Source organism: Physcomitrium patens, chromosome 16 (assembly GCF_059467195.1).
Source record: "Physcomitrium patens ecotype Gransden chromosome 16, ASM5946719v1, whole genome shotgun sequence".
NCBI lineage: Eukaryota > Viridiplantae > Streptophyta > Bryopsida > Funariales > Funariaceae > Physcomitrium > Physcomitrium patens.
In genome coordinates, this window is record NC_143425.1 from 2979309 (window position 1) to 3051397 (window position 72089).

Sequence of the window (72089 nt, forward strand, 5' to 3'; positions counted from 1 at the left end):
TCACGTGTCTTTGTTGGAACCTTATCGAGAGTCAGCTTTTTCCCAAAGAGTACAAAGTCCGCCACCAAGTATCGAAATTGAAAACCATGAGGAATACGAGGTGGAAAAGGTACTAGATTCACGGTGTAATAGGAGAAAATTGGAGTATTTAGTGCATTGGAGTGGATACGACATCAATGAACGAATGTGGGAGCGTGCCAAAAATCTTGCCAATGCGCCAAAAAAGGTACAAGAATTTCATCAACGATATCCTCATAAACCTAAGCCGATTCAACGATAGCTTCTTGCTGAAGCTTGCTCATCAAGTAGCATAAAAAGGGGGGAGGGCACCTCCAAAACCCATAGTTCGATAGTGTAGAACTTTGTTAGCAACTATAGTTTGCTCTCATCATTTTAGCCTTTGGACATGGATAGTCAAGATACTACACTTGTTATGTCATCTCAAGCGACTAGCTCACGAAGATGACCGCGAGATGAAGAACCGCCTGTCCCACGACGACGTCGGAGGATACCGAGCAACAGATCGCTAGTAATTGTAGTTGAGATCGAGCCTGCCTACGACGGTCAGCCAGAAGGTGTGTTTCGAGGACAGTTTCACAATGAAGACACAGAAGTCCACGCTTGGTCAGAGGTTGAAGGTGTTGGTCACTACCGTTGGTTCCAAGGGCCGATGAATCATTTGCCTCGCGAACAACAATTGGAATTCATAGCGGATGTGATGCGACAAATTTTCATTTTCTTGCGTTGGTATTGACTGATAACAACATTGCTTCTCGGAGACCTTGAAGCTAGAAGAGGAGGTGATGTCATGGACATACATTGGAAGATTCTTTGAATATTCTTTTAGAATATTCTCTAAAGATTCTCTAAAGATTCCTTTAGAAGGTTCTAGAAGATTCTTAGAATATTCCCTAAAGATTCTCTTAGAAGGTTCTAAAATATTCTTAGAAGATTCTAGAATATTCTGATAGATTATAAGAAGTTGCTTGAGAAGTTTCCTAATTAGTAGAAGTTGTTGGAGAAGCGTCCTAGTTAGCGGAAGTAGCTCGAGAAGCTTCCTATTCAGTAGTATATATAGGAGTCGAGGCTGAAGGATTCTTCAGTCTCGACAACACATCTCTTGGAGTTCTACCTCACCTTTCTGGTGTTGTTCTTGTACTCATCTGTTTAATCTAGTTTTGCCACTTCTTCTTGAACTTCTTGTTAGATTTCAAGTCTGTATTTTGTGTCCGTGACACTTATCCAATATGAAACCTGCATTGGTCGGGCAACCCAATGCAGTCTCATTACGGAAAAATCCGGGTCTTACTACTAGACTCTTATCCAATATGAGACCTGAATTGGTCGGGCGACTCAATGTGGTCCCGATTACGAGGTTCGATTCTGTTTCAGGCTGTCCTATTTTATGTTTCAGGGAACGTTGTTTTCGGTAAATGGATCTCTTAAAGGTAAAAACAGAGGAGAAAGCTTTGATGGCGAGAGCCAATTTCGGATCTAAGCTCTGACGGCGGGAGCCAATTCCGGATCCAAGACGGAAGATTAAAGAAATTCAGAGGATAAGGTTAAGGGGGGATCAGAGGGAGAAGGTTTTTTTTTTGAGATCAGGGGGGGGGGGGGGGGGGGTTTGGATCGAAGAGCTAGCTTCAAGTTTTTTTTTTCAAGGTTACTAGTTCGGTTTCATTGAAGGTTTTTTTTTTTGAAGATCAAGGGGATTGGAGAGGAGCTTCATGCTTCGGGGTCGAGGAAGAAAAGACAAAGAATTGGATTTTTCTTCTTCATAGAGTTTTGGGAAGACAAAGGCAATCGTTGCTGAAGTCAGTGTTGTAATGGTGAATCGGGATTTTTAATGAAGTGGGTTTGATTACTCTGACGGTTTTGTGAAATCGAGTTACGTCTGTGATTGAAGGATTAAAAAGGTGTCTATAGGATTGAGTATGTGGAGTGAATGAAATTTATTGGATTAATCTAACAAGACAGTCAGTGGATACAAGATCGTAAGTACAAAGCGATATCGGAGATTAGCAGATTGGGTTGTTCGGGGTTCTCTGTAACGTCTAGAGACCTACCAGCTGGGGCAAAAAGGACTTCGACAAGCAGTCGAAGGACATCCGTATAGATTTACGATGTATTCTTGCAGTCATTTATATTCCAGCAGTCAAAAACTGATAGACTGCTTAACTATAGGCAAATCTCCATACTACCTTCTACAGCCAGACGCTCGTCGCGTTCTCGAGCAGGAAAGCACGTAATACGGCAAAAGAAGTGAACCCGACATGAAAGCTTGAAGTGGAAGGTATTGGATTTCGGTTGATTTTATCTTTATTTTATGGAAAACGAAAATAAAAATTTTGAAGGATTTTTGGAAGGAGTTTCTGGTGGAGAGTCTTCTAAAGGACAAGATATGCACATGGATCCGTCTATTGCTAGTATGTTTCAAGCCTTCTCATTGTCAATGCAGCAACAGCAAAGCAATGATCGAAAGGAAGCTTTGGAAACCAAAGCATTGCAAGCAGTGGTCAATAAAATTGATCAATTTGATGGGAGGAATATTTCAAGGTATTTAAGATGTTATGTTCGTGAAATGGAATTAAATCGGGTTTCTGAGAAGAAAATGGTTGCACTATTTGGACTTGCCACGATACCGGAGATAAGGGACCACATTACATCGATTACGGATCGTTGTGGGAATTCATGGGAGGATTTTTCACATGCATTGAAAGACGAATATTTCTTGGAAGATGCTGATCGCGTTACTAAGAAGTTGTTTCTAGGATGGATTGAACGGCCCAATAAGAATTTGCAAGCAACAGAGCTACTAAGGGAATTTGAGAGGCAGTACTCTCAATTATCGAAGGTAGAAAAATTGACATTGGAGCCGAACAAAGTTGATCTATTTCTTCAAGCTGCTGATGGAGAATTGCAAGAGAAATTAGAACCCCTTCTTGAAGACAAAAAAGAAGATGAAGGATTGACAACGAAGTGGAAGAACGTTGAAGATGCGGTGGGATTGCTTACAAAAAAAGAAAGGAGGAAGGATAGGAGCAATATTCCGAAAACAGTACAAGCACCCAAAGCTCTAGTTACCTACAACACCATCGACAATGCCTACAGTTCAACCTTCGACATCCTTGTCAAAGAAAGCAGATATGGGGATGGAAGAAATTATACAAGGAATGCGAGATCTTCAAATCAAATTGGCAAGACTTGAAGAGAATACTTCTATAAACAATTCGAAGAATGTTTCAAAACAAGGATATGTACAAAGATGCATTTGATGTGATCATGCTTCACACACTAGAAAAGATTGTAATGAATTTAATAATATGATACGGCAGGGAAATATTTGCTGGAAAGATGGGAAGATAGCATTGAAAAATAGAGAGGATCTTCTTCAAACCAATTTTGGCAAGGGAGGAATGAGAGCATTGGTTCAAGATTACCTAAAAGAGCATGAAACAGCAGCACGAGAAAGTGCAAGTTATGGTACTAGAGTAGATGATGAAATTGGTGGAAGTACGGAAACTAGTGAGTTTTGGGCTTCTGCCGTTTCTACAATGCAAGAAGGGAAATTACCTCGAGAAGCGTTATTGAGGACTGCAGCTACAATACGAGGTAGAACAGGTTGGGAGGATCCTGTTGAATCTCTTTCAGTTCATGCATATATTGCTAAGAGCCAACATGAAGCTTTGATGGAAGAAAAGAGACGAGGAAATTTTGATGATACTAGAGAAGGAAATTCTTCTAAGAGGCAAACTCGAGGAGACAAGGCTCGGGAGGCAGCTTCATAAGAATTGCCTGTAAAGGATACTTCAGCATCATTGCGAGAAAAAACAAAGGAGACAAAAGATATGGGCAAATCAATTGCTTATAAGCTACTTTCTGACATTGAAGCGGCAACAAATTTGAAAGGGGTGTTAGAAGAACGTATATTAAACGCTAAGGTGGAATTCACATTGAAAGAAGTCTTGGAAATTGCAAAGAAGGAATTTCATGATGTCATCATTGACAGCATTAAGCGAAAGAGGAAATCAATGGGCGAAACTGGAATGAGCCATACTATTGATGCAAAAATATATAAAGATGAAGAAGAGGTTGATATTGCTTACAAGCAACCAACAAATGAAAGAAATGGGTATAATCAACGAGTACGTTTTGAAGATTCTAGTGACAAGGAAATGGAAACTTTGAGCCATTATACTCGAAAGCATTGGGCAAGGGCAACTACTGAGGTATTGGTGAAAGTAGGAGATATAGAAGAACCAATTGTTGCTTTAGTCGACCATGGTTCTGAAATAAATCTCATGTCTAAAGATCTTTATAAGAAGCAAAAATGGCCGATTGATATGGAACATGGATGGGCAATTCGAGCAGCTAATAACACACGAGGCGAATTATATGGAGCTTGTCCAGATGTCAAAATTCGGATTGGGGATGTTGCGAAGGAGCAACATTTCTTTGTTCAAGATACAACGTCTTATCCGTTGATTTTAGGACAACCTTATATTACGGCAACACAGATGGAAACAAAAGTACTTGACGATGGTTCTGCTTATGCAAGGGTACGGAGCGAAGATGGGAGGAAAGCTGTACAATTTCTAACAATACTTCCTAACCATGAACGGAATCGAGATAGGTTGAGGGAGAAACCATTGCCAAAGATTGTTGAAGGATTTAAGGATTTTGGGGAGGTACCACTGTAAAGCGAGATTATGGAGGTATAAAAGAGGAGGTACTCTCGCGAGATGAAGGTGCCTTTGATGCGAGTTTTATTGGTATATTGGAGAATGGAAATATTATGTATAAGAAAGTTGATGATTTTAAAAGAAAAGAAAGAAAAAGATTATATGATATTGAAGGACAATTACGCAAGTTAGGTACATTGCAAGATGATGAGAGGATTTTGGGTGTTTATGAAGAAAATGGACTGGAAGATTCATTGGAATTGATTACATCTATTGGGTTAGGGGAATATGATAAGATTGTTGAGATTCATTCAAGAGAGGTTTATACCATGCTTGAATCTTTTCAAGCACCAGAAGTCACTGTAGAGACGAGATATAAAACGGCAGATAAGAAGGTAAAGCCTGTTGCCGGACCATTACCAGAAGATTCTAAAGAACAAATGGGAGAAGCATCAAAAGAAGCAAGTTTAAGAGATCCAATGAGTATTGGACATCAGTTTACTAAAGAGACTTTTGAAGAATTGAAGATTGGTTCTGATGGTTCTTTATTGCCGGAGGAAATTACTTGCTTCAAAAAGATGTTGGCTAAACAAGGTAGATCGTTTGCCTTCGAATCTCATGAAATTGGGTGTGTGGATCCAAATATTATAACACCTATGGTTATCTTCACTGTACCACATGTACCTTGGAATCTAAGACCGATTCCAGTACCGAGGGCACATTTACATAAATTGGTTGAATTATTAAAAGAAAAGATAAAGATGAAAATATTGGAACCCTCATTTGTGCCGTATTCTAGTCGATGGTTTACGGTACCTAAGAAGAATGGGTCACTACGATTTATTCAAGATATGTAACCGGTGAATGCAGTAACTGTCAAGAATGCAGGAATTGGGCCTATTGTGGATGAATTTACTGAGGCGTTTGCTGGAAGGGCGATCTATTCAATGGATGATTTGTATTCAGGTTATGATCAATTTCAACTTGCCGAAGGAAGTAGAGATATGACAACGATGAAGACACCGCTTGGATTGGTTAGAATGTACACTCTTCCTCAAGGCGCGACCAACTCAGTTGCGTATATGATGAATGGGATGAATAAGGTATTGAGAGATTTTATTCCAGAAAAGACTATGCCTTTTCTGGATGATGTTCCTATAAAAGGATGCAGAGAAGGAGACAAGGATGAAACTTTAGATATGAAGGGGTGTCGCAGATATGTTGTTGATCATATACAAGATTGTGAAAAGATTTTAACTCGGCTTGGACAAATTCATCTTACATTATCGGGTGTGAAGTCCGTATTTGGAGTACGAGAGGTTGTAATTGTTGGACATTTATGTGGATCTTACGGAGGAAAACCAGATCCGACTAAAGTTGATGCAATTGGAAGGATAAAAGAGGATTGTGATTCTTTAACAGAGGTTCGCAGGTTTTTGGATGCATGTGTATTTTATCGAATCTGGATCCCTCATTTTGCTCACATAGCGGATCCATTATATGAACTGTTACGCAAGGGTTACCGATTTAAATGGGAAGAAAGGCATATTCAGGCAATGCAAAGATTGAAGAAATTATTGATATCACCTCCAATATTGAGGAAGGTTGATTATAAGTGCAATAGACCAGTGATTCTTACTGTAGACGCTAGTCCAATTGCCATTGGATGGGCTGTGGGTCAAGATGATTCGAATGGGAGTAGATTTGTAGTTCGATTTGGGGCTAAAGTTTTAAGTATTCGTCAGCGTGCATATTCGCAAGTCAAAAGAGAACTTTGGAGAGTCGTTTCGGCTATGAAAGCTGAAAAGGACTATTTGATTGGGGCAATAGTAGTAATTGAAACAGATTGCTTGCCATTTCTTGGAATGATTATTAACTGTTCAATGCCAGATATTGCAATGTTGAGATGGATTGCTTATATTAAGTCACTAAATCCAGAATTTAAGCATATCACTGGAAAGGACAATTTAGTAGCAGACATGCTATCTCGAGCAAGATACGAGAGGGAAGACGAAATGGTTGAAGACATTGATGATGTCGGATTGAAATTCTATTCAATATCAAATCTCAACAGAGAAGACAAGCTATTTCTTGAAGAAGCTTATGAAGGAGAATTATTGGATATTGGTCATTACTTGAATATCTTGACTAAGCAGGGGAATTGGTCTATAGAAAAATTCAAACAAATAAGAAAAAAAGCATATGGATTTTTACTTCGAGATGGATTCTTATGGAAGAGACCGAAGAAAGGAATTGGGATGCCACAACGAGTGATAGGCAAAAAAGATGAAAAACTAAAATTATTAAAGGAGTTTCATGATAGTTTATGGGTAGGGCATAGAGGAATCTGGGCTACTTTTGTTAAACTCAAGGAACGACATTGGTGGAAAAATATGTATCGAGATGTGCTCTCATTTGTAGAGTCATGTGAAATCTATCAATCGTATTCTAATATCCGACATCGAGATGGTCTTCATCCTACGTATCCTCTGGCTATTCATTTTAAATGGGTTGTTGATTTGGTTATTATGCCGGTTGGATTATGGCAGATGAGATATTTGGTTTTAGCTCGAGAAGATTTATCAAATCAAGTAGAAGGAAGAGCATTGAGGACAAAATCTACGGAGAAGATTTGTAGGTTTTTGCTTGAAGATGTCATTTGCTGTTACGGGTGCGTAGGAAAAATCACTGCAGATCGTGGAGAATTAAATGCACAAGAAGCTCGTAAGTTCTTTGAAAGATGTGGAATTAAACTATCACTGACTATTGCTTATAATCCGAAAGGGAATACAAAAAGCGAACGTGGTTACCCACCGATTGTGAAAGCATTGGTTAAAGCTTGTAATGGGAAAGTTAAAGAGTGGCCACGGCTTTTGTCATTTGCATTATGGGCTGATCGAACAACACATAGTTTGGTGACAGGATATATGCCAGTAGAACTTATGACAGGTCAAATACCAATTATGCCGATTGAAGAAAAGGTACTTACTTGGAGTATGCTACCATGGGAAGATGGATTGACAAGAGAAGAACTTCTGGCTATTAGGATTCGACAATTGGAGCAAAGAACGGAAAATGTCCAGATAGCTATGGGAAGGTTAAAAAGAGCAAGGTTACAAAACAAGGCGTGATTTGATAAGCAACATCGATTGAGACCAAAAGTAATCAAGGAAGGTGACTGGGTACTTGTTTATGACAATAGTCTGGATAATCAATATAGTACTTTGCGGAAATTTTTAAAACGTTGGTTTGGACCATATGTGGTAACAACTGTTCATGATAATGCGACTTACTCATTACGAGAATTACATGGTACAAAATTAAAAATACCAATTGCAAGAAAGTGAATAAAAATATTTAAACGAAGACACCCGAAGATGAATATGGAAGACCTTAATGAAGGTATAGAGATTCCGCAGCAAGAAGATGAAAGTGATTTGGATAATGAAGGTGACGAAGACGAACTGGACAAAGACGTAGAGGATATATTCTGAATCAAACAGCAATTGGGTAAATTGGTGCATACCGGAGGATGCACAGGTTCAGAGGGGGTAGATGTCATGTTGTAACACGAGTATACCGTGAAAATAAAAAGAAAGGGGAATTTTATTAATGTTCAGTTACCTCGAATATTGGGAGCAACGACCAACTCCAGTGCAAATACTGAGTGGCCAGGTTCAGTCACCCCATTACAGTCAGCCGGGGCATACTGAAATGCTCCGTTCGATTCCAATAACGGGAGTCAGCAAGAAGGGAAAGGACCAATTCATGCGACGGGTGAGCCTGGTTCGAAGAGCCAATTGGATCTAATTTCAAGAATCCAACTTACTACGAGTCCTCTTATCCAATATGAGACCTGAATTGGTCGGCGACCCAATGCAGTCTAATTACGGGAACATCCAGGTTATTACGGGCATCTTACCCAATATGAGACCTGCATTGGTCGGGCGACCCAATGTAGTCTAATTACGGGAACATCCAGGTTACTACGGGCATCTTACCCAATATGAGACCTGTATTGGTCGGGCAACCCAATGCAGAGTAATTACGGGAACATCCAGGTTATTACGGGCATCTTACCCAATATGAAACCTGCATTGGTCGGGCAACCCAATGCAGTCTCATTACGGAAAAATCCGGGTCTTACTACTAGACTCTTATCCAATATGAGACCTGAATTGGTCGGGCGACTCAATGTGGTCCCGATTACGAGGTTCGATTCTGTTTCAGGCTGTCCTATTCTCTGTTTCAGGGAACGTTGTTTTCGGTAAATGGATCTCTTAAAGGTAAAAACAGAGGAGAAAGCTTTGATGGCGAGAGCCAATTTCGGATCTAAGCTCTGACGGCGGGAGCCAATTCCGGATCCAAGACGGAAGATTAAAGAAATTCAGAGGATAAGGTTAAGGGGGGATCAGAGGGAGAAGGTTTTTTTTTTGAGATCAGGGGGGGGGGGGGGGGGGTTTGGATCGAAGAGCTAGCTTCAAGTTTTTTTTTTCAAGGTTACTAGTTCGGTTTCATTGAAGGTTTTTTTTTTTGAAGATCAAGGGGATTGGAGAGGAGCTTCATGCTTCGGGGTCGAGGAAGAAAAGACAAAGAATTGGATTTTTCTTCTTCATAGAGTTTTGGGAAGACAAAGGCAATCGTTGCTGAAGTCAGTGTTGTAATGGTGAATCGGGATTTTTAATGAAGTGGGTTTGATTACTCTGACGGTTTTGTGAAATCGAGTTACGTCTGTGATTGAAGGATTAAAAAGGTGTCTATAGGATTGAGTATGTGGAGTGAATGAAATTTATTGGATTAATCTAACAAGACAGTCAGTGGATACAAGATCGTAAGTACAAAGCGATATCGGAGATTAGCAGATTGGGTTGTTCGGGGTTCTCTGTAACGTCTAGAGACCTACCAGCTGGGGCAAAAAGGACTTCGACAAGCAGTCGAAGGACATCCGTATAGATTTACGGTGTATTCTTGCAGTCATTTATATTCCAGCAGTCAAAAACTGATAGACTGCTTGACTATTGGCGAATCTCCATACTACCTTCTACAGCGAGACGTCCAACGTGTTCTCGAGCAGGAAAGCACGTAATACGACACCGTTCTCTTGAATTTCCTATTATATGGACTATTAATATATTTTACCAATATCTTTCAAAAACAAATTAATATCTATTCTACAATACGACATTAGAAATCACTGTACTAATGTGGAAAGATTCAAGCCATCAAAGTGCTAGTTTATAGATTTGATTTGATGTAACATGTAACAAGTTGGCATTGGAGAGTAACACCTAATCATCCTCTGAAAAGGTCTTATATTGTCGATGGTTATTCATGTATTATTTTTGTCAATTTTGTGTAGTAAAAAAGTGGTATTGTGTTTCTTATAAAGTCGTTATAAGTCATTGTATAAATTCTTCTATTATCAAGTTGTTGGTATCAGTAGGACAATGAAGAGTTGTTGGCATAGTTAGATGTTGATTGATATTCAAAAAAAATAATAAATGATTGGAACTCGCTTGAATACTATCATTATAAGCAAACTCCAAAGGCGTCAAGTATTCATCCCAATCATTATGATGAATTCCCATAAATATGTACAATATATTCTCTAAGGTCTGATTTGCATACTTTGTTTACCCATTTCTTTACAAATAGAAGGCTGTAGATATGGCAAATTATATACCTAATAGCTTAAACAAAACTTGCCAAAAACTTTCTCTGAAGCATGGATCTCGATCTAAAACAATGTCATGAAGCAATCCATAGAAACAAAAGATGGTATCAAAGAAGACTTATGCAAGCATTGGGGCATCAATATCCGAGTGAACTACAACCAAGTAAAGGTTCTTCAAGAATCAATCTACAAAGACAGTAGCCATGGTATGATTATGAGATGTCTGCAACAAATATGTAATAAGATCTATAGTCACTTACTCCCAACATGTTGTTGTCGTATTACATGCTATCTTATTTGAAATGCACCGGGCGTCTGTATGTGGAAGATAAAACGATGTTTTGCAAGTATCCAAGTAGGCTAGTAGATTTCAACCATCTAAATATAAATTATTTTGGATTTTAATGTAAAAGCTTAATCCCAATACAAAGTGCTTAGAAACATAATTTTAAATAACTTCAAGATATTATAAGTATAAAGTTTTTTATTATTTGTGAGTTTTATTTTATTTTATTTTATCTTATTTTTTATTTTTATTTTTTTAAACCCTAATCCTATATAGTGAGCTTCGATAAGCTGTAATTCTCAATGTGACCATCCGATTGTTGTAAACTTCTACCACTACTGTCTCTGCAAGCCTTCTAAATGCTCAAGAAGTTTCAATTCAATCTAACTTACAGATTGCAAGAAAATGCCATAAATCCACACTGATGTATCTTGACTGCCGTCTAAAAGTCTTCAACTTACGATGCCAAAAGTCACCTTGTTCCAGCTGGTAGATCTCCAGATATTACAGAAATCCTAAACAATCCCAATCTGCTAACTTTCGATACCTCTTTATACTAATGGTCAAATATCCTCTATCTGTTCCATCAAATTAATACAAACTTTTGCATGCACTCAGCATATTCAACCCTTTAGATACCTCTAAATTTCAACCACAAAAAATTTTTCAATTTCACAAAACAGTCAAGAGTATCAAGCTTAACTTTATTGCGAAAAAAAATCCAAATCACCAATACAAACACTAACTTTCAGCAACAATTGCAAAATTCCTCCCAAATCCTATGAAAATCCAATTCTATACCTTTTGGAGGAGCTTGAAGCTAGTTCTTCGACCCCAAAATCCTAATCTCTAAATGTCTCTTTCCTTATCTTCTCCTCTCTTTTAACTCCGTGTGGTCCCCATTTTCTCCCACTCTAGACATCGAATTGGAACAACCGACGGTGCTTCTCCGAAATTCTTGTCTCTCAGAGGATCTTTCCACAAAAATGACGTTTCTCCCAAAATGGTATAGAGAACGAAACAGCTTGAAATAGAACCGAAGCCTCTATATTCGGGACCTCATTGGATTGCCCAACCAAGTCAGGTCTCATACTGGGTAAGAGGCCCATATCAAGACCTAGATTAGATGTCCCCGTAATTGGGTCAAATTGGCCCTTCACATCAGACTCACCTGAATATTGAATTGGTCCTTTTTTCCTTTTTCCGTCTCTTCATAAAAATGGCTCGGACTCATTCCACCCGATTTACCAGAGAATCTTGAGGACCTTGATTTATCTCCTCAATTTTTCCTTTGCATTGGATCTGTTGATCTCGTTTATTGAAATTGGATGGAGCATTATATTGCTGATAAGTATGCCTCGAATACTTGCAATTCCTGCACACTGGCGCGTAATTATCAGTGGCTTTGGGATTAGAACATTCATTGGCATAATGACCAACATGTCTGCAACAAAAATGACGAAGTAGTCTTTCTGTACCTCCATCATGTATATTGGGTGTCTCCACCAATATATACCTACTAGGCTTGTTCCATGTAGGGTTGGAAAATGATCTTGGTTGTCCCGTTGGTATGGAAGGTACTTGGTTGGATGACGCCGGTGGGGTGATATTAATTGATTCTAAATATTGGCACTGGAATTGGCCACTGTTTCTAACATCTAAGATGACTAAATATTAATAAATCTTTTTCATTTATATTTTCATCATATAGTCATATTGCCACACGACACCGTAGGTAGAGAAATTGGCTATAGTAATCAAAGACAAGCTGCATTGCATGCTTTATTACGTTGACATGAATCGCAAGATTATACAAAGGCTCAAACATCAAGATCCAAACTTGCACAAAATTATATCCTTGAAATCTATTCTAGAGTCTTCTCTCATCTCGAATGTCTAAATATTAGGATGTCATGTCCCTCTTAAAGTATGTGCATCCTAAGTTTCACATTATTCAGTACACAAACTTGCTTCTTAAAATAGAATAAGCCATCATTAAGAATATTTTCTTGATATTATATATTATCCACCTTCAACTGATTACTAACCATCTTAAAATAAGCAACTTGTTGCATAGCTTCCTTCCATTCTACCTCTTTGATTAGATCGGAAATGATACTACTAATGGTAGCAACTTCTATTTTATCTTCTGATTCATCTTTAAAATCTGGTGTTCATGATAAATTATCTAATATAATATGTTGTCGTCCTTGCTTGTACTCAAGTTAGATATCAAAAAGTTACAACTGTTCTTTTCAACAATGATGTGATGATTTCATATTTTTGAGATGCAAATCATATAGCAAGGGTCGTTAGTGAGTCTGAACAACCATTGGTTTTTTCAATAGAAAGTGTCGCCATACCTTTGTGGTATGTACAATCGCTAATTGCTTTCAATCACGTGTAGAGTAATTGTGCTCTATCCTTCTGAGCTTGCGTGATTTATACACCACAAGTTAAAGGTCCCTATGGAAGTCTTGTTGAAGGACTTGTCTAATAAGAAAGTCAAAAGCATCAATTTCAAGCATACAAAGATGATTAAGATCATACTTTTGTAATATTGGAACAATAATGAGTGTCTCCTTCAACTTATCAAAGGCATTTTGCTGCTCTAGTTTCTATTCAAATGGAGCCACCCTTCTCCAATAGATTTATTAATGAAGCAGCAATGTGAGCAAAGCACCAAACAAAATGGCGATAGTATCTAGCAAGGCCTAAAAATGAGCGAACTTCAAAAGCATCTTTGGAGGTTGGCCAATCTTCTATTACTAAGCAATTATTAATTATGATTAAAGACAAGGTATCCTTGGTTATCCATGTGCTTATATGTCCTACTCCTATAGTAAGTAAAGTTGGAATTCTGGCAACAATTTCAACTACTGTTTGTTCCATTAATAAGCATTCTTCACCACTTACAATGGACCATAACTTTTTAATATTGAAAATTAGTATTAATCTATATTTTCATATATTAAAATATAAACTATCAAATTTTGGAACATGATTGATGTCCACTTTTTGTGCCATCTTTTATATTCTTAATTTGAAGTTGAATTGAAATTATTTATAAATTTATTCATGATCAATTCAATTTTACCTTTATTTATGGTTTATTTGTTGCCATTTTCAAGTTTAGAATTGCTTCTCATGGTTTAAAGAACTTCAAGCTTTTCATCAACCTTTCCTATTACAATAGATTGTTTTATTGTTATCATTACAAGCTTATTTGTAATTTCAGCAATTCTTTTTTAGATTGAAATATTCATCTATTCTTATAGTTTTTTAGGGACCAAATATTTCTATAGCTCTGATACTATGTTGGAAATATTATATGTATTAATATAATCAATGCCACACAATATATTGTGTATAATATATTGTGTATACAAGAGTGACACTAAGAGTTGTGCAGGTGTGAGGTCAATATTTAATAGATAGTATTCTATACATGAGAGTAGTGTACTATATGGAATAATTCTCCCGATAGAAGATTATGTTGGTAAACTTGCAATGTAACAATCTTGCTGCCTTAATCATTAGTGCAGCTAGAACAACTGCGATGGTGTTGCAAATGAGGGAGCAGATAAGTTAGTGTCAATTTTGAGAACTTGCAAACCTACAACAACCTGATCTAACAAGGCGACACCTCCACTTTGCTGTTGGGCAATTCAAAAACACACATACCAGTGACAATCAAGGATATAGCTTCAGCCAAGCACTGAAAGCTATGCTGCTTCAATTGAGTAGCTCTGTATCAAATTTTGATTTGGTTCAGGTAATTCTGTTTTCCCTTAACAAAGAGATTGTGAAGATTAGAATTTTATTGACGAGGTTTTCTAAGAGCAACAGCAATTAGAAAAAGCATTTTCATCACATCAGCCGCTGAATTGGGAGAGCTTTAGGCGCCTGTTTTGATACTGGTGGTTTCACTGTGCGTTGTTTGCCATCGCTGAGGATGCCAGACCATGACCGAAGAGCCCAATTTGTGCATCCTCTAGGCCAAGATTTTGTACCTAAAATGCAGTATCCCATATGCCCAGGGTTCAGGGTAACATACGACTCAGACTGCACGTATTGTGATCGGGAGTTGATTCATCAACAAGATTCTAAAATCAATTTGGTTAAAGTTCCCTTGGACACTAAAATAGATGCCACTTCCGTGGCACCAATGACCCAGTTATCGAACCAACCTATTACTCAAGGAAACCTGGCTCCCAAGGATCCAAGAGCATCAAAGGGGCGAGTGAAGATGCGAGTTGATCAGAATATTCTAGCAATCGACCATGTAGCATTCAGGTCGTCCTCATTGCGAAAGAGAACATAGGCTGCTCCAGAAAAGATGTCTGCATTGAGAGTTGGCCCTCACCATGACTTCAAAGGAGTTTGAACACAGGAAGGTGTCAAGGGGTTTCTTGTGAAGATAAGATCTCAGAAGTGGAAAAGAACCATATGGCTAGGAACTTACGACACAGATATCGAAGCTGCGGCAGCTTTTGATGCGGTTAAGTACTAACTATTTTTATGTTTTAGTTGTCAAAAACTTTAAAAATGTTTGTTCGATACAACTCAAGCAATATTATTCAACAGTAATACATATATGTGGATCCATTGTGTTCCTTGTGTCTTCAGGGTGTTCTACACCAAAAAGCCCAACACCAAGTACAACTTCCGCATCGTAGAGGGAGCCTTTACATCGCTGCCCTCCAAGCCGCACCGGATTCAGCGGAATGGATAGCTGATCTAATGGTTGAAACAGATGACTTGCAGCAGCTATGAGTTAAGGAGGAGGATCCAACATGTCATTTCGACAAGGATTCTCAATAGTGACGCTAGTGCATGAATCACGAGTCTAGGCCATCCCGGTGCTGCTGTACTCTCATCATGCCTTGTCTCTGCATTGTGTATAGTGTTAAAGATGCTGAGAGTAGGTTTAGTTCCATGTATAACTTCATCCTGAGAGTAGCTTTAGTTCCATGTTGTGTTTGAGTTCAAAGAATGAGATTCTTGTCCGGAGTGCCGAATGATAACTTGTCGTTCGAGCAAGAAAAAACAGACGGAGGTGTTTACGGTGCAACACACAGGCTCTGGAATGCCATACTTGTGAATAGTTTCCTCTTATATGATGCTCATGAGTAGATTGCATTGGTTATTGGAGATCTACAGTATGTTGCTAGAAGTGTCACTTGTTGCGGGTATAAGTTTATCCATTGTAGACTACCTGTGAAGCTCATTGATCTGGAGATTTAGTCGACTTGTGGGTATCCGAGTTGATCGAAACTATGTGTACTGTCCTTAGGGCTCTCATCGTTTGTCTAGTCGCAGCACCTGCTCATTCATGTAGTTGAAAACAGTGTTGTTTCTTGCGAAGCTTGACTTTGCTTCGAAAATTTCAGCGCAAATACACCTTCATTTGTGTCACCAACATTCAGAAGAGGACTGTTATTACGAAACGGTTCAAAGTTCCAACATATTCCGGATGAGTGGAATCTGACAACTCTGTAGTAGACGTGTGAGCTAGTAATATACATATTTTAATTGCTTTTCTTTTCACGGGAATATGTGGTGGCCATTCCAATGTCATTAATTACGTGAAATAAAAGACGATTATCTCTTGCACTGAATGAGTTTGAATCCGCTTCATCAGATTGACTGGCACTTTGCTAGGTAAACCGAGGTATAGGCGACTTACTACCAACTATTCACAATTTTCCCACGATTTTTCGCTGGTATTAAGCCAAGCACGCAAATTCAGAACTCACTTGATGTGCAATAGATGTCCATGTCATGACCTGGCAACTGACAACATCATATCTGCTGAAGCAAGTCTCTCCTGACTTAAACAGGAGGTAGAATTCACCTCCAAAGTTGTAATTGTACCAGCCAGTATCATTCCTAGGCAGGGCACGCAAATGTTTCTCAATGAGTGCTTAGAATTTAAACATTTTCATATACATTGACGCAACACCAAAGTTCTGATCTAGAGCTGATTGGCCATCTACAATGTGTAGCACTTCACCTCTACAATATATCCTCGTTATTCTTGACAAACTCCTGCTTGCTGAGAGGTCCACCTGACTTCGTTGAAACATCCAGTTCATCTCTTCATCAACGAAAGTTAAGCCTTAAAGAATCAGACAGCACACCGGAACAATACTAGGGATGCCTGCCAGGATCAATCAATTCGGCGATATACGTTCGAAGCTTCGGCAATGTCAAGGTCCTGTTGCAACGATTACTTTCAAGATTAACTTTCTTATGGTTGACCTCTCTACAACGGTAACGTCTGGTGGGGCCTCTGCTTGGAAACAAAGTGTGATTACTGTGATATTATCTTGGGCATTTCGCTTCAATGCCTCCTCTATCAGTGCTTTAGAGCATCGCTCTGGGTAATTGTGCTCCCGCAACTGCCTACGCGCAAAATCAACAGCAGCACTGCTAGTAAACACATCCCACAAGCCATCACATCCCAGAAGTAAGAACTCATCGACTTCAGAGAGTTCTAAACTCCGGATTTCGGGCTCTGCAATTACAGGCCAAGTGTCATTGAAGCCCTTCACGCCTGGCATGTGCCAATCTCCAATGGCGCGAGCGACTGTCACCTGCCCGTTAACATATCCATCGCTAGTTACAGTCCCCCCTGCTAATTCGATGCGCATCTTTTCGCCATCAGAATTGGGGTATGATCGCTGAACAATTGTATCGTTTTGCCCCTACGACACAAGACTGCCCGACAGTCGCCTGCATTCGCCACCAGCAAGTTCCTGAAATTCCCCGTTTCCTTCGAGTCAATATTTACGAACCACTGTCCTCTTGAAAATAGGATCCCGAATTTGGGACTAGGGCCAACCTTCAGGTGTCCTCACTTCAAGTAGGAACTCTGATCAATTTCAAAAACCACCTTAATCTAATTTAGTAGAATTTTTATTCAAGATCAGATTCACATGATCTTAGTTAGCTGGTAAGGGTTTCAAAATGATCAAGCATGCATCAGGATAGGGGTCTATATTTATCTCAAATAAGCTTCACCATGTGCCGTACATCAGAAGATTAAATGGAACGAAACTGAGGCCTGAAAAACAACACCATGCTTATCTAAACAATTTCTACTTAAAACAATAATAAATAAAATAAAATTGCAGCATGACGAGATAAAATATATGAAAAAACACAACAAAAACTAGCATTCTCAACACCGTATATTGAACTAAAAGCAACCAGTCCTCGTAGCTATCATGCTTAGCAAAGAGGAGATGAGCATGGTCGCATGTAGCTGAGAGGCAGTGTAGCTAAGAAGTATCAGAATTCGATTACACTGACAAATAAAATAGATGGTGGTATTAATACAATACCCAACTGCTCAGATAACAAATGATATATCGTAATAATTTGTTATCTGAGCAGTTGAACATATACCACACTTGAACATATACCAAACGCCAAGTCAGTATAGACTACTCAAGACTTCATCGCGCATGTTTTGCTCAAAATTTCCAGCCACAACCACTAATTTTCAATGAACATCCCGTACATCCATCAAGGCTGTTAATCACACACCCACCCCATAGAATGCACCCCGAGACTGCAGCTGATCATTGAGATCGTCTATGCAGATAAGAGCGTCTTCCAAAGTTTGCCTGATGCCACGGTCACTCCATCCTCCAGACCGGTACAGCGGCACGTACGAGTGATTCCTACCCTCAGGTGCTAGCTCTTGCCTGTTGTGCACCTGCCGATCGGACCCCTTCCCATAATCAATGTCTATTTACAACATGGACAAGGTCACAAGGAAAATAACTAAACGTCCTGGTTAAATCTGGAATCCTATCAAAATCTAGGAAATGCGGTAGAGATGAGAAATGTTTTTGACATGAAGGCATTCACGTGAGTACCATTCTGATCACTCTGACATCATATCCACAAAAGTAACACTGCCACTAGATCGCTTCGGGGATTGCACTGCACAGGACAAATACAATTAACACAAGGAGAATTAGAAATGCGAAGTTGTGACATCATATTAATAAACACGTAAACGAGTGAGCGTCCTCTGCCATGACTGCCACTAATTGCAATAGTTTCTGATAATTCTTTAAATGAATAGATTAAGAGAAACGGATGAAGATGTACTTCGTCAACCCACCATGTGATCACCTAAGATAATAAGCAGATTATTTTTAGATGGGAAATATGTGCTTACTGGTAAGTTGTGCAGTGCTTATTCTTTACTCTCCAGTCTTGACTACACTCAATTAGCCAATACCAAACTGCTTGCTCTGGAGTTTAAAGATACAAACCTATGAAATCGAGGCGTGCTCAAAACCTCCAAAACAAAAGTCCTTGTTGACCCAATTCCAGACACATAGACGTAGTAGGTCCTCCACTGCCTTTAGGTCATGGCTAAGTTAAAGCAACGACAGATGGATTTCTTCATCATCCTAGCTACATCGCCATTTCCCGGGATAACAGACTATGCTTTCTGATCATGTGCTGCAACCAGCTTGCAAAAGAAAAGCTGTTACAATGCCTACTATACACTCAAACTTGGCCCATTATCTCCACAAATAACCCTCCAAATTTGCTCAAAAGACCCATCAACCTTTGCAAATTAAATTCACAAACTCCACCAGCAAAAGAATAAATCAATCAATCAGTCGAGGCACTTCACACACCGCTGACCCAACTCAACATCCTAGACCTCTACCCCCATATGTAAGTCACGCGTACCGCTCAGAGCAGACGGAACGAGATCTCGCCCGCGATGGCTTTCTTTCCTTCAACTCCTGCTGCTTGCCTGAATTCCACCACTAACCCTGCTCCCACAAAACCACGCAAAACATGCATCCATCCTCCAAACTGACCCCAAGGACTCCCCTCCCACTACCACAGTTTGAAACTCTGAGCTTCCATTACAGTCCCTCTTTAAAAACCCTCTCATTGAGCCCCTCACGATGCAATCCAACATGACCCACATACCAAAACAGAATGCACCCACAGTACCAAAAATGGCAAACGAACGTCACACTCTGGGCACAGCCCAGGCTCGGCTCTCATGCTCCCACCACCACTACCTGCAATATCGGTCAAGTAGGTAACGAAGAAGGGCGGAGAAAACGAGGACGCTGGAGTCTGTGATCTCCCAACCGATTGTGCTGCGTGCATCGTTTTGTGCTTTCTGCTTGTGCAAGGGATGCAGGAAACATCGAAGCGAGGCGGCATGGCGTTCCCCCAAATGTCTCCAGCACTGCTGTGTGTGTAAGTGTGTTTATATTTTTTTAAAAGAAAATTTGCTGGTGACAGGGAGGAAACCAATTCTAGGAAGCTGGCTGAGAGTGTAGAGACACCCATCTGCACATGAAGACCCAACTGCATGCTGCAATTGTTGCGGCGTTTTTTAATGCATAATTCATCCCACCAATATTCACCCAACTACAGGGCTATGCATGTGTGAAAATTCAACCTACGATGTGACAAGGCATGATGGGATTGTGAAATCAACACAATATATCTATATATATATAGATATATGTTCCTTGTATTGGGGGGGGGGGGGGGGGGCTTGTTTAGTGTGGAGGTGGAGTCTGATTGTGTGGGACATGGAGGCTTTGTGGCCAATAGCTGCTCACCTTGTCGTGCACAAGTTATTTTGGCTTGTGGGCCTGGGAAAAGTGCTCACACAACCAAAATTCATGTCCTACTATTCACTCATATGCATATACACTGTACATACAAAAAAAAATTAAAAAAAAACAAAAAACAATTGGTGTCTTTCCTCAAATTTCGCTGATTGGAATTTAAGTCCATTGACGAGCATAAAAGAATTTGAACAAAATTAGAAAAAATCATTTAAGATATTCTCTAAAGGAAGTTTATTCTCAATTTGCATCAGGTTTGTACTTTCTTGATTTTTATTCTGAACTCTGGTTTAGCAGAAATAGTAAACCAAAATCTTTTATTCATAATATTAAAAAAAATAATTATTTTGCAAAAAAACATATTGAAACACATCATTATAGTACTGAACTTTGGCTAATGTACATAAAACAAAAACGTTCATGTTTCAATTGTGAATATAAGATATTAAGGTGTTACAATGATATTATATATATTAGCCAAAGTTTGATATATATAGATATACATATAGATATATATATATATATATATATATATATATAATTTCTTTAACTCTCAACAATCATTTAACTTACTAAACTAATTCTTTTCTTTTGTATGTATGAATATATATATATATATATATATCCTTATTTTATTTATTTATTTATTTATTTATTTATCCTTATTATGTATTATATATATAATTACAATAAATATTTGATTCTAATTTTGATATTATATATACTTTGATGTCTTATACAAATTAATTTTGAATGCTTAATTAAACCTCTCAAGTACTTAAAATAATTTAAGAGTATCTGCCGTTGTAACTTTCAGCACTTCCTAGTTGTCATCTATCTCTTGTATATTTTGTTCTTAAACTAAATTGTCAACTAGAAGATAGTTTTCAATAATGTCATTAACATTTGGAATTTAGACAATGACATGCTTTACATGGTAGTCTATAAGGTTTTGAATATCTATTGGATTTGAATGGAAGAAGCACCAATAATGCTCCTATAACTCATGGACAAGTTCAAGGTCCAAGAATTCATCTTCAAGGACTTTAATAGTGCTAGGTAACTTAGAAAAAATCTTGCAATGACAAATAAATTGTAAATTTTATTTATCTTGATATCAAAAGCCTATGCAATAATTACATAATAAATTACTAAAAAATATTGATTTATTTAGGCTTATTGATATTATCTTGAAGACATTGTACATACATTCAATTAAAGCAGTACTTGTAGTATGTCTTAAAGTTATTAATGATATCAATACTACAAGACTAAAATTTAGATGTCACATTTGAAAGATTTAAAGAGTAATGGTGCTCTAAGCAAGAAGTTATACGAAAAAAATTATGCTTGTTATAGTTGCCTAAAATCAAAAAAACCTTTTGATTTACTATGCAATAATCAAATCACTTCAACCACTTCAAAAATATGATTTACATTATTCATGCCTTAGAATTACTGTGGTAATTGCAATCAAGATTGTAAAAGTTAACATGCTTGAAGTAGCCAAGTTTATCGTAAGTTGCTAATAAACAAAAATGGTAGTTTGTTAGAGCCATCATCATTGGTATAAATTACAATGGTGATTTGTTCTATATTCTACTTGCATCTTTCAACTTGCCTTGTAGTTAAGAAGTTATTTGCATATTACAAAATGTTTGCAAATCTACTAATCTCACTAAAATATTCATCATTACTTGAATGTAACTCATATAAATACTTACATATATTTAGTAATAAATATCAATATCATCGATATTATAGATATCTTTTCTTTTAAACTTATTAAGGATATTTTAGGGAGTGGCACAATGGCAGCAAGAATAGACATGTCAACAAAATTGTTCATCCAAAACTTATAGAAGTATTTGATATCATGTTAGGTTATGAAAGCTTTAAGTCATTTGTTGGAGAACTAGAATGGATCATAATTTGAATAGAGACAATCCAAATGATTATTGCACTTTTGCAAATGAAATCTCTATTGAGATTGACATACTCTTGATTTGCCTTAAATTACTATGCAAGTACCTTTTCTATTAACAAATATTTCACTGTTTTATAGCATTTGGCTAATTGGTTGGTATCTAATATAGTATTAAGCACCTTTGTATGTAACTTCAGCCTCTTTGAGATGGTTGACTATTTGACAAATGGATCAAGTGTGTCTTGGAGCCATTTCTTTAATTTAAGCTTCTTGATGTGAAGATACATTTTAAAATACTTGCACAAGTCTATGTGGACACAAACAATATCTATCATGGTTGTATATTTTTCTTATTTCTTTGGCATTGTGTGGCTATACAAAGTATGATGAAGGCAAAAATAAATAAAATATCAATAGATATATAAATAAATCTTGGTGTAGAAGTAGGATATGCTTATACAAAAAAGATTAAATGCTAATTTTAACCTTAAATAGAAAATTCTATTATTATGCATCTTATTTTTGTAAATGACATTAATTTATCAATCTTGTTTAATATTATAACCTTCTTAAAATAATTCAAGGTCTTTGGTCCTATACATATGATTTTAGACAAGTTCTATTATAACATGTTCAATCAATTACATCACATTGAATCTTTATGTTGTTAATAATAGATGTTATTATTGTTTAAATAATATATAATTAAACCAAGATGTGTATAGCTTGTTTCCAATATAAATTGATTCTAAATTAAATATGTATATAAGGTATATATAAAAAAATAATTATAATTATTAAAATGTATACATGTATTATAAATAGTAAATATATAATATTTTGTTCATAGTTTTATTATTTATAATTAAATCCAAAAAAAAATATAGACATTGTAATAAATAAATTTAATAATTCTATTCTTAATATTTATAATTTTAGATATATGAATTAATCCTCTAACCAAACAATTACATATATCAAGCATATATAATTGGTTTAAAGTTATGCTTATAATAAACCAAATTTTTACATATTTACAATCAACAAAAGAGTATGAAAACACTATGACAATTGAATAAAATAAAAAATATTTTTTTAATCAGAATTAATACTTAAATTATTATGAACTTTAAACAATAAAAGGTGTCTATTCTTACAAATGTTTATAGTATTCAAACTAGATTTGTTAAATTCATTAATCAAATATGAAATGTGTATTGTTATTTAGTGGTAACACCATTTAGTCTCTTATTTTAATTTTAATTATTTAAATATATATATATAATTTTTATGGAATATTTATTTTATATATATATATAATAATAATTAATTTAAAAATCTAAAATTTCAAATTTTCTATTTGACCAAAAATACTTTAGAAATAATTATTAATTTTAATTTTTAAATATATATATATATTTATATATAATTTTTATAGAATATTTATTTTATATATATATATATATATATATATATATATATATATGATAAGTAATAATTCATTAAAAAAATCTAAAATTTCAAATTTTTTATTTGACCAAAAATACTTTAGAAACAATCATTAAGTTCTTTTTTTGAATGTTACCATCACATTAATTATTAGGTATCGTAACAATGAAAATTGATATTTATTTTAATTTATCTTTTATGATTTCATTAATATTGATTTTTATAAGAACATTATAAACTTTATTTTTTGAAACTACTATGAGTTGATTAATTTTTAAAAAAAATTATTCTATAAACCATAATGTAATTATATAATCTAATGAATTTTTATCTTAATTACATGAAAATAATAAGCTTCAATGAAATCACATAATTTCATATTAATAAGTTACATATTGTATCTTTAATATTAAATTTAAATAACATCAAATAAAATAATATAGTTTGACATATAAACATATTAAATATCATCTAAAATATTTTATAATATATTTTATTTATATAATTCTATTAATAATTTAATCACTTATTCAATATCTTAAAAAATCTTTGAAATATTTTAAAATATTATATATTAATTTAGGATATTTTATTAATGACTACATATTTTTAATATCATTTTAAGTCTTGTATTATCTTTCATAATCCTCTATAATTACTTAGGACTTTTTTACCTTTTTCATAAATAATTCCATGGATTTCTAAGATATTTTATAGGTATACGAATCTTTGAAAGCTAGGAGCTAGAATGTGACTAAGACAATAGGCACCTTAGTCTTAGCAATTGATTTTTTTGGAGCAAATAGATTGTTGTTTTGTTTCTAGTCTTGTGACTATTCTTTTTCTAACCTAAAAGAAAACATTATTTTTAAATCATCTATTTTAGTTCGTTTTTTTCTTTATTCTAAAAATATTTAAATAATAATAATAATAATAATAATAAGTTCAACTAATTTCATACTCTTTTCATATATGGTAACTAAGACAAGTCTTTGTCACAATATATCGAATTAAATAATTTATTTAACATTAAAGAACAATGATTATATTCTTATTTTTAGAAAACCAGTTTGACTTTCAAATTTATTTATTGTATAGGAAGAAAAACATGTATATATATAGTGATATTTTTTGTGCACATTTTTTTAAAAGAAGAAATTTTAATTAAATAATTTTATAAAATATGGCATAAAACCTTAAAGAAAACTTGAGTGATAAGACATAGTTTCAAAATTACCAAAGGTGTTGGTGACTTAAGACAACAATATTGCATATTTGTTTGTTGTTGTTATGAATAGTACTTTGGTACCATTCGTATTCGAAAAGAGAAAAAGCAGAGATTTTAAAAAATAAATAAATATAGATTAAATTATTATTATTGTTATTATTCCTTAACCATGTTGCTTATATAGGGCTGCTCAGGGCTATTCCGAAGCTACCCACTACCTTTTCGGAAAAGTAAAAGACGCGGACTCGGCGAACGACGGACACAGAACGAATCAGAACACACGTCCACATCAACAGAGCGTCGTTCGTCGTCCGTCGTCGTCTGCCGCTGGTTGTCCGGGTGGGAAGCCGTGGCAGCGACGTCGCGGGATGCCAGCGTCCACCGCAAGTAAAATCCACCGCGTCATGCGACATGCTTCTAAGAAGTAACATTCCGATTGTTATACCCGCTTTGCAATCCCTCCCAATCCCCATCTTTCTCCTTCGTTACAATCGTACCGCAGAAATACGCGCTCCCGCACTCGACCCGCACTCGCACCCACAATCACGTCGTCGCTGCGCATGACGACGGGGATGATTGGAGCAACAGCTCGAAACCGATCTCTCATGTGCGTAGTGCCATGTCCTCTCTACCCTCCTCTCCTTCCCCCGTCTCTCACGTCTCTCTCTCTTCCTCTCTCATCAATCCTGACAAACTCTCCCAAGATGATGTAGCGATTGAGATGATGAGATAGAGAGACTCAGCGACAGAGATCAGAGGGGGAGCTTGAGGTTGCTTGCTCCCGTTTCCATCCCTCGTTATAACATTAGAGTGTAAGACAGTTTTCTTGCCTCGAGAAGAAGGTGTGCTATGTATTTTTTTCTGATGTGTGTTCGGCATGCGTGCTTTACGTAGCGTGTACTATTACTCCGAATGTGCCTTGCTTGTCGGGTGATGCAGTATAGCTGTTTTTGCACTTGTGGGTTTTGTGGTGCGGAGGCGGAGAGGGTGAGTGGGGATAGGAGGAGATGAGTTCCGAGGGTTTGTGGATTTCGGCTCTGGTTAGGTGGTGGGGGGTTATTGGCGAGAGGTTCCAATTTTGGTGGTGTCGTGGCAAAGTAAAAGTGAGATTGAGGTTTGAGGGTGCGGGAGTTGACGTGGAGGCAGTGGAAGTAAGGGAGAGAGCTTGTGGGAACCGCTACATTGATCTCGAGGTTAAGGAGTGCGGCGCATACCTGGTGTGGACGTTTTCTGTCTATGAGGTCCATGGTCGTTTGTGGGAGTCAATTAGGGTTATGGCATTGCGGGAAGTTTTGTGATGGTTGACTTTTCTTCCAGTGTTGCTTGTAGATTTTGCGACGCCGTTGAGTGTATTGCAGAATTTGGGTGTATTCTCGTGGGCGGAGATACAATAGAGCCGCATGTGGGTGGGATTCCATGTTGTAGTTGATGGTGAAGGGAGCTGGGTAGGGTTTGGGGGATTGCGGTCTTGCGTTGGGAGTTGAAAGGAGAGGTTTAAGGTGCGATGTTGGGTATCGTATGCGGAACTTGTGGAATTATGTCTCTTTACTGATTCATTTACGTTCTCTTACTGGTTTTTTCAGGTGTATACCTTGCAGCACAAGGTAGATCTCTTTGCAAAGCTGGGTAGGGTTTGGAGTTCTTCGGAAGGAAGAACAGTACATATAAAGACACGATCTGATCTGCATCTTGAGGGGAATTTGGCGAGATGTGGACAGGATTTGCTTTATGAGTTGAAATATTCTCACAGCACTAGGAAAGAGGATATTTTAATTCATTACGTGTTGCAGAGTATCAATGGAGGTCCAGGCAGATTCCACCAAGGTGGCTAATGATGTGGATGGTATAGAGGATAGCAAGGTGGTGGAGTCAGAGGTTGAGCCACTCCTGAATCCAGACCAATCACAGGATGAAATAGTAGATCAGCCGGAGACTTCTGTGGAGAATGTGGAGAGAGTGATGCAGCTGCCTCAGGTCGTGGAGCTCAAGAGATCACATACACTGCAACGAGAGAGATTAGTTCTCTCAAACCAGCCACTTGAAACCGTGAGACTGGCGGTTCTGTCTCTATTATACCAATGTAGGCTCTTGTGGATCCATGTTCTCAGCCATCATCTTCGCGTTGTTGGCGCCGGGATTCTCACCGTTGCGCTAATAATTGTACTTGCTTTTATTGACGGACCTCACGAGTACTACTTGAGGGAGGCTATTGCGTACTTCAGGTTTGCCGTCTGGTGGATAGGGCTTGGGGTTGCCTCGTCGATCGGCCTTGGTTCAGGCCTTCACACGTTTGTATTGTATTTAGGACCGCATATTGCCATGTTTGCGATGAGAGCTTCCCAATGTGGGCGGGTGGATTTGAAGGCCATGCAGTACGACACTCCACAGTGGGGCTTTCCTTCTTCGTGGCAACATAAGGAATGCTCTGAATTAGGCAAGCCAATGTTTCCTCGGCTCCCAACAGATGGTATGGAGAGCTACGTGGTTCCAATTCTTAAAGTTCTGCTACAGGTGCAATTGGAGGCGGTATTGTGGGGGATTGGTACTGCCATTGGCGAGCTACCGCCGTACTTTGTCTCACGTGCCGCGAGGTTATCAGGAGAGAAAGTGAAAGAGCTTGAAGATTTGGTGACTATCCCGGAGGATCAGAGCCATCCAAGTCTGTATAGCCGTCTAAAAGTGTGGGGTCTCCGAAGGTTCGCTCAACTCGGATTCTTCGCGATCCTGCTCTTCGCCTCTGTTCCGAATCCTCTCTTTGACTTAGCAGGGCTAATGTGTGGTCATTTCTTGGTACCTTTCTGGAAGTTCTTTCTGGCCACCTTGATCGGCAAAGCTGTGATCAAGACGCATATTCAGACGCTATTTGTAATTTTGGCATGTAATCCTCATGTTCTGGAAGCGCTGGAGGCAGGGTTAGCTTGGGTTATTCATCATCTTCCACTCTTGAACAGTTTTTCTCCGCGCATAATGGCTGCCGTGGGCACAGCCAGGGAGAAGTTGTCCGGTCATGCCGGCGCTTCAGAGGCCGTGAAAGGTGGTTACTCGTTCGGGTTTTTGTGGAATACTGTTGTTCAGATTATGATGTTATTTTTCGTCGCGTCGATTATCACTGCAACAGCACAGGGTTACCTGATGGAGCAGCAGAAGCGTGAGGTCACAGCCCTCGTGGAAAACCTGAAGAAGAAGAAACAAGAGGAGGAGCTGGAGAGGTGATTTCATATGAACAGTGACAGCGTGTAACCTTTGGCCAGAAAGCTTTTATAGATTCTAAGATCAAAGCCTTTTTCTTGATTGTATTCTTGACCAACAGGGGCTGCTAGATTTCTTTGTAGAGAGTCACTGATCATTCATCCGAGGAAATCACCTCTAGAAATGTAGGCATTGAACTTTTATTTTGGTTAATTTCTTGGACTATTGGAACATCATGCGGCGAGGCAGGTCTTATCTTATTGACCTCGCTAATTAGGATTCGTGTTGGATCTCTTCTCTTGCGGTGATAGCTGGTAGCAATACCCAGTGAGAGATCGCAATGCACCTTGTCACTATATTTTATACAGGTCGGACTGGGTCGTCTTCTAACTGCCTATTGCCGAGGTGGGTTTAGTTGTTACGCCCTCCATTGTTGTCGATGCAAGGAGTTATTGTGCAAACCTCTAGTTTTGGAGGAGGATTTGTAGGTTGATTGAAAATGCGACCCTCAGTCTACCATTCTGTGCAGGTGGAAAAATATTAGAATTAATCTACATCTTTTTCAGGCCCCTTCCTGCACCCTCTGCAGCAAGATTACTTCACCAGGTATGTGTGGTTCGGTGGAAGCTTAGGTTGATTCAGGTGGTAATTCTGGGCATCGGTTTAGGATGACATGGGAGTTCCAGGCATTGATCTGTGAACCTTGTTCCCATTTACGTTGTCTAGTTTTGGTCCTCATGTATTGAAGAAGTCCCAATCTTCAATCTTAGTTGTGGGTGTCTTGTGCATTACTTGTAGGTTACTCACGTTCTTCTTATGTACCACTGGTTTATCCAATTGCTTCGAAAGACAACATGACCAATTTATATTTCCATTTCATTCATGGCTTTGCTATTTGAAAAGTACTGTAAAAATTAAAAAATCAAACACCAATCTTATTAGTTTTTATTTCTCTGTTCATTAAAACTTTTGGAGTTGTAACTGCCAAGTAATAATCACAAAAGGTATTAAAATAAATTAATCATAAATAATATTCCATTGGTTGAGAGCAATAAAAACAAAAGTTTGATGCAAATATTAAAACAATTATAAACATTTGCGTTTGAAATTAGTTAAGTAAATACACACAAGATTGAATTATAGTCACCTCTTATTATATTATAAATATGTATTATTGTTGTTAATAGTATTTAATTTATCTCAGGGAATACGTCATTAGAGTAGCATTTTAAGTTTGCAATAAATAGTTCTAAACTTCACGTAATTGAACCCTTAATCAATACTGGATAGAATTTCTACACAATTCTTCATCTACAAATACATCTTTTTGATTTGAAATTATTTAAAAATTAGATTAAATTAAAAATTTAAGAAGAATCATGCACAATGATGATACTAAACTTAAGATTTGTAAATTATTTTTGAAGGATTAAGTACGAATTAATGCAAAAAAAAAAATCGATATAAAAATAATATTCATTAATTTTGAAAAAATTAAAAAAGTAAAAATAGTGCTCTCTTTTTTTTTTCTTTCAATTAATCTTTTACTTTTTTTGAAATTTTAGGAGTGACCCCTTAGCACCTTTTTGTCTAACATCATTGAAATATTTTGATCTAATTTTTTTTATTAACTTTTTGGAACGAATTCTAAACTACTAAATTTAACTCGCCTTCTTCCAATATTTTAGGATCATTATAAATTAGAATATATATATATATATATATATTAGAATTGATTCTACAATAAAGTTATAAAATATTTAAAATTAAACATGTATAAAGAGAACATATAGCAAAAGAAAAAAGATTCTTTAATATGTTTGTTATTTGAAAGAGATTTATTTTGTTTAAAAAAATTATCAAAAAAGCATTAATGAGTTCAACCTAAAATATGAGATTTAATAAGTTATATGATAAATATCATTACAATAGTGTTTAAAAATAATCCACAGTTTAATATCATGAATAGTATTAGATCTATAAATACTTAATGATTTAAATGAGTATACATTAAAGATTTCAATAAAATAAAGTATAAAAAATTATAAATTGATCAAGATTTATTGAAAAAAACATAGAAATTTAAAGATTCATTTGAAGTTATTATATTTATATTTAACTCAACTAATAAATCTGCTTTAGTATAGAGTCTATAAATTTCTGTTTTTCTAGTAAAAACTAACCATCACTAATATTCCATAATTAATATTTATTTTATAAAAAAGTGGCTTTAAAAATATGATTGATTTATTTGGTAAAAGATAAAGTCCAATAATTGATGTTAAAAATAAATCTACCTCATCAATTTTTATTCTATGTTAAGTATATTATATATATATTCGTGCAAAAAATATATTTTTTTAAAATTAGAATAAAAGTGTTTAGATAATATTCATTTTTAAACTATTAAAAATTTAGTTTTCTAGTATATTCAAGATTTTGGATAGAACAACATGATGATTTGGTTCAAATAGTCAAGTGATAGGAGGAATGGTTGCTTGTTGGAATCATTGAAAACAATTTTCTACAAATAACATCAGTTGTAGGTAAATTTACATTCACAATTAATATATAATGCTAATTTTTTTCCTCTAAAATGTAAGTTAAATGTTTTATAATAGACCTTACTTTATTCTAAAACATTTATTACATTAAATACATCTGCATTATATAATCTCTTCTAAATATTTTTGTTTTGAAGGTTAGAAACTCTCCATACAAAGATGAATGTGTTTACACTTGCAAACTTTCATTTATTTAACGAAAGAGAAAAAACAATACTTAAATAAACTCCCAACATGCACTTGTATTGAGTCTTAAACCTGCAAGTTCAGTATTTTGATACAAAATGAAACACCTCCACCACCTCCGCACACAAACACACACACTCATTCAAAAGCTGCAGAAACATAACACCAAGTTCACTGAAGTTCTTGTCACACACAAAGCTTACATGCATCAGCAAGTTGGAAAATGGGAGAGCAGTGCTTATGGAACATATCCACTCTTTTGTGTGAATCTGTTGCCTCCGCAGATCCCACAAACTCCCAGGAGCACGGCGGCCAGCATTGGCATGCTCAGTGAGAACTGCAACAAATTGTTGTGGGCGTGGAGCTTCACCGCCGTTGCACATGTTAGCTTCTGCACTAGCTTACCACATGCATGCACAACCATGAGATAAGTGCCATGATGGAAGCAGATGCATCACGAAGAAGCTGAGATCTGAGCTAATCGTGATTGTTCAAAAAGGTGGTGATGGACCACATCAGAGTGTGTCGATTGCGTCGTTGAGTTTCTGAAGGGGGAGATTCGAGTCCACTGGAAACTACATTTGATACCAAGTTTGTGGCGATGACGGAGGGAAACTCCGTTGCTGGACGTTGCATGCGGTTCGATGGCGTTCTTGGCTACTTCCACCGCCAATCCCTGATTTCAATCGTGGTGCACAGTCTAGAAGATGTTCAGTTTCATGTTAATTATAACGACGATTATCGATCCCCTGCCACTCGTTTCGGCCGATGATCTTGAGAAATTCAGGCTGAGATGACCAGGAACTAGAGCCGCCGAGCACTACATGGGTCAGGTTATTACGTGCTTGTACACTGCTGCACCTTGCCCAGACTAGAACGCAATCAGAGCCTGAGTTCATACCACCTATGCTGCGATGGGGTTAATGCTCCACCTTAATCCATTCACCAGCGATCGGAGCCTAACCTTCGCAGCTGTCACAGCCACAGTAATGTTGGTTCCCATTTAAAGAGAATGCCTCGATTACAGATCCCAAGGAGTAGTTGGAGAGACGAAGTTGATGTTGTAGGGAATTCCTTCACCCACACGAGAAGGCGAAATCCAAATTGTTAATTGCGTTGCGAACAGTCCAGGTCAAAGTGGATGCCTCCTTCGGAAGCGTAAGACAAGCATAAGAACCGTTGTTCGAACTCTGCGACACTTAGCAGCCTTTCGCGCAGAATTCTATTCCAGAAAATGGACTCGTTATTGTACGTAAACTGTACGAGATTTGGTGCAACAGGTTGCAAACATCAAACCATTGATTTTCATGTCTGATTGTAGGAAAACGACCTTGTTGAGTTATCACCCGAATACAATGGACGCTTATGGAGGAGAGTTCTGCAAGTGCGCACTCTCACCACTTTTCAAGGCCTAGGTCGTCACGTGAGCTTGTTCACACTCTCTGTATAGTTTCGGTGTTCGATCTGCAAAGTTCTCATTGTAACATCTGCACTAATGCCAGCCGCTCTCCCAGATTCCACTTGAATTCTACGTCACTCGGATGAGACATCGATCACGACCTTGCTCATGAAGAACCTTGAGCTAGGTTATTTTGGAAAAACTGTCACTCCAAGAGTTGCAGGGCAGGACTAAGCAACTACCACAGGGGGAAATGGTGACGACGACTTGAGATCAACCGAAGCTTCACATTCGAGTTTCAAGCAAATTAACCTCCTCCTCTCTGACATCTCCAATTCAAGGAAATTCAGGTGCCGATGAAAATATCCAACATTGTACTAATCCTGACACGGAGATGAGCTCAGCCTGTGCTCATGGGTCAAACTTGGCAACTTCATCACGTGTACTGCCAGTAACAAGTTAATCCTAGAATCAGGTTTCATCTGGATTGAATTCGTCCAAGTGCAATCACAATCAACAAGCTAAGAAAGTCTGATTTTAGTGCTGGGGACACCTCGGCTAGATGCGGGACTGGCTTCATCAACAGCTTTGTGGCCATCCAGTGAAGTTAAGTATCTTCAGCAGCCGGGGAAATACGACTGAGGTGGTCACCGACAAAACGAAACTGGAGGAATCATCAGAACAGCATAGTTCTATGGAGCGTAGTTTTCAAAAACTTCGTTGATCAATGTCAGGCACGCAAGATACTCAGGCATTATCCAATGCAAATCACAGCAATCTCAGTTTTTCACCTTTCATCCTGAATTCAGGGTGTTCTTGGAGAAAGGGGATCAGTCCCTGTGATTCCTTGCGTGCGTTGCAGACACAGCTCGTGCTCTGATACTTGCAATTGGACTTGGATTCCGAACACCTTCTCCATTGTTGCCATTCCCGGGAGATTGATGTACCGCAAATGATCTAGTGATCTAGTTCGGCTTCCAGTGGGGATCACCAGCTGCACATTCTGGCAGCAATGACAACATTGCTGCCTCTCGCTCCTCGACGAAACTGAGATGACCTCGAAGACGAACCGCATGCCTGATCAGCGAAGCAACGAAACTAGCAATCCCTAGAAATATTCTTGCAGACGTGCTATTAAATCCATTTCTACAGCCACTCCGCAAATTTAAGTCGAGACCATGGAAGCCGGGCAGCTCAAATTTCCGTGCCGTTCCAGTTGGGCCATCGATCGAAATCGGCTCAAATTAACACCAACAACGACCACAAAGAAAGGAGGAGATAGATTTCCTCAGTTGGATTTTCGGGTGGTCTAGGATCAAAACCCAACTGCTTCAACGAACTGTTTCTAGCGCTCTTTGTGTTGATCAGCATTGTAACCATCTGAAGTAACGTCAAGGATTCCACAAACATATCGATAACCTTCATTATCAGGATGCCGTGCACACGCTGCAAGGGGGAATCTTCATGGTGTCGATCACTTACACATCATCGACCAAGTCCAATTTGCACCCATCGTGCAAGCGACAAGATCACTAGATCATCGGAAGGAATGGAAAACCAGGCTGGCGGGTCTCGGTTGTTTCACCGACAAATTTCACAGGGGAGGTTACCGACACATTCTGCATCACTCCATGCACGTGTTCTGGTGCTTTCTGCGCATCTTTCTAGATCGTTTGTCGGTGAATTTCATCAAAAATTCTGTCACATTCCAGTTCAGTTGATTGATCCAATGGAACGTCATGATTTTTAAACGTATCAAATAATTCATTTTTGTGATGCACTTTTAAGAATGGATTCTTAAAACAATGTTTATCTTTAGCTTATAACTATTATTTTGGTTTTATAAGACATCAGTTATACCATGTATTATTATTATTATTTCTTTAGATTATTTAAATGCACTTTAATGTAACTGAGGGATTTTGGCAAGTTTTTTTGTTTCAAAATTTTATTTCAAAATTTTTGGTTCGAACAAATTGAAAGCTATTTGTCATAAAAGATATATGTTGATGATATTTATTTCGGGCAAAATAGTTATTTACTCGGTTTAATGACTCAAATATAATATTTAGACAACTCGATTGTAAAGGGCGTACAATGGTTTTTAAGTATGTATATTAGAATGGACGACCAAGCCAAATTTTGTTAAGAGTGACATAAAAATTGCCTATAATGATGGTAAAAATATTAACTTCATACACTTTAAAAAAAATCAGTTCAAACAATTATAATCTTATTGTAATATATATATATATATATATATATATATATATATAAGTGATAAAAAAAATTCAATTAACTGATTAATATTCATGGCATCAAAAAATAATTTACTTGCTCAATATTTTGTATAGCTAAATTCCTCCATTTTTATGTGTTATCAACAATAATAAACATTTTAACTTATTATCCTAAAATCTGTTTTGTTAATATTTTATTTTTCTATTGGAAATAAATGCATAATAATAATAATAATAGGTTTATAGAGTACAAAAGACACAAAAAACACAACACAAGGAACATGTACTCAATAGAAATGCTTTTCTTGTCGAGCATGTTCCGTATTCCATACTCAGCTAGGCCATACCCCACCCAATAAAAGTGGGGCCCAGGTTAAGGAAATAATTAAACAATGGCCACGACCATTCCGGAAGCCGCTCAGAGCTCTCCGAGCAGATTCCAATGCCCGTTCGTGTCGGAATTCTCAAGCGGGCTCAGATTCCAGCCCTAAACGTCGAAGACAGGTGGCATCCGTGTAAAGGAAGATGGGAACGGGTCGCTCCATTGAGAACGAGTCGTTCCCACCTGAGGTGTCGTCCTCACCTCGCCACGTCAGCAATGCCACTTGTCCGCGTTGGGTCTGATGCTCGAATGTCACGGGAGATGTGTGAAAAGGATTTCGTCGTCTTTCGGGAAGGTGTACTGACCACCAACTACGCATTATTCATTGTATGGGTCAATCATGTGGGGTCTTTTTATTACTATTATTATTCTTATTATTATATTATTAGTGTTTTTAATTCGATTATGAATATTCATGTTATTCCATTCCATTGTGTCACGTAACACTTGTGTGCGATGAGACAAGGCAGCAAAGAGACCTCTTTTTGGCTACCTTTTGAAAGCAATGGTTTGACAACAACCATGGGAAATATGTTGTAAAGGAGTGGGTTTGAAGAGAAGTTTAAAGAAAAGAAAAAAATAAAAAAAGAAAAGGTTGTAAATTTTAAAGCCTATGTAGTGGGTCTTTTTTGGGGAAAGAATGGAAGATTGGAATATGTCCTTCGTTTGCAATCCCTTGGAAAGCATAGTATAAATGTAATCCATAAAAAGATTAGATAGTATGCAATGGAATTTGATTATAAGAAGATGTAGCATTGGATTAAAGTGAGATACATATCCTCTGCATGGAATTATTTTTAATGCTGAAAATTCATGTATTTCTTAAACTTGTCATATCTTTTGATTGGTCAAAATATTAAAAAAGTCCTAGTCAAATTTCTCCAACTTTACAGTAACACATCTATATGTAATGTTCTTTAATTTTCATGAGAATAATTGTCAGTTTTTCAAAAATAGAAGAGTGAATAATAATAATAATAATAATAATAACATTATTTTTTAAAATGTTAAAATCAGTGTTAAACTTGAAGTTTTAATTTCTCATTTTTAACTGTAGCCAATAATGTTTTGGAATGTTTTTAGTAATTTAAGAAATTTTAAAGAATTCTTGTTGTTAAAATTACACAACAATATATTCTATCATTCAAGAATAAATTAATGTTACCAATCTAAACTAGATTATAAATTTATTATTGTTATTCCAATTTAAGACATTTAATATCAACAATCAATACAAAAACAATATTAAGAGCATATTTGCAACCATGATTTGAAAATAATGAAATTGTTTGGATCAGGCTTTAGGGTTTAGGGTTTCTACAAAGTTAATATGTTATTTATAAAGTTTGTTTGAAACTTTCAATAACAAAATTATCATTTTATATCACTAATGCAAGTCATTAATTCTTACTTTCTGCTTAGATAAGTCTTGTACAAACAATTTTTATTATTTATTATCTATTTATTTATTTAACAAGTATTTATTGCTAAAAATATTAGTTTTACAGTTTTTAAGTGTTGCAACAAATTACTGATGTTTGTATGAATCATAAGTACAGCAGTTTTTATCATAGTGAATTTTTAATCTTATTGTCACTCATCAAATCTGTGCTGAATGGTCTTTTCACTGCAATGTCTTTGTCTACCAGACTCAATTTCAAATTCAAAGTTGCTTTGTATGTATATGTGTATATACATACATACATACATATCACATAAATGACATATAGTATTTTTGATATAATTTAGTCACACATTGAGTCACAACATGAATGTAAAATAAAAGTTCAGTACATGTGCAAATCTTAGCACATATAAACAATTTCAATTTTTTCTTATCACTCTTATATACATATGTAGAACAAACAAACATCTAATTCTTCATTAACTCTTTGATCGATCTAAAATTTTGAAATTAAGATTCTTACACATTTTCATAACATTATTTATTTTTGTGTAATGAGATTCTTATGCATATTCATAAAATTATATATATAGCTCTTAATTTGATTATTGAATTTTAATGAACTTTGAAACTTTAGAATTTTTCACTATTTAGGTTTTCATTTTTGTTAATAAAGTTTACAGAAGTAATTAAGCATACTTTAATGCCGAGTTACTTACTACTAAACAGAGCATCAAGATTTGGTTGCTTTTCTGCCATTTTATGTGTATAGTTTAATAGTAATAGTATACTAAACCTTATCTTAAAATTTGGAATACATAAGCATACTTTTCTCCTGTAAAATATTTTTTAAATATATTTTGTTTTCATACACCTATATATATACATACTTACTTACATACATACATACATACATACAAACCATGATTTTATTATCACTTGATGTTTGAACTTAAATAATTTTTTAATACTACAAAATTTTGAAGCTATAACACACACACACACACACACACACACACATATATATATATATATATATACATATATTTATTTATTGTTTATGGCATTAATAGATACTACTATTATTGAATGGGGTTTTATTTTTTACACTTGCTAACTAGAAATACTACAACACTAAACAAATAAGAAGTACCCTTAGTTGGTAGATTTTACATGTATACCCTTATTAGTTTTGAGTGCAAGGTGGAATAGCTTGGACTCTTGATGGAAGTCATCTTCATCTTACATAAATGCCAGAAGAGTATTTGTTCTATCAGTTTAAATTTATTTTATAAAATAATATATTTCTATGACATATGTACATATTTTTAAAGAATCTATGCCACGATATTGTTTCAAGTCACTATAGTGTTTAGTAATCTGTAGAATTTCAACATCTTCACATAATGTGGTTTTAAGCATTCATCTAGTCAATGTTGATTAGAACAACATCCTTTTATATGTTTTTTTATCAAAAAACAATGTATCCTCAGCATCATCTCCATATTATAAACATTTAAAAAAAAAAAATGATGATGATGCTGATAATAACAATACTAAGAATAATAATAATAATAATAATAATAGAAGTTGAAAATATTATAACACCAACACATATCTTTACTTTTTTCCTATTCAATGAATTGCAGTTACAGTAAAATGTGAAATTTGCTTTAATTCTTTACATCTTCATCTGCACACAAAGGCCACCAATTCAAAATCGTTTTTGCAATTGTATACTTCAATAAGTGGATAAAGCTTACTTTTGCATCTTCTATTTTGTAGATATGTATCTATACTATACAAATATAAATAAATAAATAAATAAAATATCTATATCTATATATATATATATATATGCAAACATTCTTATCTAGAAATGCTATAAAATAAAACTAATGTCTATCTCAGATTTGTTAATTAAACTCTCTCTCTAAGAAAGCATACCAGTTGCACTCTTTTGGTAATTGATTTGCTTCATCAACAAGCTTTTAATCACCATATTATAAACTAATCATTCGCATCCATTCATCATCCCTCACTTGTCACAATTATTTTCTTCCACATTTTAATATTTAGTGAACACTAAAAAAAGGGTGATTGCTTTTAAAATTCTATATTTAAACTCTGTCTGTAAGTTGACATTCAAAGGATGGGCAAATTCCTCCTGCCGTGTCAGATGAAAAATTGTCTATTATGGGGATTTTATAATATAATAGTATAATGATTATAGAAATTATTCCCTAACTTTATAATTAAATAAATGTTTGAAGAATTAAGAAACAACTTATTATATATATATATATATATATATATGTGTGTGTGTGTGTGTTTTCTTTTTTCTCTTAAAAGAAATGCCTTTGAAATGGGTAGGATATTTATTGTGGATGCACTTGAATCTTTTAGAGGTAGAGAGGGGGGGGGTATCCATGGATATCAACGCATGCCCATTAAATTTTTCTATTACCAATAGATAGATTGCTAGCCACCAAGCAGTAGATGATAAGGATGAACTTGCTTAGGGGTACCCACCACACGATGGATGAACGAACTTTTCTCTCACAATCATTCATCCTCTTTCGTCTTGTACTTCCATTCATTCCTTAGAACATCTTGTAAAACATTGTTGACCCCTACTTAAAAAAGATAAAATAAAATAAAAGATAAAGAAGAAAATATTAATGCGGTGAAAACCTATTTCCTCCTATAGCCGTGTAGAAAGCCCTCACAAAAATCTTTCTACGAGTCCAAGCGACGCTTTGAACAATGGGAAGCCGGAAACGGAAAGAAAAAGACGCACCGGAAAGACAAAAAGGAAGAAAGTGGGGGCAGCCCAGAACGGGTGGCCAAAATAGAGGGTTCCAGAAACGTGGCACGGGTGGCGTCGGTCCGCCCGGCCCGTGGTCGTGAATCCCTACAAAGTGTGCCGGTGGTGTTCAGAGAGGACTTGCCCTACATCCCACGCCACACTTGCAGGACCGTGTCGCCTCTTGACGCGCCCTCATCGCCGCCCCTTTGCCTGCTCGTATCGTGTATATATACCCTCGTCAGGGTGCACTGTGCGTATTCCAGTGTTGTTGTGTGTGATTGTTGCTCTTGTTTTTGGTGCGTCGATCTGTTTCCAGTTTTTCCTCGTTCTCTTAAAGTTTTCCTCCCTCTGTTTTACTTCGTTTTCTTGTGGGAGTTTGCGATTAGGGTTCCGCTCGTGCTTGCGACGCTCGTCACGTCTTCAGATCCGGTGCAGAGGCAGTTCGTCACGTCGGGGTTCATGTTGGACTTGTCGGAAACGGTTATTCCGGCCTCTTTTGGTACGTTCATTTCCCCCCTTATTTTGGTCCTCGTTATGGCGGTGGCATCTGTCGACTGAAGAGGATTTTTTACCGTCGTTTTGGTGCTACGTTTTCTGTCTCAGAAGAGGTGGTTGTTTCTTATTTGTGGTTTTATGGATAAAATCTCTAGTTGTTAGTCCTCGTAGGGATCAACGTACTTTTGAAGAATAGTTAAGGGATTTAGTGGTAACTGGGTTTTTGTTTGGGTTAGCTGTGGAGCTTTGTTGTCGGTTTTCTGACTTTCTGCCCTTCGAATTTGTGCAGATCCATTTGCGGAAGCAGATGTTGAGGATAGTGGAGTAGGTTCGAAAGGAAGTGGATATGTGCATGTTAGAGTGCAGCAAAGGAATGGACGAAAGAGCTTAACAACCGTTCAGGGATTGAAGAAGGAATTCAACTACAACAAGATTCTGAAGGACCTGAAAAAAGAGTTCTGTTGTAACGGTGTTGTTGTCCAAGACCCTGAATTGGGTCAGGTCATCCAGCTCCAGGGTGACCAGCGGAAGAATGTCTCGAACTTTCTCGTTCAAGCAGGAATTGTGAAGAAGGATCTCATCAAGATTCACGGCTTCTAAGCTCGTGGCATGGCTTCACCAGCAGTCGTTATAGAACACTGAATAAATGCCTGAGAAGGCACCCCCGTGGTAGTAACGTATTTATTTTACCATTTCATGGTCGACCTTGAAAGGGAGGACAGATGCGTGTTTATTGTTGACACTGGCACAGTAGATACTTGCGCACAAGATCGTTCCTAACGGTAGAAGTTCTAGTTTTTCAGTTGCAGTGAATCTGTTCTATGTGTGGGGTTAGTGCCTCTTGTCGAGCTTAATGGCGATTATACATGGTAATAAATCATATATTTGGTTATTTGTGGACTACCTCCTACCCTTGTATGCCGCTCTTATTACGTTTGAGGACATTTATCATCACTGACGTAGTTGACGATGTTCTCCGTTTCACTTGTACCCACCTATCCGGAAGCGATATAGATTATGATGTGATTCTTACGTTCCCAGTTAGAAACCCAAACACGTGGTTCGAATTCTGACTCCCACGAGATCTTAGCATCACTCTACGTTGCCGAGGTGAGTGGCTCTTGTTCGACATCAGCAAATTATTTCAAGTTGATGTAATGTGTTAGCCTACGGCTGTTGCTGAAATCCATCGATTTGATTTCGTAACATTGCTATGAAGTGCCGACTTTCGTAACAATTCACATACCATTTCACCATTTGTTCAAGTTGAAACCAGAGGGAAGTGAGATAGAAGAGATCGATGAGTTCATTAGATAGAGCGTGTTTGTTTTTCATATAGGATATTACAATCATTAACACAAGAGAGTAGTACATTATACTTGATCCTTGAATAATTGCCAGCCCTTGGAAGTGAATTTGCGTGGATACATCTTGTAATAAATCTAATGCTTACTATATATTACGTAGTTTTAAAGTTAAACAGTTGTGTGTGCAGTATGCTGATTCTTCTAAGTATAGCATTGGATGGTAACACTAAGAGAAGCAAAATATGTAATGTGTTCTCATGCAACATTCCAATGTGCAAAAGACAGGGTGACATCAAATTTATGGTGTTTAATGTATATATTTATTAATAATCAATATTATATTACTATCCCAAATTTGAAGTGAAACTTCACATTTCACTTGGACATTCTAAAAGGGAATAAGAAAAAGATCAGGCTTCTTACTAGCTTTGCATTTGTGCTAAGACACAAAACATCTAATATATATATATATATACACACACTCAGAGACTATTTTTCTATTGATTTTAAATTTAGCTATTTCTTTTACTTTGCTCTTCTATTTCAATCATAATATACTGTAGTTGAATTTTATAAGAATTATAAAGATTGCATATAATTAAAATATAAGTTAGAAATGCAAGTATAATATTTTATTTTTTGAATAAATATTTATAAATAAATAATAGATAAAATTTATAACAAATAAAAAAAACTAACAAGAAATTGATTAAATCAGATAAGTACAAAATTAACACCAAAGTGATAAGTTAGAACTCCAAGAAATGTATTAACAAAAGACTAAGGATTTCTTTAGCTTTTATCCTAATATATACTAGATATTAGGAAGCTTTTCAAGAAGTTTCCATATTGCTTGAAGATGAAGCAATCACAAGAAACTTCTCAAACAACTTCCTTAATCTTCTTAGAACTTTTTAAAATTTACTAGAATATTCTAAGAATATCCTTAAAATATTATAAAATATTATAGAATATAATATAGTATTCTAAAAATATTTTTAGAATCTTTTGTTAGATGTATATAGTAATAAGAGACTAATGTATTATACAAAATTATTTTTCCAATACTTCTATTAGGATATTAATCTTCATCGTCAAATTAAATTTCATCCATAGAAAAAGTTCATCTATTTTAAAAATGGATGTATAAAAAATGTTGTGTTTCAATCTTCTTTTTGGTGTTGTGATGTTGAAGAGCTCTCTTATAGTTCTTCCACTGCTTCTTCAATTCTAAGAAGGTATGTGATTTCTTCAATTAATTTGTGTTTTCTTGTTGCTTCTTTTTTATTGTTTGTATTATGGATATCCAATAAAAATGTTCTATTAGGTTATAAAAAGTTTAAAAATATTCTTAAAATATTCTAGTAGAAGATTTTAAAAATATTTTAAAAAAGTTTTAAAAGATTATTAGAATATTTCACCAAATTCTAAAAAGTTCTAGGAAGATTAAGGAAGTTCTCTAAGAAGGTTCTTAGAGTTGCTTCATCTTTAAACAACATGAAAACTTCTCAAGAAGCTTTTTAAGGTTGCTTTATCTTTAAACAATAGAGGATTTTTTCAAGAAACTCTCTAATACATGATATATATTAAAATTGAGATTTAGGGGATTTTCAATCTCAACAACATATCTCTTGGAGTTTTAGTTCACCTTTCTTGGTATTGATTTTGTATTGATTTGGTTTAATCAAATTCTTGCTAGCTTTCTTGTTGAAATTCTTCTGCTCAATTTCTTGTTTGGTCTCTTGTATAATATATTTGTGACAATTTATCTAGACTACCTCCTTATTAATACTAGAGCTTGACCCTTCTTGATTGAAAGTGAATTATCCTTTTTCTTGAAGACATTTAAAAGCTTTAGAGATTGCAAAGTATCTACTTCTAAATTGGTATTGTTTAAAAACTTCTTATTCTTTCACCATGCCTAGATGTAAAAATGTCAGTATGGTTGAGTCTTTTGAGTCCAAGTTAGATATTATGAACACACTCAATACTTTATTTTGTAGAATTTCTAAAATTAAGAATTTTTTTATAAGATTTTATAGTGATGCAAGACTTGGAGTACTTCAACTTGTGATGCAACCACTTTTTCAAGCTTCTACATCCAAAGAAGTGAAATAGATTAATTTTATAGTACATTTTAGAGTAGCTTTTTAAAAGCTTCATAGTTGATGTTTTGATTTTACATGTATTTGTAGTTAATTGGTAGCTTAAGACTTTATCAACAAGTTAATCACATATTGGTAGCTTGCGGAACAAGCTAATTATGTGGTGCACATATTAAAAACTTGCCTTGCAAGTTAAGATATGTATCTTACAAAGTCAATATATTTTAGAGGTCCTATAGGACATCGCCACATAGCTTCTAGTTAAGAGTATATGGAGGCAAGAGTTAAGCCTTCTTCACTCTTGTCAATGCCTTTCTAGTCTTTAGTCTTGTTTCAAGACTTTGTAGTTTTTTTGTTTTTAGCAATAGCCATTCTAGTTCAATATTATATTATCTTTGAGTGACTTTTTAGTTCTTTTTAATGATACAAGAGTATATTGAAGATTTCTTTTGTCATGATTCATGTCCTTTACAATTTGAAGAGAGTGCTAACTTACTGTTTTTGCCTTGTTTTAGAAGTGAATGGATTATCCCATTTTTATTGTTGTATTATAGATGTTGTGGACTATCCACCTTTAAATAAAAAATCATGTTTTTTAATACTGATATTTTCTTAAAAGAGTAATTTATCCCTCTTTGAGGAATTTTTTTATTAGATACTAGAGGTTGCAAATTATCTCCTCTAATTTAACTTTTTGAATTCATTTGAGTTGTCTATGAAAGGAAAGGTTATGGATGCTATTCTCAACAGAAGCGAGAATAGATTTGCAATTATTGCAAATCTTCATGAGCTTGTCAATACTCTAAAAGTAAAAATTTCATGTATTTCTAAAGTGAATCATGGAAGTACTATGCCTACGCCTATGGAAGAAGTTCATAGTTTGCGATAAGAAGTTATGCACTTGAAAGAAGTAAGTAGATCAACTTTGCAACCAATTCTAAGAAGTTTTGCTTCTACAAGTACGATGAAAACAAGGATTAATATGCTTGAGAAGTTTGATGGAACAAAATCAAAATTTCAAGGATTTTTACAACAAATCAAGCTCTATCTAAAGTTGCATCTCTTCTAATACTTTGATAGATTTATTCAAGTCGAATTGATAGGCATACTTTTATCAAAAAGTGCTCTTTCTTGGTTTGTACCTTTAATGAAAAAAGATTTACGACTCTTTTATGATTTGATTTGAAGTCTAGAAGTATTTACAATAAAATTCAAAGAAAGTGATCAAAAAAGAGTAGCAGAAACCAAGTTCTTATTTTTATGATAAGAATCACAATCATCCACTATATATATTGTTGAATTTTAAAACCTTGCTTGCGATGTGGACTGGAATGACAAAGCCCTTATCAAACAATTTTGATATGAATTAAAGGATAATTTCAAAGATTTATTACATACAACACCAAAGGCAAAATCTTTAGAACAATTAATTGCTTAAGTGTCACGGACATATATATTTACCTCAGTAGTTACTTATATGATTAAGTAGAAGTAGATAAATATAGAAAAATTTCATAAAGTCTTATAGAGAAGCTTCCTAGAAGCTGTATAGATGTGGTTTTGACTTTAGATGTGTTTGTAGGTTAGAAACTTGGCCAAAAAACTAACCATGTATTGGTAGCTTATAGAATAAGTTATCTCCATATGGTAGCTTGTAGAACAAGCCAACTACGTGGCACATAGATAGATAACTTGCCTTGCAAGATAAGACATGTGGCTAGCAAAGTCAACACATGTAGGAGGTCCTATAGGACATCACTACATAGCTCTTAGTTAGATAGTATATATAGAAGCAAGAGTGAAGCCTTCTTCACTCTTGTCAATGCCTTTCAAGTATTAGACTTGTTTCAAGACTTTTTAGTCTTCTTATTTTTGGCAATAGTCATTTTAGTTAATATTACATTAGATTTTGAGGGACTTTCTAATTTTCTTCAATGATAGAAGAGTGTATTGAGGATTCTCTTTCTTCGAGATTCATGTCCTTAATAGTTTGATAAGAGTGTTAATATATTATTTCTATCTTATTTTAGAAGTGAGTAGATTACTCCACTTCTATTGTTGTATTTTGAAGGTTGTGGACTACCCACCTTTAAACAAAAAATCTTATTTTTTAACATTGATCTTTTCTTTAAATAAAGTGGATTATCCTTCTTTGTGGGATTTATTTTTAGAGGTTGCGGATTACCCTCTTCTAATTTAACTTTTGAATTTGTTTGAGTTGTCTATGGAAGGAAATATAATAGATGCTGCTCTTAACAAAAGTGAGAATAGATTTGCAACCATGGCAGATCTTCATGAGCTTGTCAATACTCTAAGAGTGAAAATCTCACATATTTTCAATGTGAATCATGGAAGTACTATGCCTACGCCTATGGAAGAAGTTCAGAGTCTGTGGCAAAAAGTTGTGTAGTTGAAAGAAGCAAGTAGATCAACGTCACAACCAAATCCAAGGAGTTTTGCTTCTACAAGTATGACATGGATAAGGATTAGTATGCATGAGAAGTTTGATGGAAAAAGATCAAAATTTTAAGGATTTTTGCAACAATTCAAGCTCTATTTAAGGTTGCACCTTTTCCAATATCCTAATGGATTTACTTAAATCGGATTCATAGGCATACTACTATCAAGAAGTGCTCTTTCTTAATTTGCACCTTTAATGGAAAAAGATTCACGACTCCTTTATGATTTGAACTCATTCCTAGAAGTATTTATGTCCACATTCGGAGAAAGTGATTGAAAACGAGTAGCAAAGACCAAGCTTTTATCCTTACGGCAAAGATCACGATCAGTGACTATATATGGTATCAAATTTCAAAACCTTGTTTACAACATGGACTAAAATGACAAAGCACTTATCAACCAATTTTGATATGGGTTGAAGGATAGCATCAAAGATTTGTTATTAATAATGCCAAAAGTAGAATCTTTGAAATAATTTATTATTCAAGCCATTGCATGTGACAATTGTTTATTTGAAAGGCATCAAGAATAAAGATTTGGTTGGAGAGAAACAAGTAAAGTAATGGCGGTAGCTCCCAAGTTTTTTGAAACATATTCATCAAAGCCATAACCAATGCAAATTGATATGATACATTTAAAACCTCTCACGAAGTAAGAAAAGTCTCAACATTGCCAAGAGGAGTTATCTTTATATTGTGGAGAAGCTAAGCACACAACTCAATATTATCTAAAGAAGCAATGCAATTACAAAATGAAGAAAATAATTACCAAAGAAGATAACGTATCAAAAAACGAGTTTCTTTAGCTACAATAGGGACCTTGCGGCTGGAATCATGTGCGATACCTAATAAAGGTCCTATCTTTTTCTCAGATCCGTCACCTTATTTTATAATAGAAGTATATTTATGACCTAATAATCACAAAGTCTTTACCTTGTTAGATTTAGGAGCCTCAACATGTTTTATAGATGAAGATTTTATCAAAAATCAAAAAATATCTTTAGTGAAGAAAGTTAAATCTGTACATGTAGAAGTCATAGATGGTTGTTTGTTGTCTTCTGGAAATGTTACCTATGAAACTATTCCTTTAGATGTAGCAATTAAAGATCATAACAACATAGTAGTATTTAATGTAATAAAATCTCTCTCTAATCCAATTATTTTAAGATTATCATGGCTAGAAAAATATAACCTTCAAATAGATTGGATTTCTCGTAATCTTAACTTTCTTGTTAATATAATTTAAGATTGCGTTAGTAAAGTAGAAGTACGTAAGTCCAATACGTCCAAATCTTTACTAGTAGGTGCAAAAGATTTCATGCATGCTGCAAAAGAATGATCATCTTTTGCTATATATGCTACACCCATTTCTAATAGTAAAACAATATCGAGTGGTATTCCTAACCAATATCAAGAATTAGAAGATATTTTTGAAAAAAAAGAATGCAGATATTGTCCCCGAGCATCAAACTTATGATTGTTCAATTGATCTACAAGAACAAGCTCAACTACCATTTGGACCAATCTATAGCTTATCGCAAAATGAATTGGTTGCATTAAAAGAGTACATTGATGAAAATTTGGCAAAAAACTTCATACGCCATTCTAAATCTCCAATCGAGGCTCCTATCTTATTTGTGAAGAAGAAAGATGGATCTTTGCGAATGTGTGTGGATTATCGAGGACTCAACAAGATTACCATCAAAAATAGGTATCCTTTGCCTTTGATTTCAAGACTTCTTGATCAATTCAATCAAACAAAGATCTATACCAAAATAGATCTACGAGGAGCATACAACTTAATTCGTATAAAAAAAAGAGATGAATGGAAGACTGCTTTTTGAACTAGGTATGGACATTTTGAATATAATGTCATGCCTTTTGGACTCACAAATGCACCGGCTACTTTTCAACATCTTATGAATGATGATTTTTGTGAGTTTTTAGATGATTTTGTTGTTTGTTATTTAGATGACATTCTAATCTAATCTAAGAACACAGAAGAATATGAGCTTCATGTTCGTCGTGTATTACAGAAACTTAGAGATACAAGATTATATGCCAAGTTAAAAAAGCATATATTCCACACTATTCAAGTTGACTTTTTAAGATACATCATTTCCAACAAATGCCCTATGATAGATCCCAAGAAGGTTCAAACTATCATAGATTGGAAGATTCCAAGAACAATACGAGATGTGCAATGCTTTTTGAGCTTTGCTTATTACTATCAAATCTTCATTAAGATTTTTTTTTTTTCAAGTTGCAACTCCACTTACACATTTGACTTGTAGAGACAAACTTGAGTAGAATAAAGAAGCAAAAATATTATTTGATGATTTAAAGAAGGAGTTTATTTTTTCACCAATCTTATATTGCATTGACTTCTCCAAGGTATTTTTTATAGAAACAGATACGTCTGATTTTGTTATAGGTGCTGTGAATAGATGACAAACTCCACCCAATAGCTTTCTATTCAAGGAAATTTTTAGAAACTACGATTAATTATGAGATCCATGATAAAGAGCTCCTTGTAATCGTGGATTCATTTCAAGAATGGCTTCATTATCTAAAAGGCACTTCAAGTCCAGTTATCGTATATACAAACCATAAGAACCTCAAGTACTTCATGTCAACACATGTCTTGAATAATCGTCAAGTCCGTTGGAGTATGTTTTTATTTAGATTCAATTTCAAGGTCACTTATTAACTCGAAAAATAACAAGGTCTATCGAATGCTCTTTCTAGACGTTCTTATCTTGCACCAAAAGAAGAAGATGTATCTTTTGATCAACAAAGATCAATTTTCTTGAAGCTTGAGCATTTTCATCTTCAAGCTATAAAATCAACATTGACTATTGATTCAACATTTGTGAAGCAAATTCAATTAAGCATGTCTTTTGATCTTCTTGTTCAGGATATTAAGGATACTTCCTCTAAGTCCCATGATACTTCCAAGTTTGAATTTAAGAACAAACTACTATATTTTGAAGGACGCCTATATGTTCCAAAAGGTGAAGCTTGATTACGTATTCTTCAAGCTCTTCATGACTTTCTAGCAGCATAATATTTTGGATACAATAAATTTTGGAACTAATATCCAAGGATTTTTTGTGGCTGAAAATATAGAAGGTAGTTAAAGATTTTGTACAATCTTATGATATTTGCTCAAGATCAAAAACTCCTCGTTATCGACCTTACGGACTTCTTCAGCCGTTATCTATTCCAGAACAACCATGGTCTTCTGTTTCTATGGATTTCATCACAGATCTTTTAATTTTAGGTTCTTATGACTCTATATTCGTGATAGTAGATCATTTCACCAAGATGGCACATTTTATACCATATACAAAATCTATCACAGGTGAAGAAACAACTAAGCTTTTCATTGACAATATCTATCGCTATCATGGATTGCCAAAGGATATTATATCAAATAGGGGGACTCAATTTCTATTAAGATTTTGGAGAACCTTATTCAAGATTCTAAAGGTGGATATAAAGCTTTCTTCAGCTTTACATCCTCAAATTGATGGACAAACGGAATGGATAAATAAAGTTCTGGAGGAGTATTTGAGATGTACCATCAACTGACATCAAGATGATTGCACAACTCTTTTATCATTGGCAGAGTTTGCATATAATAATTCAATACATTCTTCCACTCAACAAACAACTTTCTTTGCCAATTATGGTTATCATCCACGTATTCATACTTTTGACTTTTCAAAAGTTGATAATCTTCTGGCAGAAGATTTAGCAAATCACTTGTTAGAGCTATATACAACAATGAAGATACAATTAAAAGATGCTCAAGAATGACAAGAGACCAACGCGGATGCCTATCGCAAGGAGCAACCACAATATAATATAGGTGACAAGATATGGTTACATCGTTGTAATATCAAGACTACTCATCTTTATGATAAATTAGATTATTATAAGTTGGGACCTTTTCCTATTTGTGAACAAATCAATTCTGTTGGCCATCGATTACATCTACTGGAGTTAATGAAAATCCACCCTATATTTTACATGTCTCTTTTGAAGCCGTATAAGACAATGAATATCTTGGAAAGAAGATAAATGCCACCTCCTCCTATAGAAGTAGATAATAACCAAGAATTTGAGGTGGAAGAATTCTTAGATTCAAAGTGGCACCGAAATAGGTTGGAATATCTTGTTTATTGGCATGGATATGATATTAGTCAATGCACATGGGAGCCATCAAAGAATCTTGCAAATGTAGCAAAGAAAGTTGAAGTCTTTCATCAACGACATCCATCAAAACCAAGATGAAGAATAACAAACCTTTGCTATAAAAAAAACAAGATCAAAGGAAAATAACATTCTACCTTCTATCTTTCATTGTAGTTTCTGTGTATTTGTGATGAGATGGAGCACCAACAACCAGTAGATTCAACTCAAGAGCTTTCATGTGCGGATTTACCAGATAAGAAATTACGATTGTCACAACCTTCAAGATGACAAAATTGAGATGAAGATTCTCAAGAATGACATGTCCTTCCTATAATAGATGGCAAGATACAACATGTTTGATATTACAACTTTGGAAAAGACTCTCGAAGTTTAGTGATTTTATTAAAGATAAGAACAACTCTTGACAATATTCCAAATGTTTTATTTGAAGGAAGTTATGAAGGCCTCAACAATGACCAAATAACAAGGTGGTCTTCTTGACTTGGTATGAGATACTATAGATGGTTAAGAGGACATATCAACCATCTTCAAAAAGAGCAAAGATCAGAGTATGTAGCAAATACAATTCGTTGCATCTTGGACTTCCTCAACATATGAAGACTGCTCCTCATGGAACTTGTCTCTGCAAGGGAGGGTAATGTCACGGACATATACATTTACTTCAATAGTTATTTATATGATTAAGTAGAAATAAATAAATATAAAAAAATTTCATAAAGTCTTCTAGAAAAACTTCCTAGAAGCTTGATAGATGTAATTTTGACTTTAGATGTGTTTGTAGGTTAGAAACTTGGCCAAAAAGCTAACCATGTATTGGTAGCTTGTAGAGCAAGTTATCTCCGTGTAGTAGCTTGTGGAACATGCCAACTATATGGCGCATACATAAATAACTTGCCTTATAAGATAAGACATATGGCTAACAAAGTCAACACATGTTGAAGGTTCTATAGGACATCGCCACGTAGTTCTTAGTTAGATAGTATATATAGAAGCAAGTGTGAAGCCTTCTTCACTCTTGTCAACGCCTTTCTAGACTTAGTCTCTTTTTAAGACTTTCTAGTCTTTTTATTTTTAGTAATAGTCATTCTAGTTAATATTACATCACCTTTTGAGTGACTTTTTAGTTCTCTTCAATGATAGAAGAGTATTGAGGATTCTCTTTCTTCGAGATTCATGTCCTTGATATTAAGCCATTACATGCAAAAATTGATTATTTTAAAGATGTCAAGAATAAAGACTTGGTTGGAGAAGAATAAGCAAAATAATGATGGTAGCTCCCAAGTTTTCAAAAACTTATTCATCCAGGCCAAAATCAATGCAAATTGATATGATATACTTTAAATTCCTCAAAGAATAGAAAAAGATTTCATAACAACAATAAGTCTTATGCTTATATTATGAAAAAGCTAAACACACTACTCAATATTGTCTAAAAAAATAACACAACCACAAAATGAGAAGCGTAGTTGCCAAAGAAGATAATATGTTCAAAAACAAGTTTTTTTAGCTGCAATAGGGACTGTGCGATTGAAATCTTACCTAATTCTTAGTAAATATCTTATTCTTTCTTCAAAACTTTCACCTTATTTTATAATAGAAGTTTATTTAGGACCAAAAAATCACAAAGTCTTAGCTTTGTTAGATTCAGAAGTCCTAGCTTGTTATGTAGACAAAGATTTTGTAAAAAATAAGAAATATTGTTAATAAAAAAAACTTAAGATGTATATATAGAAATTATAGATGGTCATTTGTTATCTTCTAGAGATGTTATATATGAAACTATTCCTTTAGATGTAGTAATTAAAGATCATAATAATATAATAATATTTAATATAATTAGATTTCTATCTAATCTAGTTATTTTAAGATTATCTTAATTTAAAAAGTATAATCTTCAAATAAATTGGATTTTTCATAATCTTAATTTTTTTGATAGTGTAATCCAAAATTCCATTTGATTAATAAAAATACATAAATTTGGTACAACCAAACCCTTATTAGTAGGTACAAGAGCTTTCATACATGCTGAAATCTTTAGCCTATCCCATAACAAGTTGGCTGCACTGAAGAAATGTATTTATGAGAACTTGGCTAAGAATTTTATATGCCATTCAAAATCTCCAATCAGAGCTCCTATCTTATTTGTGAAGAAAAAAGATGGATCTTTGCAGATATATGTGGACTATGAAGGATTCAACAAGATCTTTATTAAGAATATGTATACTCTATCTTTGATTTTAAGACTTCTTAATCAAGTCAATCAAGGAAAGATTTATACAAAAATATATCTATAAAGAATATATAATTTGATATGAATTAAAAAAAGAAAGAAATAAAAAACTATATTTTGAACTGGGTATGGATATTTTGAATATAATGTCATGACTTTTGGACTCACAAATGTACCAACTATTTTTCAACATCTAATGAATGATGTCTTTTGTGAGGTTTTTGATGATTTTGTTATCAATTATTTGGACGATATCTTTTTATACTCTAAGAACACAGAAGAGCATGAAATTTATGTTTGTTGTGTGTTACAAAAACTTAGAGATATAGGATTATATGCCAAATTAGAAAAGTGTTTATTCCATACTACTCAAGTTGACTTTCTAGGTTACATCATTTCCAACAAAGGATTTATGATAGATACGAAGAAGATCCAGATCATCATGGATTGGAAGATTCTAAGAACATTAAGACATGTGCAATACTTTTTGAGCTTTGCCAATTACTATTAGATCTTTATTAAGAATTTTTCTTAAGTTGCAGCTCTCCTTATATATTTGACTTATAAAGACAAACTTTAGTGGAATAAAGAAGCCAAAGCATCATTAAATGCTTTAAAAAAAGGATTTACTTTTTACCAATTTTATATTGTATTGATTTATAGAAGTGGATAATAATGAAGAGTTCAAGGTGGAAGAAGTCTTAGATTCAAGGCAGTACCAAAATAGGTTGAAATAGCTTGTTCATTAGCACAAATATGATATCTATGAATATACATGAGAGCAAGCAAAAAATCTTGCAAATACAACAAAGAAAGTTGAGGCTTTTTATTGATGATATCCATCAAAACCAAGATGAAGAATAAAAAATCTTTGCTATAAAAAAAAATAAGATCCAAGGAAGATAATATTTAATTTTCTATCCTTCTTTATAGCTTCTATATATTTGTGATGCTAAAGAGATAGAAAACCAACAATTAGTAGATTCAACTCAAGAACTTTTACTTGCTGACTTTTTAAATAAGACATTGTGATTGTTAGAAGCTTTAAGACAATGTAATCAAGATGAAGATCGTCAAAAATGACACGTCTTTCTTTGAATAGATGGTAAGATACAACGTGTTTAGTATTACAAGTTTAGAAGAGACTCTCAATGTTTTATAGGTATTGTTTTGATTTTACATGTGTTTGTACTTAATTAGTAGGTTAGAAACTTCATCAACAAGTTAATCACATGTTAGTAGCTTGAGGAACAAGCTAACTTTGTGGCGCACACATTGAAAACTTGTCTTGCAAATTAAGATATGTGTCTTGCAAAGTCAACATGTTTTGGAGATCCTATAGGATATTGCTACATAGCTCCTAGTTAAGAGTATATGGAGGCAAAAGTGAAGCCTTCTTCACTCTTGTTAATGCTTTTCTAGTCTTTAGTCTTGTTTCAAGACTTTTTAGTCTTCTTATTTTTAGCAATAGCCATTCTAGCTCAATATTATATCATCTTTGAGTGACTTTTTAGTTGTTTTTAATGACACAAGAGTGTATTGAGGATTTCTTTCTTCAAGATTCATGTCCTTGATATTGTGTCACCTTCAATATTCTTAATTTAAAGTTGAATTGGAATTATTTTTAAATTTATTCTTAATCAATTCAATTTTATCTTTATTTATGGTTTATTTGTTGCCATTTTCAAATTTAGAATTGCTTTTTATGGTTTGAAGAACTTCAAACTCTTCATCAACCTTTCTTCATATAGTAGATTGTTTTATTGTTATCATTATAATCTTTTTTTGTAATTTCAGCAATTCTTTTTTAGATTGAAACATTCATCTATTCTTATAGTTTTTTAGGGATCAAATATTTCTAATGCTTTGATACCAAAGAATATGAAGTAGCATTTGAAGCTTTGAAGGCAATTACATGTATTAATATGATTAATATTACACAATATATTGTGTGTATAAGAGTGACACCAATAGTCACAACTCTTGGTGTAAAGTTAATACTTAATAGGTAGTATTCTATACAAGAGACTAGTATACTATACAAAATAAATCTCCAAATAATATTCTCCTAACTAAAGTGAATATGTATGTATGTATGTATGTATGTATGTCTGTCTGTAAATAAATAAATAAATAAATATATTCAACATTTCCCTCCCCATTCTGCAGGCAAGCCACGTCAGACGACAGATGAGCAAGATGGGCGTGAGGCTCCCTCCCGTACAATCCACCCACTCTGTGACCCAGGTCCTCGAAGCTTCGCACAATCAACACGGAGATAGATCGTCGCAGGAGAGGCGTAGCAGCGGTTCCGATTCGCGGTACCGATTCGCGAGGGGGCAATCAAGGTCGCAGCAGCAACCTGAATTTTTCTGGCACGATCACTCGCTCACTTGACCCACCTATCATTCAGTCATTCATTCATTATGAAAAGGAAGGATGGTGCCAATGTTTTCCTGGTGTGATGGATTTCTCGATGAGCGTGTCCGCAACTGCACACCCTCCGATGCGAAGAATATATATAAATATATGTTTTTGTTTTCTTCCTTAGCCTTGAACTCGACCACAGTCCCATGCTTTTGTCACTGTGTACCAGGCTTTGTGAATCCTGGTCCGTTGGTTTCTCCCCTTTTGCGGAGGAGGAGCGTGGTGATCGAGAATTACGGGGTAGTTTCTCGTTGTCTGTCGGCAGAGCGCTCTCGTCGCTAATCTACAATCTCTCGTTACAAGCTCAATCCCACACCTGCGCTGATGCAGTGTGGGTGAAGATCCTTAAAACGACATTGATCACTTGTCCGACCTTTCATGAGTTAACTTGTCCAAAATCGAGCACTCGTTTTTCGTTTTGATGGTTTTTACTTCATGGATTTTGAGGAGTTGGAAGTGATACTCTCTAGCCGGAGTTCGAGGTTTAGAGTGCGGCTTCCTGGCAGATGGGATCGTCGGAGTTGAAGTGTTGGGGGCAGTCCAGTGCTCCTGGAGCGTTCCATTCTTTGGCTCGCGGATCAGTGGTGACGATGATTGAATTCCTCCGCCCTGGGTATTTCACCGCCCGTTTTTTTTATTATTAACTTCTTTGTTTATTTCTGTTCTCCTTCAGCCAGACGAGATATTTAAGCGTCGTTGCGGTTGCCTTGCTCAACTGCTTGTGTCGAGATCGCTAGTGGGCGTTTTTGTTTAGCGCACAGGATGTCTAGAACCTCATTGCACTCTCTCCGAACGAGCAGCTGCATGCTGTTGCGTTTCAATTGTTGCAGAGAGCTTCTTCTTGTGTATGTAAAGCGACTTCTAGGGTTTCATCAACAAATAACTCTGAGATTTCATGGATCGTGGAGAGTAGCTGCTCCTGGCTTTGAAGATGGGGCGTGTAATCCTCGTGTAAGTTCAGTGAAAGTTGCCTCTGATGGCGTAGTGAGGATCCTCTTTCCTGTTGTGGATGAGAGGCATCTGGGAGGGTACCCTTCAAATTCTGGCAGCTTCTCAGAGAATCATTTTGATTTTTGAAAGTTTTCTCAGACGTTTTGTTTCACTGGGTTTATGTTGGATGATTACTACAGGATGAACTAGATTCGGGACCTGGTTAGGAATTCTACACTCCTATGAAGGGGTTTGTTCTTAAAGGGTTTTGTGGTGCTAGAAGAGATTTTGATTTAAAAAGATTTCCTCCAGAGCCGTCTCAGTATTTACATTGGCTTCAGATCACGATCGCATCAGTTTTATACTCGTGGTACCTTGAGGTGGTCTTACAGTGCAGTGAGCCGTTGGTAGTTTTCGGGGAGGTTCTTTTTATCTCCGCTGCCGTTGGATGCAACTTTCTTGTTTTAGCGTCTGGTTTTGCTTGACGAAAGTCTGTTGAGTTGACCTCTGCACCGAACATGTTTGATCTCTTTCTTGCGTTTGGTTGTAACCCTCTCATTGTTCGAAGTGTACTGTTTACTGTTTCAGTGCGCTAGGGTGATTCCATCGGCAAGGTGTCAAAATTCCAGGTGTTGGAAGATACAGAATGTGCTGGTTCTACATTGATAAATCAGGTTGTCATCAATTCGTAGAATGGCACATGAACGGAATGGATACCCACAGGTTCCTTATAGAGAGACGTATGGCCCCACAGGATGGCCTGCGTGGGGACCTGAGCGAGGAGCGTATGATTCCTCAAGAAACCGTACATGGGGAGATGGCCAAGAGCATAGCAGCTCGAAGATGGGTTGGTTGGATCCTAGCTCAAGAAATAGCCCTAGAGATGCATATGCTACGACGAGTAACCGCACACAGGGAGATGACCGAGGGTATGGCTACCCGAAGTTTGGTTCGATGGATTATACCCCAAGAAAGGACCCTAAAGATGCGCATGATACCACAAATAATCGTACATGGGGAGATGATCTAGGGTATGGCTTCTCGAATTTGGGTTCGATGGTTTATAACCCAGGAAATGACCCCAGAGATGCTCGTGTAGGCTTACGCGATGAAGAAAGATCACCACATCAACCGGTGGGACTCCTAAGTTGGTTCCCGAACTTTGTGTTGAATTTTGTAGGTCTCGGCGGGCATTCAAACACAGCCACAAGAGACAGTCCTTCTGCTGGCGGCACTGGTCCGGAATTTTCCAGACCTTCGCCACATGACAAAGAACCTGAATTTAGGCACTCCACTAGTCATTCGTCTTATGCTCCATCCATGGACCCTCAAAGTCGAAATACTGCCGACGGTGCTAATGGTTACCATCACGGAAACGTCGGTAGTCACGTTCGGAAATTCGGTGATGACATCAGTTACAAACCTGCTGTGCATGAGGCTAGGGTCAACGAGACGGAGGTTATAAGACTTAGAAAAGAGATCGAAATTTTGAAAAATCGGGTTAAGCTTCGGGAGAACGACTTTTCCAAGGTCTTGAAAGATCGCGAGCATTTCAAATTAGAACTTGAGTTTCAAATAATAAAGATGAAAAAGGAGGCGGAAGATGCTTCACAGCTTCGACAGAACCTGTTGGACAATACCGTTGTTTTGGCAAAAAAAGATGCAGCTCTAGAAATGAAAGATGCTGAGTGCAGGAAGCTGAAAAATGATGTGGAACAGCTTAAACGTGAATGTCTTGAATCGAAAAGTCTATTAGTAGTGTTTAGACGTGAGAACCAGGAGTTCAAGAGTACTTCGCAAAAGCTTATAGATGAGAACCATGTATTGAAGAGTTCTTTGCAGAAGCTTAAAGATGAGTACCAGGAATTGAAAAGTTCTTTGCAGAAGCTTAAAGATGAGAACCAGGAATTGAAAAGTTCTTTGCAAGAGCGTAGCGGGGAGAACCGGGACTTGACAAGTACTTTGCAAGAGCTCAGCCGGGAGAACCAAGAATTGAAGAGTAATATAGCCATGCAGGAGGAGACAAGAGCAAGAGAAGCAGACTCTGGAGGCCAGGTCGACACGAAGCTCTCGCATGTTGAATTGAGAACAACAATTGATAAATTGGAGGCCAACAGAAAACAGTTGACTAACCAGGTAGAAGCATCTTCAAAGCGCATAGAAGAGCTCAAACACCAAATGTCAACTCTACAATTGAAATTGCGAACCAACGACATGGAGATGCAAAATCTCCGAAGTCGATTGCGTGTTGAGCTCGAACATTTGGAGCATAGACAGTTGTTAATTCAGAAATTAGAGCAAGATTTAAAGCAGAGAAATGCTCAATTTGAGATATTAGAGCAGGAAGCGCAAGATCTTCGTCACATAAACAAATCTCTTACAACTGCGATGGCCGCAAATGCAACAGCAATAAGTAGCTATGGCGACCAGGAGGAGCGAGAGTTTGAAGCGGAATACTTTAGTTTGAAAGCACAAGTGGATTCGAGTGAATCGGAGGCAAAGGATTCGACGTCAGAATTGATGCGAGAAATAGATGACCTAAAAAACCAAATACAACTATTGAAGAGGGATTCAGGAAGCGTGGAGTTTCTACCACCACCTAAGGAGTACCACGGAGGAGATTCATTTCTGGAAACACAGGCCACTCCCTATCTTCTCGATAAGGCTGTCCAACGCGTGCACGAAGTAGCCGGAAACTTCGCAAGGCTTCTGACGAAGGCGATGGATCAGGGCAAGATAGATGGCATGGCAGTGGCTCGCAACGACTTTGTTCGCTCCCAATCGATTGGTAAGGCAGCTCCCTTGAAGTACGTTTTGGAGGCGATCACTTGCAAGTTATTGTTCCAAGGCTTCGAGAATGAATGCTTTGAGTTGCAAGATAGCACACCAGGATTTCTGGACATGGAGGAACAGAGGATGGAAAATTTCCGTCAGTACAAACATTTGTGCTCCATGGACTATGCGGAGAAACATGTGCTTATGGGAGACAACCTTTTCACCAAATTTTGTAGGCTGAAGCTGGCTAACCTGAGTGCGGCCATTCCCGAGGTCGAAAGCATGGTTAACGAAATTATGTTCCGTGCCTTTGAGCAGTCTACCTCTGAAGATGGCTCCACCTCTCAGGTCGCTGACACACTCGGAACAACGTTTGTTAAGCTTGCGATGAGTGTGTGGAAAGTCCACAAACTTGCTTTTTCGTTTAATCCCGTAGTTCGGATTTTTCGTGTTCCACAATCCGAACAATTTGTTGAGAGGTTCATGGAGTCGGTTATTTTCCAGGAGTCCGAGTCCGATGATGACGGTGATCAGTCGAGTGATTATATAGCAAGCGTAGATTTCATGGTAGTCCCAGGCTTCTTAATTAACAAGGTAATAGTCCGTAGCAGAGTTTTTCTCGTTTCAATGCCCGTGTCGAACGGGTTACGGTTCCCGAGCCCAAGTTGATGGATGTTTAAACTCTTTTCAGTCTACAGACGTTCGCACTTCACCACACTTACGCTGCAATGTTAGCCACGGAAATCCCTCCCTGGACTTGTATGTGATACTTCGACAAATTTCTCATCGTGTAGCCTGTTCACAGGGTAGCCACCGACGCCTATATCTGTGTTTTCGATACATCTGCTGCAAATTTGTAACGCATGCAGCAGCAATGCCTCATGAATTTTCCATGGATCTCAACGCGCGAGATTGTGATCGAATGGTACCAATTAAGCTTCTCTAACCTCGCAGAATCTTGGGGAGCAAATGGAACCATTCTAAACCCTGAGCGTTGCCGGCCATTCCACTCATTCTGTCGAGCAGTATGAGGGGCTTTTAATCCTCGCAGAAAGCTGAAGAGGAGCTCTACTTCGATGCTGACAATATTACTGTGGAGGTGAATTCCCAGCCTCATTTCTCTTGTGTAGAACCGGCAAGGATTTTCTACCATTGCATCATTGCTTTAAAAACTATGTCAGGTAGTGAAGATTGAAAAGGTATACACCAAATTGGACGTTTCTAGCCGTTTTGAAAGCCTCCACTTACAGCGCTGTCTAATGTTACTTTGTCATTTGCTAATACTAACAAACAGGGCATGTTTTGATACGAAAGAAGCCGTAGGCTTATTGGTAGTGAAGCTTCGGTGAACATCGGTGATGTGCTTATACTATTTCAACGAGTTGGTCGGAGATGAGTATACTTTCAGCGCAACCACATAGTGGCTGCCACTTTTAACAGCAGATTATTCATCTCCGTTCAGTTTACCATATTTTTATCAGTCGGTAATTGAGGGACTTAAAAGGCTTAGATATCAAGCACCTCATGTTCATTTGATGCAGTTGCAGTTGTTTCCCTTCTGCTAAGGTGTGATTCTGCATTGAATTTGTATTTCTACCAGCTTGGTTGCAGCTTCGTTATTCCTTTTTGTAGCACTAACAGACCGATTTCTTTCTCGACAGTGTATTCTCTTCGGTTCTATTCGAAGCGCCTTCAGGGGAGGCCTCGAAGTCGGTAATCAGAGGGTTTCAACGCCGCTTTGCACTACGTCTCTGCAATGACATCTACGGATATCGCCAACGGGACGAACCAGGCGATAAAGCTGCAAGTAGGCAGTGGTTGCCGTGTCTCGGATATGGCTACGGTCGAGGCAGGCAAGAAGATCAACATCAGAGCCGATTGTAACGCGACGTACTGCGAGTACACCCTGAGGGTTGTCGATAACGATGGACCGCCGAATGTGGTACTCAACTCTGACGATCTCTGCGACTACAAGAGCATCACCATCAAGGAAGAAGCCGGCAATCTCAAGCTGCATAAAGTGCCGAGGGAGCTGGTCAGCACCAGTTCTTCGATCGATATCTCTATTGGACCCGCAAAGAAGAACAGACGGTTCACTTGGTGGTTTACTAAGTAGTACCTGTGCATGTTCAAGCACCAGCTCTACCGCTCTATTGAGATTACTCCTCCACCACCCATTGTGTTCATTAATTATGGACTCTACTTCGACGCCTCCATCGAAACATTTTTTAACATGTTTAGACCATTGCTACGCAAGAGAAAGTGCAGTTGCCTTGCTCCTTTGCTGACGGCCCACTGGTTTGTTATATCCACACACAAGTATTTCCGTGCGATTTGCAAATAAAGAGCTGGTTTGAGTCTCAATAAGTCACAATATTCACACTTCAGAGCGAGACTCGGCCCTTTTTCCGGCTTCGCTGAGAGGGAGGGCTAAGGCCCGACGAAGCCTACGTAAAAAATCATAGATTTTTTGGAGCCTAAGCTATGCTTTGCGGTCCAGTTACGGTAATGTCATGAAAAAACCAGACAGTTTGTTGTTAATCCCTCCTGTAGCTTCTTTGGATTTCACACTAGTTATTTTCTACTGCTCTTGATAACTATTACTGTCAAGAAAATAGTCAAAAATATAATGTTAGCTATTGATAGTTCTAGCTAAATAATCATTTGTTAAATCTTTATATTAAAAAAATTATATTAAATTTAAGGACTTGTAAAAGCCACACTCCAATTTTGTTAAAGCCACACTTCCTTGGCCATGTTAGGATTATTTTAGTCCAATGTCACTCTATCCCATGTGGTGTGCTCATGATTATGATTTGATGTAGATGAGCTAGATCATCATTATTCAAAATGTATCTGCTGCTCTCTTAGTTCAACCTTCATGAGTGTGGAGGCAATTCTATCAAGACTGCCCAAGATTCTCCTTTGTTCAAGACTTTCTTTATGAGTGCAAAGAATAGCCTTGTCTTTTGTACCCAAGACTCTCCTTTGCTTGAGATATTCACTTGTTAGGTTTGATAACGATTATTTTCAAGATTTGCAAGGTAGATTTGCAAGGTAGATTTTGAAGCATAGGGCTTAATTCACAAAGTCAATGATTAATAAAGTTGGATCGTACAAGCTTTGTCTTTATGGCCGGCATTGATCAGTACCTTTTTTACTCTCATTTTGGATCACATTTTTAAAGGAATGAATCTCCAATCTATTTCCATGTTTCAACTCTCTCTATTAGAAAGCAGTCTCTTGAGAATTGCAATTTTGCAACTGTAGTTGCTCCATATGACAAAATTTTGAGGTGAACATAGAGTAGCATCGATTGGTACAACAAAGCAAATTTTTTTTGTCATAGATAATAAGTTCTTTTGTTTTTTGCACTCCTCAAGGTGAAGTTTTTGCTTGATTTTGGTCTTTCAAATTCAATATTAGAAATGAGTGCTTTAAGTTGCGAGGTTTGGTATTGTAGGTTTACAAATCCATGTATGATAATTTTTGACCTTCTTGATTTGAGGGTCATGCTCTTATTCCATCAAGAAGAAATAGTCTCAATATAACTATTGATAATATGAGATGAATTATGGTATATAATGCTTATTTTTGTATCAATGGATGTAAAGCTTTTAGAAATTCTAGAATCACATTTATTAAGAGATATTATAGCTTAGAACAGTACTACATATCAAAGCTTTTGATGATGTTGCATGTCATTGAAAATTTGATTTTTTAAGTCTAAAAAATTATTTTCTAAAATTATATATTAATTTTAGAAACTCTTTGGATTTATAGTTTATATTTGAAAGATGATTAAATAAGAGAGGAAATACATCTTGTTTTAATTTTTATAAGTATTGGAGTCATATTTGAGTGTTATTTTTATTGCAATATATTAATTTTTAATTTTTTTTATTCATAGGATAGATTTATGGTGTATTCACATTCTTATTCACTTACCTATGGAAGTGGATTGCTTGGCTTTCCTACTACTACTACTGTTGCTATTGTTTTCTACCTTCATTCAACAAATTGTCTATGTTGTCACATGGAAGTATTGAACACGAAACTTGTATAAATCTAGGGCTGATTATTCTTATTGTCATATTGAGAGCCTTATTGATCTTTGGTCTAAAAAATTACTTCATATATCAATATATCCAAAAGAATCTTTTGATTAAAAAATAGAAGCTTGTATCAAAGAAGAAATTGAAAAAAAGAAAAATTAAAAAGATGAATAGGTTTAGCTAGAAATTAAGTGTAATATGCTATAAGGTGATATATTGTTATTGATTTGATAATTTTTTGAAAGCTTAACAATAAAATGACATATTAAATTTTATACCACATAAATTTTCTTTCTTTAATTTTTGGAGCATATAATTTAAAAATTGGACTTCAAAGAATAGAAGAAAAGAACTATCTTTTGAGAATTGCATCCAATAAATCCAACCAATTAGTGGATAATTTTTCATTGAATAAAATGTGCTTAGAAATTGAAGGTATTAAGTTACAATGAGCTAACTAAAAATATGAAGATGATGGATCATGAGATAATTAAGATGCAATTGCATACAACTATTATTACAGATATGTATATTTATTCTAATAATTATTTATATGATTAAATAGAAGTAGATAAAAATAAATTAATTTCATAATATCTTTTAATGAAGCTTGTTAGAAGCTTCATAGATACTACTTTGGCTTTACACATTATTTTATGGTGTAATTTTTTATTTAAAAATATACCGAGTATCTAGTTGTAGAGAATTTAGCTTTAACTTATTAGAAAAGTTCTAATAAGTGATGTATTCTTATTATAGAGACAAAATAAATATGATAGTATCAAAATATATTCTACTAATAAAATTATTTTATATTTAAGAATATTTATATATAAGGCTTTTTAAAGCATCTAGAAATGCCCTAATATCTTTTGCTATACTAAGTCATAACTAAATCATTTGCCAGTAAGCTTCATTTTCAATAATCTCAAAGAAAATCTATAATCTCTTTACAAAAATTCATCTTTATACCATAATTTTTTCATAGCTCCATATCTCAATCTTTAACATATGTATAAAGTCTTTGTTCTCAAAAACCTCTTTATTTTGCATAAAATGTCCAAATACTAATAAAACCCTTTCAAAATATTTTTCTCCCACAAAGGATTTTTTCTCTCTAAAATTTAAAAATTCATATTTTTAGATCCAACCATTTAATTTTTTAAAAATTTCTAGATAATATAAAATTTATTTTTAAGCTTTACTATATAAAAAAAATAAACTATAAATCTACTACAAATCATTAGACATCTTAGAAATCCTAGCAGGTATTCTAAATCCTAATTTATAAGCACCCTAGTACTATTTTTTCTATATCTCAAAAACCAAAAATCTAAATACCATAAAATTTATATATAAAATTTAGTAACATAATAATACATATTTTTAGAAATTTTGAGCTAAAATCTTGTCAAATTTCTCAAGATATAGCTTAAAATACAACTAATAGTAAATTGGGTCACTTACTGCTTTAAGATTGCAAGTACTAGCTTCAACTTTCTATATCTCCTTTATCCTAGCTTAGAATTTATCAAAAAATATAAAAAAAGTATAGTAAAAAAATTATTCTCTTCAACTTTTAGTTGCTGATTCTTTATTATTTTTTGTACATATGCGTTATGTCTAAAAGAGTGACAATAGGTATAAAATCAATACCTTAACTTTGAGCATCCATATCTCTCTCATAAAAACTCCAAATCACTCAAAATTTGTACCAAAATCATAGTTAAAATCCTAAACTTCTTAATCTTAGTCTCTTAAGTTTGAATGGCTTTGAAAGAGTAATCCTAATCCTTAATAAGGCCTTAGATAGAACCCTTAAAGTCTATTGGACATGCCTTTTAGCCAATAGTAATAGAGGTTTTTATCATCCATCTCCATTCACCTATATGGATGCCTTAATTACTCTTTTTGCTACCAAAATTCCTCTCTAATATTTATTTTATAAGATTTATATAATATATGTCCTAAATATTAAATAAAATAAATAAATAAAATTTTAAGAATCATCAATGTTTAATAAAGATGGCTCTAAATATATAAAAATTATTATCAACATAAAATAAACTTCAATAATAGTCTATTAAAACTAATCACTTCAAAATAATAATTTAATTATATTTTGTGAATAATTAGAAGCTAATAACACGGTTTTTACTACATTATATAGTAAATTATGTATTAGATATATATGTGTAGCATTTTCATATGGTAGCCAAATCATAATATGACAACATGTTTGTAATTAATTGATAGATTAGAAACTTTGTCAATAAGTTAGTTACATGATACATATGTTAGTAGCTTGTGAAATAAGCTAACTATATAGCACACATATATATAACTTGCCTTGCAAGTTAAATCATGTATCTAGTAAAGTCAATACATGTTGAAAGTTTTATTGAATATTATCATGTAGCTCCTAGTTTGATTGTATATATAGAAACAAGAGTGAGGCCTTCATTACTCTTGTCAATGCCTTTTTAATCTTTAGTCTTGTTTGAAGATTTTCTAATTTTTTTGTCTTTAGCAATAGCCATTTTAATTCAAAATAAAAAAATATCTAAAAAAAGAATTCGATGAAAGAAAATAATCAAATGAGGCTCTCTCAAAGAAATATAAAAAAATAAAAATAGAAAAATATATATATTAAATAAGAAATTGAAATAGTTATTGCTAAAAGACAAGAAAATTAGAGACTCTTGAAACTAGACTAGAAGCAAGAAAAGAATTGACAAGAGTGAAAAAAGCTTCATTCTTGCCTCTATATATACTATCTATCTAAGATTTTATATGGCAACATTCTACAGGACCATTAAAAATGTGTTGACTTTGCATGATCTATATTTTAACTTATAAGGCAAGTTTTCTATATAGACACCACATAATTAGCTTGTTTTACAAGCTACCAACACATATGACATGTAATTAGCTTATTGACCAAGTTTCTAACCTATTAATCAACTCCAAATACATGTAAAGTCAAAATAGTATTTAAAAAGCTTTTAGGAAGCTTTTCTAAAAGGTATTATAAAATTAATCCACTTTTACTTACTTCTATCTATTTATATTATTTAGATAATATTTAAAATAGATATATATATATATATATATATATATATATTTTTGTGTTATTATTCTCTCTTTTGAAGACGAGTTCTACAAGGAGCAATGATCATATGTTGAAGAAATCTAAGATACATCAAATTCTATTTATTATGTATTTTGATCTTTGTTTCTTTTGAAGATAGTTGATAGGTCCTCTCAGCCATCAATAATGTTCTATTTCAAGGTAGAAATACCACCCTAATATTTTATCATTATTAAAACCTTCATAACTTCTTTCAAACAAAATATTTATAGTACCTTCTGGAGTCATGCCTACCTCCAATAAAATCATCAAACATTGAGAGTCTCTTTTCAAGTTGTGATATCAAATGTGTTGTATGTTGCCATTTATTTGAAGAAGAACATATCATTCTTGAAGGTCTTCATCTTTATTATGTCATCTTGAAGGTTGTGATAATTGCAATGTCTTGTCTAGTGAGTCATCAAATGATGCCTCTTGAATTGAATCCGTTGGCTGTTGGTTCTCCATTTCTTTAATGCGATAATTATATAGAAACTACAAAGAAAAATAGAAGGTAGAATGCAATCTTTTTTAAATTATATTTCTTTTATAACAAAGGTTTGTTATCCTTCATCTTGGTTTTGATGGACTCTAATAGATGTAATCGATAAGGAATTGAATTGATTTATTCACAAATAGAAAATGGTTTAAATCCATAATAATCCAACTTATTATAAAATCCAATAGTTTTAATATTATGAAAAAGTAATTATACCTTATCACCAACATGGAAATAAAATTGTTCCTTGCAATAAGTATCTGCATTGTTTTTTTGTTGTTCTTGAACTTCTTTTAGTTGAACCTTCATTATTGTATGTAGCTCAAATAAATGATTTGTTAAATGTTTTGCCATAAGATTATCAACTTTTAAAAAGATAAAAATATCAAATCATGAATGATATCTATAATTAGTAAAGAAAGGTATTTATTATATAGAAGAATGTATTGTATTATTATAACCAAAATCTGCCAATGGCAAAAGAGTTGTCGAATAATCTTATTGATAGTTAATGGTATACTTCAAATATTGCTCTAAAACTTGATTTACATGCTCTATTTATCTATCAATTTGAAGATAGAAAGTTGAAGATAGAAAGTTGAAGATAGTTTTATATTCACTTTTAGAATCTAAAAAAACATTCTCAAAAATCTTAATACAAATTAAGTTCTCCAATTTAATATATTATCTTTAGACAATTTATGATAGCAATAGATATTATCAAGAAAAAACTTAGTTATTTTTTTACTTTTGATAGCTTTTGTATATGGTACAAAATATGCCATGTTGATGAAACAATCTACTATCACAAATATAGAGTCATAAGAATCTGAGATTAGAAGATCCATGATAAAATCCATAGAAATAGAAGACCATGGTTGTACTAGAATGAAAAATGGTGGAAAAGTCCATAGGATTGATAACGAGGAGTTTTTGACCTTGAATAAATGTCACATGATTGGACAAAGTCTATCATTGTCTTTCACATTTGTGGCTACTAAAAATCTTTAGATATATATTTTAAAGTCTTATTTTATCCAAAATGTCTAGCCATTGGAAAGTCATGATATGCTTAAAGAACACAGAAACGTACTTCTTCTTTTGGAATGTATAATCATCCTTTGAAATAGAATAGATTGTTTTTGAATTCAAACTTGGAAGTATCATAAGACTTACAAAAAGATTTTTTGATATCATAAATAAAAGAATGAGAGAAAATACTTGATTGAATTTTTTTAAGAAGGATTGAATCAAAAATCAATGTTGATTTTATTGCTGGAAGATGAAAGTACTCTAATTTCAAGAAAATCATTCTATATTGATTAAAAGATATGTTTCCTTCTTTTGGTGTAAGATAAGAATGTCTAAAAAGGGCATCTAACAAATCTTGTTGTTTTTCAAATTAATAAGTGATTTTAAAATCAAATCTTAACAAAGACATGCTCCAATGGACTTGGCAACAATTCAAAATATATGTTGATATAAAATATTTAAGATTCTTGTAGTTTGTGTAAACAATGATTGAATTAGAAGCACCTTTTAGATAATAGCGCTATTCTTGAAAAAAATCCATAATTGTAAAAATTTCTTTGTTGTCAATCTTGTTGTTGATCTTGGTTGCTAAAACTTTTCTTAAATGAAAAGGTATTGGATGAAGTTTATCATCTGTTTTTATTTGTGGTAATACAATATCTAAAGTAAAATTTTTTGTATATGTTTCCATAAAAAATGGCTTAAAAAATTTGATGTGATACAAGTTTGGTATAGGAATAAAGGTTGTCTTTAAAACTTCAAATGTTACTTTTGCTTCTTAATTCTATTGAAGTTTATCTTTATAAGTCAAACATATAAGTAGAGCTACAATTTGAAATAAGTTCTTGATGAAGATTCGACAGTAGTTGGTAAATTCCAAAAAATATTGAATATATCTTATTATTTTTGAAATCATCCAATCCATAATAATTTGAAATTTTCTAGAATCCATCATTAGTCCATCATTTGAAATGATGTATTTTAAAAAATCAACTTAAGTAGTATAGAATACATATTTTTTTTTTAATCTTGGTATAGAATCTTGTATCTCTTAGATTTTTTAACACAACGACAAATATGAAGTTCATATTCTTCTATATTCTTAAAATAGATTAAGGTGTTTTCTAAGTAATAAAAAATAAAGTCATCTAAGAAACTTTAAAAAAATATCATTCATTAGATGTTGAAAAGGTACTGGTACATTTGTAAGTCCAAAAGACATGATATTATATTTAAAATGTCCATACCTTATTTTAAACTTAGTCTTCAATTTCTTTCTTTTTTTGATGCATATTACATTGTATGCTCTTTATATATCTATTTTAGTATAGATCTTAACTTAATTCAAGTGATTAAGAAGTCTAGATATCAAAGATAGTGGATACCTATTGTTGATGGTGATTTTGTTAAATCCTCAATAATCAACTAACATCTGTAATGATCCATCTTTTTGCTTTACAAATAAAATTGAAGCTCATGCTAGAGATTTGGAATAGTGTATTAAGTTTTTGGTTAGATTTTCTTCAATATACTACTTGAATTCAATTAACTCATTTTGTAATAAATAGTAAATTGGTCCAAACAATGATTGAGCTCTTTCTTGAAGGTCAATTGAGTAGTCATAGATGTAAAATCTAATCTATTTTTGGATTATATTTTTTTAGCTATGATAAACCTAAAATGATTGGATTAGAGAGAAATCTAATGATATTAAATATTATAAAATTATTATGACTATTAGTTGTTACTTCAATAAGAAGGATTTTATGAATAATATTTTTTGAAGTCAATAGACAACCATCTATGATTACTACATTAATAGGTTTAGTTTTCTTCACCAAAGGTATGTTATGTCTTTTAATAAATTTTTTATCTAAGAAATATGCTAAGGTACTTGAATCTAAGAAGGCAGAGGCTTTGTGATGTTTAGGTCTTAAAATAATATTTATTGTAAAACAAAGACAGGATTCTAAGGAGAGAATAGGATCTTCATTATGTGTTGTAGAAGGTTCCAGTCGCATGGTCCCTAATGTAGGTAGAATAACTCGTATTTTGACATACTATCTTTTTTGATAGCTGTACTCTTTATTTTGTGGTTGCATTTTTTTTTTGAATAATATTAAATAGTATACTTAGATTTTCTATAATACAAGCACAATCTTTTTTAACAATGATGAGACTTTTCTTGCTTAATAAGATGTTTGAAATGTAATACATCAATTTGCATATCTTCTACTTTCAAATGTATGTATTGAAAAGACGTTGATATTGTCATTAAATTATAGTAGGGTCAAGGCACACTTGTATGACTCTCAGATCAAAATTCAAAAAATCAATTGTCATACCTCATAGCAAAGTTAATTGATTGATTTAATGTTTGAAGATCAGATAAGTTGGACATCAATTTTTTTTATGTCATATTGTAATCCATAGAAAAATTGGCTAACAAGCGTAGTATCATTTCACTTGATATTAGTTACAAGTTGTCAAAATTGTGAAACATATAACATTATTGATTGATTGTTTTATCGTAAAGTATGAATCTTATTTATTGTAATATAAATTACATCATATTCTCTATATATGGATCAAATTTCTACCTAAAATATCTCTAGATTATCTAATATTGGGTCTTGATGTTTAAAAAAAGATGAAAACCATGATAATGCTAAATCTAAAAGGAATGTACTAATGAATCTAACTTGTAATCTTGGAGTTGGATAGCTTTGGAATTGAAGTTCAATCAAAAGTAATACTTAATTGATAAATCCTTGAAAGTTGGATCTTGTGCCATTAAATATTTTAAGTAATTTAATTCTTAATTTTCTTATATTAGAAGGATGTTCTATTATAGAAAAAAGGACATGATTTTATACAGATGTTGAAGCAATTCCAATCATTTCTATATCTTTACTCCTTGCCATTTTTGTTGCTATTTGTGGTAGTAAATTGACTTGATGCATTGCAAGTATTAACTCTCTCAATTATTCTTGTATTTGAGCCATTACATTCTTCATTTCAAGAAACTTTGCCATAGTGACATTTAAAGAAGAAAAGATGTTTAATATTATGTAAGACAAATAGAAAAGCAGACTTAAAAAAAAAAAAAACTAAAGACAATATCAATTTGAAAGAGGTTAATCTAAAATTCTTAATATGCTTAAGTCTTATAAAAAAAATGATCAATCCACTCTTAATAAAAAAAAAAGATAAAGCTCTGATATTATAAGTATATTTTTATTAATCTATTAAGCATAAGAACTTGATGAAAGTAAATAAATAAGTGAGACTCTTTCAAAGAAATATGACAAAATAAAAATAGAGAAGTATATATTAAATAAAAAAACTAGAATGACTATTGCGAAAAGACAAGGAAACTAGAGATTCTTGAAACTAGATTAAAAATAAGAAAGGAATTGACAAGAATAAAGAAGACTTCACTCTTACTTCTATATATACTATCTGTCTAGGATCTATGTAGCAACATTCTATAAGACCTCTACAAACATGTTGACTTTGTATGACATGTATCTTAACTTGCAAGACATGTTTTTATATGGACACCACATGATTAACTTGTTTTACAAGCTACCGACACATGTGGCACTCGGTTAGCTTGTTGACCAAGTTTTTAAGCTATTAATCAACTATAAATACATGTAAAGTCAAAATAATATCTAAAAAGCTTTCAGAAAGCTTTTCTAGAAGGTATTATGAAATTAATCTATTTTTACCTACTTCTGCCTATTCATATTATTTAAATAACAATTACAATAGATATATATCCGTGACAACTTATAGGACAAGTTTTTTATATGGACGCCATATAGTTAGCTTTTTTTGCAAGCTACCAATATATTTGATATATAGTTAGCTTGTTGACCAAGTTTCTAATGTAGTAATTAACTACAATTACATATAAAGTCAAAATAATATCTAAAGAGCTTCTAGGAAGCTTTTTTAGAAGATATTAAGAAATTAATCTATTTTTACTTACTTCTACTTATCCATATTATGTAGATGATAATTATAATAGATGTATATCTTTGATAGAAACATAATTACTTAAGAAAGAAAATTTCAATCACAAAATAAGGAGTAAAATTGCCAAAGACGATAATATATTAGAAAATAAATTTTTTCAGTTATAATACAAATTGTAGAGTTGCAATCATGTGCAACACCTAGTATAGGTTCTATTCTCTTTTCAAATCCCTTAATTTGTTTTATAATAGATATTTCTTTAGGACCTAAAAATCAAAAAGTCTTTGCATTATTAGATTCAAAAGCCTCAACCAGTTTTATAGATGAAGACTTTGTTAAAAAATAAGAAATATTTTTAGCCAAGAAAATTAAATGTGTACATATAAAAGTCATAGATGGTCATTTTTTGTCTTTTGAGATGTTATTTATGAGATTTTTTTTTAAATATAATAATTAAAGATCATAATATCATAGTAATATTTATTGTGATAAGATCTCCTTTCAATTTAATTGTTTTAGGATTATTATGATTAAAAAAATATAACCTTTAAATAGATTAGATTTTTTATAGCCTTAATTTTTTTAATATTTTAATTTAAAATTATATTAATTAAATAGAAATATATAAGTTTAATATATCCAAAGTATTATTGGTAGATGTAAGAGCTTTCATATGTGTAGCAAAAAAGGGTCATCTTTTGCTATATATGCCATAGCCATTTTTGATGGTCGAAAGATGTCAAGTAATATTTCTAGTTAATATTAAGATTTTAAAGATATTTTTTAAAAAAAGGATTCAAATATTTTTCTAGAGATTAACCTTATAATTTTTCAATTGATATATAAGAAAGAATTTAACTACCATTCGGATCAATCTACACATTATCGTAAAATAAATTGGCTGTACTAAAAGAATATATTGACAAGAACTTAGCTAAGAACTTCATATGCTATTTGAAATTTCTAGCAAGAGCTCTTATCTTATTTGTAAAGAAAAAAGAAGGATCTTTATAGATGTGTGTACATTATTAAAGATTTAATAAGATCACTATCAAAAATAAATATCCCTTATTTTTGATTTTAGAACTTTTTGACCAATTCAATCAAAGAAAGATCTATATAAAAATGAATCTTTGAAGAGCATACAACTTGGTGCATATTAAAAAAGAAGATGAATAGAAGAATACTCTTCAAATTAGATATGGATATTTTAAATATAATGTCATGCCTTTTGGACTCACAAATATACCAGCTGCTTTTCAACATTTCATAAATGATGTCTTTTGTGAGTTTTTTGATGATTTTTTTATTTGTTATTTATATGACTTTCTAATCTAATTTAAAAACACAAAAGAACATAAATTTTATGTTCATCATATATTACAAAA

General features: G+C 34.5%; 4 protein-coding genes across 21 annotated transcripts; 3 read left to right on the plus strand and 1 right to left on the minus strand.

Moving 5' to 3' along the window:
• Positions 1-16554: 16554 nt before the first annotated feature.
• LOC112293035 (putative protein phosphatase 2C 57) lies at positions 16555-20025 on the minus strand. 6 transcript variants are annotated; one of them, XM_090256717.1, is made up of 5 exons: positions 19367-20022; positions 18937-19129; positions 18532-18598; positions 18197-18368; positions 16555-17403 (listed from the first exon to the last, which is right to left on the minus strand). In XM_090256717.1, exons 3-5 carry the CDS (start codon positions 18532-18534, stop codon positions 17309-17311), a joined length of 270 nt encoding a protein of 89 aa, XP_090112843.1. In that variant the 5' UTR covers positions 18535-18598; positions 18937-19129; positions 19367-20022; the 3' UTR covers positions 16555-17308. The 6 variants fall into 6 exon arrangements, with proteins under 6 accessions (XP_090112843.1, XP_090112846.1, XP_090112844.1 ...); XM_090256720.1 differs by having other exon boundaries at positions 16555-17519; positions 18201-18368; positions 19367-20007; XM_090256718.1 differs by having other exon boundaries at positions 18201-18368; positions 19367-19996.
• A 5284-nt stretch (positions 20026-25309) lies between these two features.
• LOC112293753 (vacuole membrane protein KMS1) lies at positions 25310-28946 on the plus strand. Of its 6 annotated transcripts, none has more exons than XR_016506915.1 (3): positions 25326-25485; positions 26462-28472; positions 28597-28946. XR_016506915.1 is itself a non-coding variant. In XM_024543555.3 (2 exons), exon 2 carries the CDS (start codon positions 26676-26678, stop codon positions 28089-28091), a length of 1416 nt encoding a protein of 471 aa, XP_024399323.1. In that variant the 5' UTR covers positions 25310-25485; positions 26462-26675; the 3' UTR covers positions 28092-28946. The 6 variants fall into 6 exon arrangements, 3 of the variants coding, with proteins under 3 accessions (XP_024399323.1, XP_090112847.1, XP_090112848.1); XR_016506914.1 differs by lacking the exon at positions 25326-25485 and adding an exon at positions 25502-25690; XR_016506916.1 differs by lacking the exon at positions 25326-25485 and adding an exon at positions 25511-25720.
• A 10258-nt stretch (positions 28947-39204) lies between these two features.
• Positions 39205-40439, plus strand: LOC112293774 (protein translation factor SUI1 homolog). The gene is made up of 2 exons (XM_024543595.3): positions 39205-39551; positions 39837-40439. Exons 1-2 carry the CDS (start codon positions 39512-39514, stop codon positions 40145-40147), a joined length of 351 nt encoding a protein of 116 aa, XP_024399363.1. The 5' UTR covers positions 39205-39511; the 3' UTR covers positions 40148-40439.
• A 14019-nt stretch (positions 40440-54458) lies between these two features.
• LOC112293437 (uncharacterized) lies at positions 54459-60368 on the plus strand. Of its 8 annotated transcripts, XR_016506918.1 has the most exons (5): positions 54619-54909; positions 55815-58014; positions 58956-59100; positions 59296-59485; positions 59663-60368. XR_016506918.1 is itself a non-coding variant. In XM_024542823.3 (3 exons), the coding sequence occupies exons 2-3, from the start codon at positions 55920-55922 to the stop codon at positions 59030-59032; spliced, it is 2172 nt and encodes a 723-aa protein (XP_024398591.1). In that variant the 5' UTR covers positions 54619-54909; positions 55815-55919; the 3' UTR covers positions 59033-60368. The 8 variants fall into 8 exon arrangements, 3 of the variants coding, with proteins under 3 accessions (XP_024398591.1, XP_024398589.1, XP_090112849.1); XR_016506917.1 differs by lacking the exon at positions 59296-59485 and having other exon boundaries at positions 54459-54909; positions 55815-58807; XR_016506921.1 differs by lacking the exon at positions 59296-59485 and having other exon boundaries at positions 58238-59100.
• Positions 60369-72089: the final 11721 nt, after the last annotated feature.

Excerpts from the sequence above, each read along its gene's own strand:
- LOC112293035 (XM_090256715.1), bottom strand. The coding sequence starts at position 17,298 with ATGCGCATCGAATTAGCAGGGGGGACTGTAACTAGCGATGGATATGTT.
- LOC112293753 (XM_024543555.3), top strand. The coding sequence starts at position 26,676 with ATGGAGGTCCAGGCAGATTCCACCAAGGTGGCTAATGATGTGGATGGT.
- LOC112293774 (XM_024543595.3), top strand. The coding sequence starts at position 39,512 with ATGTTGGACTTGTCGGAAACGGTTATTCCGGCCTCTTTTG. Across the intron at positions 39,552-39,836 it reads GGTTATTCCGGCCTCTTTTG|ATCCATTTGCGGAAGCAGAT; the intron begins GTACGTTCATTT and ends GAATTTGTGCAG.
- LOC112293437 (XM_024542821.3), top strand. The coding sequence starts at position 55,920 with ATGGCACATGAACGGAATGGATACCCACAGGTTCCTTATAGAGAGACG.